The sequence below is a fragment of the Panthera tigris genome, chromosome D2 (genome assembly GCF_018350195.1).
Source record: "Panthera tigris isolate Pti1 chromosome D2, P.tigris_Pti1_mat1.1, whole genome shotgun sequence".
In the NCBI taxonomy this organism is placed as follows: domain Eukaryota; kingdom Metazoa; phylum Chordata; class Mammalia; order Carnivora; family Felidae; genus Panthera; species Panthera tigris.
Window position 1 is genome coordinate 17,192,628 of NC_056670.1, and position 62,164 is coordinate 17,254,791.

At 52.1% G+C, this 62,164-nt stretch overlaps 1 protein-coding gene across 1 annotated transcript; it reads left to right on the forward strand.

The window, feature by feature from the left end:
* Positions 1 to 3,244: 3,244 nt before the first annotated feature.
* Positions 3,245 to 33,925, forward strand: CD2H1orf198 (chromosome D2 C1orf198 homolog). The gene is made up of 4 exons (XM_042960629.1): positions 3,245 to 3,601; positions 17,423 to 17,473; positions 26,886 to 27,419; positions 31,056 to 33,925. Exons 1-4 carry the CDS (start codon positions 3,260 to 3,262, stop codon positions 31,110 to 31,112), a joined length of 984 nt encoding a protein of 327 aa, XP_042816563.1. The 5' UTR covers positions 3,245 to 3,259; the 3' UTR covers positions 31,113 to 33,925.
* The last annotated feature ends 28,239 nt before the right edge of the window (positions 33,926 to 62,164 follow it).

Sequence of the window (62,164 nt, forward strand, 5' to 3'; positions counted from 1 at the left end):
TGCTCTCTCTCTCAAAATAATGTAAACAAACATTAAAAAAGAAAACAAACAAACCAAAAACCCTCACAAATTACTTGCTTGGGACAACAAATCCATTCAACAGACATTTGTACTGACAGCCTATTCAGCTGTACAGGAGAGACTTTGGGACAGGCAACAGAAAGAAAGGAGCCCTGCCCCTATCTTCAAGAAAGAAGATCAGGGGCGCCTGGGTGGCTTGGTTGGTTAAGTGTCCGACTTCGGCTCAGGTCATGATCTCACGGTCCATGAGTTCGAGCCCCGCGTCGGGCTCTGTGCTGACAGCTCAGAGCCTGGAGCCTGTTTCAGATTCTGTGTCTCCCTCTCTCTCGGCTCCTCCCCTGTTCATGCTCTGTCTCTCTCTGTCTCAAAAATAAATAAACGTTAAAAAAAATTAAAAAAAAAAAATAGATGATCAAAGTCCTGAAATAGCCACACATAAACACCAAGAAACCTTCCATGTAGGTAAATATGACAAATATAGCTTTATAAATATATATATATATATATATATATATATTTATATTTATATACATATATAAATAATTTTCTCCTTCAGTTTCAGTTAAGTCTTCTATCACAGCGATTTAATTCCTATGAGTTTCTTATAATCTGGAAGTTTTCTTTAGTTATCCCTTATCACCCAGAGCATGGACTTCACATACTTTGGCTGATGGCCCCGATTTATCTCATATCATATTTCTATTATGATTTCTCTGGCAGTAAATTATATTTGATCTGAAATATACATAATTGGGTTGTGCTTTTTTGAAGGCAACATTTATTTTTGCAACTGCTTGGAAAACCACATGGGACCAAGCTTTAGTAGCACAGAAGCCTTCCTACGTGAATTTCAAAGCAAGTTCAAAGATGTTAGTTAAATTTCCAGAATACATCTTTAAGCATCACCCACACCCCATATGAAACAAAGATTACGGGGATAATGATGCTAACTATGAAACATTCATTCATTCATTTATTCATGATTCATTCAACAAATAGTCAGTGAGCACTTACTCTGAACCAGGCTTTCTTGTTCCTCGCAATAAACAAGAGAGATAAGGTTCAGTGGATTCAGGTTAGTGAACTGAGCATATACATAGCATTGACTTCAATAGAGAGAATAATAATACCAAACTCTTCTCAACCTGGTGGCTTCAGAGTCATTCACATACCCTGTAACCCAGACTATTATCTGGTGGCTTTTCCCACTGCTTCAATATATTATGCTGATAACATTGTTGATAGCAATTTTTTTTTTTTTTTTTTTTTTTTTTAGAGAGAGAGAGAGAGCACGCGCGCAGGGGAGGGGCAGAAAGAGAGGGAGACACAGAATCGGAAGCAGGCTCCAGGCTCTGAGCTGTCAGCACAGAGCCCAAAGCAGGGCTGGAACTCATGAACCGGCGAGATCATGCCCTGAGCTGAAGTCGGTTGCTCAACCTACTGAGCCACCCAGGCGCCCCATAGCAATAACTTTTCTCATAGATCTTGTCACACTGATGACATTCCAAAAATATCTTCTTAGGATTTCTGGGCCAGAATATGATAAGGCTACCTCACATTTAAAACAGAACTTTGCAAGTTATTTCCAGGACTGTGTTCAGAATTATCCAAGTACTACTTTAGAGGCAAAGACCGTAAGTAGCAGCTGAAATGCACATTTTTTGTTCGAAGAGTTCTAAATTCTCATCTGAGACCTGTTATTGTCTTGTACAAAACAGCAAGATGGTAAGGCGGATGAGGGCTCTGTATAATTGTAATTGTTGTGGTCTGGAACACACTTCAAAATGACAAACCTGGCCCCGCTATTGTTGCTTTTCTGCCTACGAAAACTTTCCGTGCCTCTTCAGTTTGCAAATAGCGAGCTGCTGAGAGTTCTTGTGATTTCTGAGATTCCAAAGTAAAGCCTGTCATTTATTTCATCCGTGGTTTGGGAGGAAGCAAAGACCACGCAGCCGCTCGGGGAAAACCTGTTCACGTGCAAGGGCAAGACCAAGTACAGGTGTGCTGGCCGCCGGCTCCTACACCTGTCCTGCAGTTCATTTAGGGAAAGGCACTGTGAACACTTCATTTCACGTCTCCGTCTCTTTAAGAGGAGCGGGAAGTAATTTTCTTCGACCGCCCGGACTCTAGTCCAGTCTCCGCAGGTCGTCCCCTTCGGCCTCCTAGCCGCCCGCCCGGCGCCCACCCCTTCTCTGTCGCTCGTGGCGCCCGGACCCTGCCCCCGTGTCTTGGCTGGACTCCAAGAAGGCGAGGAAGATGGCTCATCAAGGAAAGGGGCAGGACAGGGATCAGGCGGCCGGTGGCTCGGTCCTGAAATCGGGCTTTCTTGGCACACGGGAGGGAGAAAACTTTCCTTTGTCAAACAAGTGACCACGTGGCGCTATGGCGGTCACCACCAGCAACCCCGTCAGACCGCGGGCCGCGGACTTGGGGGCGCGCCCGCCATCTGCTGAGCGGCCCAAGGGGAGCCCTGAAAAGTGGGGGAGCGGCAGGAAAGCACGAGAGCAATAAAGGCCCGGTAGAGTGGCGTGGAGGGCGGGGTTCCGGGAGTGGGGGGCGCGGAGGGTGGGGTTCGCGAGAGGGGGCGGGTCCGGGAGGTGGCGGTGGGCAGGATCCCCGGGAGTGGGCGGGTTCGGAGGCGGGGTTCCCGTGGTGGGCCGGGCTCGGTGGGCGGGGTTCTCGGGGGTCGGGGTGGAGAGGGCGGGGTACCGCGGGGGGCTAGCGTGAGGTCGCGGGGCTCCCCCGGGCCGGGAGGGGGCGGAGCGCGGAGTACTCGGGGTTAGGGGTGCGCGGGGTTCCCAGAATTGGGCGGGCGCGGAGGGCGGAGTGCCCGAGGGCGGGGAGGTTGCGGAGGGCGGGGTTCCGGGGGGTGGGCGGGCTCGAGAGGCAGGGTCCTCGGGGGTGTCGGGAGAGCGGGGGTACACGGGGGTGCGAGGCGAGGGGTTTCAGGGACTGGGAGTTTGTCGGGAGGCGGGGTTCCCGGGGGTGGCCGGGCTCGGGGGGCAGGGTCCTGTCGGGTGTGCGGGAGGGCGGCGTCCCCGGGGGTGCGGGCGCGGAGGGCGATTCCCGGGGCCGCGGGGTTCCCGGGTCGGGCGGGCGCGGGGGCGGGGCTGGGGGCGGAAGGGCGCCGCGCTCGCGGGCGGGGAGGGGGCGGGGCTCGCGGGGCGGGGCTCCGGGCTGCGGGGGCGGCGCGGCGCGGGGAGGGGCGCGGGTGGGGGGAGCGGCGGGCAGGCCGGGCATGGCGTCGATGGCGGCGGCGATCGCGGCCTCGCGCTCGGCGGTCATGAGCGGGAACCGGCCTCTGGACGACCGGGAGCGGAAGCGCTTCACCTACTTCTCGTCGCTGAGCCCCATGGCCAGGAAGATCATGCAGGACAAGGAGAAGATCCGCGAGAAGTACGGGCCCGAGTGGGCGCGGCTGCCGCCCGCACAGCAGGACGAGATCATCGACCGGTGCCTGGTGGGGCCGGGCGCCCCGGCGCCCCGCGCCCCCGGGGACCCCGGGGACTCCGAGGAGCTGGCGCGCTTCCCCGGCCTGCGCGGGCCCACGGGCCAGAAGGTGGTGCGCTTCGGGGACGAGGTAGGTGCGGGCGGGGCCGGGGACCCTCTCCCCTCCCCTCGTGGCCCCTGCAGGTCGCGGGGGTCCGGGCTGGCAAGAAGGCGCGGAGATGGGAGTGGGCGCGAGGGGCGTCCCAGGGCCGGGGCCGCGGGGCTAGGGGCTCCCCAGGGGGAGTTTGAGAATCGCCGTGAGGAGGGGGTCTTAAAGACCCTCCATCTAGACTTGCTCTGCTGGGCCTCACCAGATCCAGAGACTTCTCCGAGCCATAGGCGGCTGCTCTTAAGCGAGGCGGACCAGAGTGGAAACAGCAAGGAATTTTCAGCCAGCCAAGCCTGAGTTCTGATCCACTTTGCTACTTGGCTGTATGGCCATGGGTGACTTAACCTCCTAGAGCCTCAGTCCCCACCCCCCTTCCTGGTGTAAACCGGAGATAATGATACCCACCCCGTGCCTGCCAGGGAAGGCACTCAGAAAGTTCTATGTATTAATGTTAATATTTGTGATGAGCTGTATGGGGCAGTTGAAATTGTCAAGCAAGATAAGGAGAAGGAAGAGGTGCCTTCCAGGGTTAGGAGGCAAAACCGAAGATGTTTCCCTAAAATGTTTTCCGGGTGAGCACGCTGTGCAGCTTTGGTTTGGGGTGAGCACAGAGCCCCGTTCTTCCATCAAGAAACTACGGGATGAGTTTAAATGGGCTCCAGCAAGCCTTTGCTACATATAAGGGCATGTCTGCATCTCTGATCTGGACACTGTGCCCACACTTCTAGAGGAGAGAAACACTGTAAACCATACAGGAAAAAACTCAGGGATGCCCCCTTCTAAGTCACGGAGGCCTGGGTGTTCAGTGCCGCTTGGAAACTTGGTCTTTTTCTTTTCTTCTTTTTCTCCTTCTTTGTTTGTTCCACTGAAGCCTCTTTGGTGCCATTAGAATTGGCACTGTGGCTGGCTGGCCTTTCACACTGAACTTTTACCATGAAGGGCGAAGTCAAAAGGAGCTAGAAGTATAAAAAGAAGTATACAAATGAAACCCGCATTTGTTAAGGCTGTGAGCCTCAAGGAGGGGTGCTGCGCTTGGCAACTTTTTCGGAGGGTGTCGTGGATTGGGGAAGGAAAGGACGGCGAGTTCTAAATCTGATTTTCAGACTTGGGTGTGCTGAGACATTTATTAGTACAAAATGTTTGCGGTCATAAACCCACTTACATGTGAGGGATGTGTGAAAGGCGCTGGCACCACTGCCTTCTTCTGACTGAATTCAAAGTAAAGTCTCCATTGCACTTGAAACTCTGAAGGCTTTGCCAGGAAAAACAAGGGTGTGGTAAACTGGAGGCATGAAAATATAGGTTCAAAATGTATTTGAGAGCTGAAACATTTTCCGTGTGAAAATCCGCATGTGTATGCAAATGTTTGCAAGTGTGTGTGCTCAGGTTCGAGCGATGAAAACACATGCATTCTCTCTTTGGAAAAGTCATGAGTAAGTACATATGAGAGGAAGTAAACTTGTAAGTATTTAACAGATGTTGAAGAGTGACTGTCATTTTTCCTTAGCTTGGTGTCCGGCTAAGAATACCCGCATGCCTGCTCATCATTAAAAGGCCCTTGCCATATAAGGGCTCAGTATCACTGATAAGGAAAGATGTGGCCAAGTTCATTTTGTGCTCCAGTTCCTTAACTGGGTACCAGACTGAGCTGTTTCTGAGTCTGTAAACCCAGTGTGATTTAAAAGCAATTGGAACTGTTCAGTGTGGGACCTGCACGCTTCTCCAGGAGCAAACCTGCCCTGCTTTTTACACTTGAACTCAGCTTTACAAAACGGGCTGGGAACGTGCCCTGACATGGCTCTGACCAACTTTAGCGCAGATGGGCAGAGAGACAGGAGACACCGAATTAGAGGAGGGGTACTTAGGAACATGGCCCGTGGGGTATTTTTGCCTGTGGTGGCTGTGTGGATTAATGGGACTAGGGGGTTTAAAATGCATTTCCCGAGACCTGGCAGGAGGTTGGCCCCAGACTAGTTGGTGGTCCAGGAGGAGAGCTGTTCATGGAGAGGGCTGGCTCCTAGACACAAGGGACGATGGATGGAGACGGGGTGGGGAGTGACCGTGGGTAGGCTGCCAGACAGAGTGGCCCAAATAGGTGACCCAGGTTTGTCCAGAAGGGCCCTAAACCAGAGTGAGTAGGGCACTCTGTCCCTTCCCACTTGATCTGTCTTCTGGTGTCCCAGGGGCCTCGGCAGCCAATCATGGAATGGGGGAGAATGCTCTCCAGGGCCCTCCAGCGTCCTACCCTCTCAACTCCCCCCCCCCCCCCCCCCCCGCACTCCCTGCCCCACATCTACAGACAGACCTCTGATGGCTGGGTGCTTTGGGTGAATCAGCTCTCTCTGGAGCTGCTGTCTGACCCTAGACGATGAGCAGGGACTATTTTTAGTACTTCAGTGAAAGATCACTGGCCTCCTGGCTTTTGAGGCCGTTTCCTAAGGCTGAAGTAGGAGGACTCTGGGCTTTGCAGTCAGTCTTGAGTTTTGGCTCCCCCAGCTTTTTGACCGGGGTGAAATCACAGACCTCTCTGAGCTTCAGCGTTCTCACCTTTGCGATGGGAGTGACATTAACAGGATGAGTAGAGAGCGAATGTCCACGAAGGGCCTGTGGGCTTACAAGACGGTGAGAATGCCATTGACCCTTGGCCAACATGGGTTTGAAGCGCGTGGGTCCATTTATATGCAGATTTTTTTCCTGATCAGCGCAGTCCTGTAAATGTGTCTTCTCTTCCTTAGGAATTTCTGCATAACGTTTTCTTTTCTCTTACTCTCTTGGAAGAATACGGTAAACACACATAACTCACGAAATACATGTTAATCGACTGCTGATGTGATCGGCAAGGCTTCTGGTCGATAGTAAGCTATTAGTTAAGTTTTTGGGGAGTTGGAAGATTACATGTGGATTTTTAACTGCACAGGTGTCCCTAACCCCGGTGCTGTTCAAGCGGCAACTGTATTAGCCAGTCTCTGTTTCCACTTACAAAAATCATTATTATGAAATAAACATATTCTTGCTGCTGCTAAGCCTGGGGTTGTCCAGTTGGGGTTGTCCAGTCAGAGTTGTCCATGTGAGAGGGAGCTCTGTCCTGGGGGGCTCTGGTGCTGTGCTTTGGGGCACGTATTTGAAGCTTTGGTTTGCTCTGTCCACAGCCTGGCCATGATGTGGCCTGTCTCCGGATCGGCGGTCACATCAGCCTCAGATTGTGCCACCCCACCCTTTCAGCTACCCTGAAAGACAAGGACATCACCTGTTTCTCTGAATACCCTGTCCCCCGTTGCCAGTAACATTTTTGTATCCCACATTTTAAGTCTTATGTGACCAGCGTCTAGTCATTAGAAACCTGATTGTGTGTGTGTGTGTGTGTGTGTGTGTGTGTGTGTGTAAATATAGATAGATAGATAGGTATTTATATACACACATTTTTTTTAATGTTCATTTATTTTTGAGAGAGCATTCAACAGAGCGTGAACAGGGGAGGGGCAGAGAGAGAGGGAGACACAGACTCCAAAGCAGGCTCCAGGCTCCGAGCTGTCAGCACAGAGCCTGACATGAGGCCAGAACTCCGGAACCGTGAGATCATGACCTCAGCCGAAGTCAGACGCTTAAGTGACTGAGCCACCCAGGCGCTCTGAAACCTGATTGCATAATGATGGCCATCGATTTTGGTGGCCACGAGTATGGTCAGGGCGGACTGCTCTGTGTAGGACTGTTCAGCACTGTGGCATCTGTGTTCATTTGTACCCTCACTGTCTGTACAGAGAGAAGACCAGGGCTCAGATCCCCACCCTTGCCAGGATGACCAGCCTGGCGCAGGAGGAGATTGGCTGCCTTTGTGCATTGGCCAGGAAGGGACCCGTCAGTTTTCAGTTTTTACTTCCTTGGGACTCAATTCGGCAAATGTTTCTCAGCCTATTATGTTAGAAACTAGAGGCCCTCTGGCTTTAGGACTGCTTAGGCTGCCCGTAATTTTCACCACCTCCTTTAAAAACTCCCCCCTCGGACATATGATCTTCATACAGTTTCCACATCAGGCCGCCAGCCCCTCCTGCCCCCCATCCTGTCCCCAAGCAGCTCCTGTCAGAGAATCTGGAGCTCCTGCTGGCGGCATACGTCTCTCCTAGCAAAAGAAACGGAGTGTCCCCAGACCTGGCTTCCATTCCGGCCGTGTCACCAGCAAGGCGACCCCTGCTCAGGGCATAGGTCTCCCTTCATGAAATGAGTGGCAGTCCTGCCTTGGAGCGACACAGATGCTGGGACATGCCCTTCTGGTCCCGTACGTGGTATGAACGTTAAGGCGTGTTTGCAAGCGGATGCCTTTCTCAGTCCGACTTCCCCTGCCATCCTTTAGCAGTAAAGTCTGGGGAATGGCTTACTCTGGGAGATGAGAGGTCTTCGTTTTAGAAGGTTTTCGAGATCACTCAGTCTGCTTCTGCTGCTTCCCATTATCAAGTAGGGGGGAGAAAAAACCCCCAAAAGCTGAATGTTTGCGACCACTCCCAAACCCCTTGCCACCCGTCTCGCAGGATCTGGGTCACGTTCTAGGCTCCACACAGGGACCCAGCAGGTAAGCCTGGAAATTTGGTGTGTTGACTTCTCCCAGACCCACTTGTGCCTCCCGCCTCGCGTAAAGTAGGTGAAGCTGGGTAGGAAGGGTGTTGCCGTGTGCCAGCCCCCCGCGACCCTGATCTGGATTTTGCACGTTGCAGAACACAGAGGTTTAGGGCCCTGGGGCCACACAGCGCCACCCCCTCTCGAACAGCTGAGCAAGACCAGCCGCTGTGGGAAGGAAGTGTCCCTCCTGGGCACCCGCCTCCGGCCCCCTCCCACAGGGATCTGGGGGCTGGCTGGCTGCCCTCTCGGCCCCCTCCACCTTCACCTCCTTTTCTGGGGCTGAGCCTTGGCCTCCCTGACTCCCTTGACACCCTCTGCACGGCCTGCACTTCTCGGGCCTCTGGGGGTCCATGCCTTGCCAACCCCCCCTCCCCCACCCCTCTCGCTCTTGCTCCCAGCCTTTCCCAGAAGTGATTGCGGGGGGCGGGGGGGGGGGCTCCGAGGCCAGGGGGTCAGCATGGAACATCCCGGTTCGGCAAACCTGGTGAAGCTGCTGTCTGTGCTCAGCGTCCTCGGGGCTTTTTCCTCCTCCTCAGGGTCCAGGCTGGCCAGCCTAGGTTTTTTCTTTTTTTGTTGTTAAGTTTATTTATTTTTCTTAGTAACCGCGATACCCAACTTAGGGCCCGAACTCAATGACCCTTAGATCAAGAGCCACACACTCTGCTGACGGAGCCAGCCAGGCACCCCTTGCTTGTGTTTTTAAAAAAATTAACTAATTAAATTGTTACAAAATACGTAAAATTGTGTACCTGTACGTTACTGTTAAGAAATCCAAACCATGCAGGAGCAGCATTGTGAAGCGGTTGGTAGTGTCCTTCTAGAACTTTCCTCAAGTACTAACACCTTCATCAGGTTTGAGGTTGGATACGTGATGGCCTGACAGCGGACCCGTAACGTGCGCGGACCCCTCTGACCCTTCCCCTCGAGCAGTTTGGTCTTTTCCTGTTTCAGCCTTTGGCAGAAAATAAAAAATAAGAAACTAAAAAAATAAGGGGGAAATCTGAGAGTTGCTTTCTCAGTATTTGGGATTTGTTCTTTAAGGAAGGTGGAATGTGTAATTACGATTCCCACCTTCTGTCTGGTAGAGCCATGCATTTTTTAGAAAAGATGACAGGGTCCACGTGGCTTTTCGCATCCTGGGACCTGGGTTTCTGTGCCCCGGCTCTGGGCAGGAGTTGAGAATGTGGCCCTGAGTTCACATCCGTTTCCTGGGCCGCGAGGGGGAGGCTGCTGGGCCTCCGCCGCACGCTTCCCCTTTGGGAAGGTTCTTTGCCGGGATTAGCACCTGGCCTGCTACCCCACGTAGGAGAGGAAGGGTACTGAGCAGGTGGGCCCTGGGAGCTAAGGGAGCCTGTGGTCCTCTCCCTGGCTCCTGTGGCAGGGTGTGCAGGGAAGGGGTGGGGCAGAGCTGGGAAGTATGTGGGCAGGTCTGGAGTCCTGTCTCATTGACAGGAGTCATTTTCACACTCTCAAGAGAGTCCCTTAATTCTGGAGAAGAAAATCCTTTTTTTTTTTTTTTTTTTTTTTAAATGATAAAGACCAGACCTGTCTTTTTTAAAAATGTTTTAATGTTTATTTATTTTTGAGAGTGAGTGAGAACAAGCTGGGGAGGGGCAGAGAGAGAGGGAGACACAGGATCTGAAGCAGGCTCTGTGCTGACAGCAGAGAACCTGACACTGGGCTTGAACTCAGGAACCATGAGATGATGACTTGAGCCGAAGTCGGATGCTTAACACACTGAGCCACCCAGGTGCCCCTAGACCTTTCTGTCTGTTGCCTTCAAACTCTCTTCCACCTCCCCCTGCTCGCATTACCTCCATGGCACCCAGCTTTCGTGTCTGACTTTGTATTCCCTGTGGAACCTGCCTGCTAGTTCAGTCCTAGCTGCCTTTCTGTTGTGGGGACTGCAGTTTTGTCCTTGCGTTTATGGAAACCCTCCTATCTCAGCAGAGTTAAATATATGACAAGTCAGAGGGAAAAGCATCGATTCCATAAATAGTTAAATAATGGTCCCTAAAAAGAAGGCGTTGGTTGAAAAAAAGGGCATATTTTAATCGTTCTTCTTCCTCACTCCCCTGTCTTTTTTTTTTTTAAAGTAAACTTTGTTTTCTAGAGCAGTTTTAGGTTGAGAGCAAAACTGAGCAGAAAGTAGAGATTTCTTGTATTCTCCCTGCCCCCACGTACACACAGCACCCGCACCCCCCCCCCCCCAACAGCCCCGCTCAGAGTGGTGCACCTGTTACCTTGGATGAACCCGCACTGATGCATCAGCATCCGCCAGAGTCAGTATTTTACATCGGGGCTGACTCTTGCGAGCGTTCAGTGGGTCAGGCCAAACGTATGACAACACGTAGCCATCATACGGCATAGTTTACCGCCCTAAACATCCTGTGCTCCGCCCGGTCATCCCTCCCATCCCCACGCCCCGCTCTCGGTACTGTCTCCATAGTTTGGCCTTTTCCAGAATGTCACGTAGTTGGAGCCGTAGAGTCTGTAGCATTTTCAGATTGGCTTCTATCATTGAGTAATACGCGTCGCAGGCCCTTTCACAGCTTGATAGCTCATTTCTTTGTAGCGCCGAATAACAACCCATTGTCTGGGGGAACCACGGTGTACTTATCATGCACCTGCTGAGGGACATCTCCGTTGCTTCCAAGTCTTGGAAATTACGAGTGAAGCTGCTGTAAACATCCGCGTGCCGGTTTCTGTGCGGATGTAGGTTTTCAACTTGTCTGGTTGCATACCACGGAGTGGGATTGTCTCACCCGCTTCTACCGTGCTGCTGCTGACACGGAACAGCTCCCCAGGGACAATGTGCTCCGTGCTGGATGTGCCGGGAAGCCCAGACCACGTGACATCACTAGAGGGCCGCGACAGTCAGCGACAGAGGGGAGTTTCTGTCCCCTTCTCCAGGCTCTGCCGGCTGAGCCTGATTTCTCCTACCTGTGGTATCTCACAGTTTAAATTTTTTACCTTTAAGCCAAGATGCCACCATCTGTCAACCAGAATCTCCTCTAATTTAGGGACTTCAGGAGCACAGTGACGACGTGTGGTTCCAGTGAGCACCTTGCCACGTTCCGGGATCCTGACACTGCTTTTGAATTACTCAAGGAGCACATCTATTTCTGGGATGCTCGGTGGTTGGGATTCTAACTCCCGTCGGCACTGAAATTGAGCCAATCGTGCACCGTGTTCCTACATTCTGAGGACGTTCTGACTCCAGCAAATGAGAGTGTTTCGTCCGTAACGGTTGCATACTTCTCGTAGGTATGCAACAGCGTCGTTAGAAATGCAGCCGCACTCGTTTCGTAGGTCATCTTTGAATGCATATGGAGGAATAAGGGAACGAATGTTTTCAAATGCGAATTGCATTATGCTGGAGCCTTGCAGCATATCAGGAGACTGTTCATTTGCCTCGGGTGATTATACTAATGCGCAGAGCCCTGATCTCGCCTTGCTCCAGAGTAGGATGGGAGAGAGCTGGCCCAGAAGCCCCGGGCTTCTCGTGAGAGCAGCTTGAACCCTGGGTGGGTTTGGGAGGAGGTCCTGTCTGGGGATGATGAGAGCCACCTGGCAGTAGTGACCGAGGGCACCGCTGCCCGTGGTGTGGACTGGGCAGACAGAGGCGGGCCCCTGCGCCCCGGAGGTCCGCAGGCACGGGCAGCCTGGGGTGGCCCTGTGGCCAAACGCTCACGATGTGCGGGGAGCCTGGCGTCTCATGGCGAGCGGAACCAGGTAAGCCGCCCCGCGGAACGGCGACATTAGAATTACCTAGGGAGTTGTTAGCGTTGTAAAACTGGGGCAGAAGGGACCTGCAGGTTCTGCCGGTTGTAACAGCACCCTAGGGGACGCCAATTTACAGTCAGGCCCGGGAACGGCTGGGGTACAGGCCCCCTCGAGAGCGTCTGGAGTCTGGTGTCTGTGATCGGGGCCTGCATGAACCCCAGGCACATGGGAAGGAGCCATTCCCATCGAATACCTGGGACAGGTGTGCCTGCCACAGAGAGGGTGCAGTTTGTTCGGGCCAAGGTGGCAGACAGGCCCCCAGCCTTCAGAGAGGCCCAGGGTGTAGCCTAGACCTCCCAAGTGCTGCAGGGTCTCGGAAACGGTTTTTCAGATGTTCCAGGAAAGGTGCAGCTTCCTGTCTGCTGGCCCCTAGTGGCCTGGCCTTGTGCGGTGGGAGATCAGAGGCCACCTCAGATAGCCCGTGCCTCCGGGTCGGCCTCCTTCTTAGGGTGGGCCTGTAGAGGACCTAAGGGACACCCAATGCAGACAGTGCTGTCCACAGGTGCCATCGGCCCCACACGCTTGAGACGCAACGATAAAATTCACTGGCCCTGAAAGCGGAAAGAAAGTTACAAAAGAATAAATGCTCAGTAGTGTCTAACCCGGTTCATTAAGAGGAAAGGTTGATATTTGTAAAATTTCACCATACTTGAAGTCAATTTTAAGTCCAGAGTTTCTCATTCCGGAATAATTTTAGAATAGTCATGACTTTCACAGAGAAATCATTCTCTGACCACGACTTTTAACCCGAAGACCATAGGTAGTAGCCAGAGGCACCACGGTAATTAATTAGGAAGTGATGAGTTTTGAGCATTCTTGACTTTTGTAGGGTTTTTTTTTTCAGGGGGGACTTTTTTTTTTTTGAAAAACAGATTTTATTTTTTAGAGATAGGTTCTTAGCAAAACGAGTGGAAAACCCCTCCCTCCACACGTGCACAGCCCCCCCCACTGTCAACATCGGCCGCCAGAGTGGAACGTTTTTTACAGTGGATGAGCCTGCTCGACACGTTGTCGTTGCCCAAAGCCTGTGGTTGACATTGGGGTTTATTCTTGATGGGGCACATTCTGTAGGTTTTGAGAACAGGATCCATCGCTACAGTATATGGTATGGAGTGTTTTCATTGCTCTTAAATCCTCTGCGCTCTGCCCTCTCTCGAACTCCAGCGACCACAGGTCTTTTTACTGTCTTTGTAATTTTGCCTTTTCCAGAACTCATACAGTTGGACTCATCTAGTACGTAGCCTTTTCAGATCTCTTTACTGTGGGAGAATATACATAACATAAAGTGGACCCTTCTAACCATTTTTAAGTATACGTTTAGTATATTCGCACTGCTGTGCAGCCATTAGCACTCTCCGTTTCTAGAACTTTACCATCGCCCGTCAGAAACTCCGAATCCAGGGCTGCTTGGGCGGCTCAGTCGGTTAAGAGTAACTCTTGATTTCCACTCAGGTCATGATCTCACAGTTCGTGGGATGGAGCCCTGCGTCAGGCTCTGCAGTGAAAGGGTGGTGCCTGCTTGGGATTCTCTCTCTCCCTCTCTCTGTCTCTCTCTCTCTCTCTCTCTCTCTCTGCCTCTCTCTCTGCCTCTCTTTCTCTCAAAATAAGTAAACATTAAAAAAAAAAAAAGAAACTTTGAATCCTTTAAACAATGATTTCCCATTCCAGCTGCCCCCCTGGTGAGCTCTATTCTCCTTCCTGTCTCCGTGAATTTGCCTCATCTGGGTACCTCAAATAGCTGGCATATGACATCTGCCCTTGGGTGACTGGCACGTTCATTTAGCAGAATGTCTTCAGGATTCATCCAGGTTGTAGCCTGATTCAGAATTTCCTTCCTTTTGAAAGCTGAGTAGTATTCTGCTACCGGATGTGTTTGTCCCATTTTGTGTGTTCATCTGTTGACGGACGTTTGCGTTGTTTTCACGTTCTGGCTCCCGCGCGCGTAACTCGGCCGTGCGTACCGGTGTTCGAGCATCTGTTCAGGTGGCTGCTTCGTGAGATCATGATCTGAGCCGAAGTCGGATGCTTAACCGACTGAGCCACCCAGGTGCCCCTAATTCTTTTAATAATAGCAATGGCTGGGGCGCCTGGGTGAGGTCATGATCTCGCGGCCCGTGAGTTCGAGCCCCGCGTCGGGCTCTGTGCTGACTGCTCAGAGCCTGGAGCCTGTTTCAGATTCTGTGTCTCCCTCTCTCTGCGCCTCCCCCGTTCATGCTCTGTCTCTCTCTGTCTCAAAAATAAATAAACGTTAAAAAAAAATTAAAAAAAAAAAATAATAACAATGGCTATGTTTAACACCAGGTTCAAAAATCCCTAAACGTCTCACAGTCCACTTCTGCGTGGGTTGGCGCGAGCCCACTCCGGCCCACGGCTGACTGCGGCCTCCGAAAGGGGGGCCCCACAGAGATCTTAAAACACTCCGGCCTCCATTCTTTTCCCAAACAGTAAAGTAAATGCCGGAGATTTTGTGCAAATATGCGTTCTGGTACTACGGGCAGAGAATAGACATTCTTTTTTATTTATTTATTTTTTTTAAAGTACTTTCTCCATTGGGAGGTGAACATTACATTGGGCGAATATTTTCCAGCAAGAGCGAACCAGGGCCTCTGGGATGTCAGAGGAAAGACTAGTTGGTGCCTGTGCATCCGGGAGTCCTTGGAGCCACGTGGCGAAGAGCAGAGCCTCCCACGTGTTAATTTCCAGGGGCTGTGTGTCCTGTGCTCTCGGTGGCTTCCCTTCTGCTTTTTGCCCTGCTCTTTTGGGATCTAGTGACTTGTAGGCTTCTTCCTGTGCCGTGGTGCAGAGAGGAAGTCGTTTCCAGAGAGATGCAGCGCTGTCTCTGGCACAGACCTCCCTCGTGGAGAGGAATTTGACTGTGAGGGTAACTCTGGGCCACGACCGAGCCCCCACTCCATGACATCCCGTGGTCTAAGCGGCAGGCGTGGTTTGGTGCTTTGAGCGTTTCAGGTTTTGGGCACCAGGAGGGCTGGCGGGGGCGCCTCGCAAGCAACCCCTACAGAAAGCACGTGTGGGCATCCACCAGTGCGTGCCTGGCCACGTTTTGGTTGCCTGCCGGTCATCGCAGGACTGGAAGAAAAGAGAACACTGTGTGTGCCCGCACCGCCACTCTGCAGTTCTGAGGCCCTTTTGCATCCAGCTGCCCGGGGAGCCTCTTTCCAGCGCTGGAGCGCACAGCCTCGGCTGACATCAGAACTTCCGCAACATTTGTGCTCGGCGTGTTTATTCTTGTAAGGCGTTTTAGTATTTTTATGAGCTCAGGATTGCAGAAATCTAAGGAATTTGCCCCTCGACTGAGTTTCTTGCTGGCCGCAAACAAAAGACTGTTGACCTGACACCAAGTTGGGGAGGGTTCACGGTGTGACCCCCCTCTCTGTCTTCGACCCCCTTGGAATTTCAGCTAACATGGGCTGCAGCCACTGTTGACTGCTGGCTCACCAGCCTCCCGGCTCAGTCCGTGCTCCTGTGAGTCTGCGCTCATTTTCCTTGCAAAGCCAAAAGCTGTGTTTTAATTTTGGCTGATCTCAGCCGTGTAGCTAATATTTAAGGCTAGGTCATAGCCCATGATAAGGGGAGTCCTGCTCCAGCATGCCCTTGGCCACTGGGTCTGCTCCCTTCTGTGCTCTGCCTGCCCAGTTAATCTCCGCACACCTCCTCTGTCCACTGGGGCGGCCCCCCCTGGGCTGTCCCACCTCGGGTTGGAAGGACCACGTTTGCCAGTGGATTTCCCTTTCCTTTGCCCCCACAGCTCCAAATCCAGAATAAATGATACGTAAGTGCCATGAGCCTCCTTCACTTTCCCCACATAGGAAAAAAATCCTTCTTGTTTTGTTATTCTAGGACGAGCTTAGAGCTTCCTGAGCTCATAGACTTTGGGAGACTTTCAGGTCATTTGGCTCGGCCGTGCCCTCCGCCAGCCACCCCCCTGCACACACAGGCTGGGCTGGACGCAGGAATCCCCTGCCGCTGAAGCTAGGCCTGCAGCCCCTATCTCTTGTCACAAAGGCCCGTTGGTTCACATTCCTCCTGGTGGCCCACTTCCGTTTTTGGAGGGACAAGAGTTTGTAAACTGAGTTTGTAAACCTGGGGTTTAGCTGGAGCTCCAAATGGCAGGGCAGTGGCCCACGTTCTAGCTCATTAGTAGTTTTTGCCCGGACAGCCAGGCTCATGGGGCCGATGCAAACCAGCCCAGAGGCTAAGGTGGGGACAGCGCTGCTACCAAAGTAGGGCATCAGCAGACCCAGAGGGGGACAGAGCCTGATGGCCTAACTCTGGGGGTGGGAGCACCTCTGGGGGGAGGACTTCTCTTAGCAGGGGTGCTTTAAGCAAGGGCCGTCCCAATTTTTTTTTTTTAATATTTATTTATTTTGGGGGAGAGCACAAGCGGGAGAGGGACAGACGGAGCGGGCTCTGTGCTGACAGGCTGACAGCGGCGAGCCCGCTATGGGGCTCGAACTCGCAAACTGTGAGACCGTGACCTGAGTTGAAGCCGGATGCTCAACCGACTGAGCCACCCAGGCGCCCCCAGGACCGTCCCAATTTAAAATACTTTAACCCATTTTCAGCGTGTCCCAACTTTCGGTTCCGAAAATATCCCCAGTGGAAGCAGGCACAGAGGACACGTTTGGTAGCACAGGAAGACGGCTGGGGGCTCGGAGGGGGTAGCCGGGAAAAGGCGATGTTCCCCTCCTTTGTTCAGGCCAGTGTGCAAAACATGTTGGATCCGAGGTCAGATTCTCAGTTCCGGTTCTGGAGGGGGCTTTCCATCGTGTGCTGCGGGGGAGTGTGGGGGTGACTTCAGAGCTCTCCTTACCAGTAGGCACCTGTACTAAATGGGGATGTTCATTGATGTTGCCAGTCGGCCCTCTCGAGATCTCTGCTGGGCACATGGGGGCGGGGGGGCACGGAGGCTCAGCTGCACTGGCTTTGGCTGGAGGGTTATTGCCTGACATTCTGTTCCCATGTTGATCGTTACAACAGCCCTGCAAGGGAAGCGTGATTCTCCGAAGGCTGCCTCATCTTCCCATAACGTCTAGTCCTCCTAGAGCTGAGGCTCAAGTCTGTAAAGCCCCTTCCCCTTTCTGCTCACATCCCAGTCATCGATTTCCTCCCCCTTTGCCCCCCCACCCCCAGGGCCTCCCTCCCATTCATTCACTGAGCCTCCTTTGGGTGGGGGAGGGGCGTGCCTGGCCACCTCCAAAAAAGTGAGGGTGAGGCCAGACTGAGAAGGTCAGCGCAGTCTATGCAGAGCATCCAAACATCAGGCTTGCTCCAAGCCAGGAGTTGGGACGAGTCCTAAGTCTTACTTACCCTGTGGCCTCGGGTGGATGTTTGCATGGGGTATGTTTGGGTTTGGGTTTCAGATTTATTCTCGCATTTTTATTTCAGGACATAACTTGGCAAGATGAGCACTCTGCCCCTTTCTCCTGGGAAACGAGGGTAAGTTGGATTAAATTTAGATTTGTTTGTCCTTTTGAAAAAGAATGGCATGGTTGTGTATTTTTCTTGTAGCTCTCGGTGGACTCAGAAGGCAGAGGCCCCACCATCCTGCTGCAGGTGATGCCCCCCTGCTGGTGGAAAAGGAGAGGAGGGAAGACCGTGGAGATGAGCTAGGAAACCTGTGGGGAGGCATCGTGAGGGAATTAAAGTGGTCGCCCCTTGACCAGGACCCCGGCCGTCCTGGGAAAGCAGAGTCAGCCCCATTCGGGGCTTTCTCTGCTCCTGGCTCTGCTGACCAATACTCAGCACCTTAGTGGGGGCGCTCCGTAAAGCAAAGCTTGGAGAGAAGCTTTAGAGGGGGGGCAGGCGTTATTAAAATGAACTCAGGGTAGGGGCAGGAGAGGGACAGTGGCAGAGATGAGACTGCAGATCTATCAAAATTGCCTGCAAGAGTCTGCCTGGAGGCGTGACAGTCCTGGGGGCGGCGGGTGGGGAGGAAAAAAGGACATACGCTCTTGGAAGCCTGTGAAGTTGATGAGGCAGTGGATACACATGGACAGGTGTTAGCAGTACAGTGCAGCTTGGGTCGCTAACCCCTAGTCCCTTGTTCACTTTGATGGTGATGATGATGCTAGATGATGATTATTGCTAGAGTTGATTCATGGTGTCAAGCTTAACTGGTTTTGTCTATTTCCCCCCATCCTGCCTCGCTGCTCCGGTAGAAGTGCGTTAGTAGGGGGCAGAGCAACCAAAAGGCAGGTGTCTGTAACCCAACTAAAACGAGCAAGAGTCTAGAACGTTTAGTGCTGCGTGTCGGAGGGTTCTCCCCATAATGGGGTGCCGAGGACGGCAGTGTGCCTGGAACGGGGCTCAGACTTGAGGTCAGATCAGGGCTCTGAAGTGCCTGTTGTTGCAGGGGCTTGTTGGCCGGGCCCACATTGCTCATCCCAGCGGAAATGGGCACGCAGGGGCCTGCAGAGAGGGTGGGTCAGAGCGGGGCAGGGCAGCGAGGGGGTCCACAAGACACCCGGGAGGCCCTCATGTGGGGGGACCTGTGTCTGAAAATGGAACATTTGACAGGGTTCCAGCGGACGAGGACAGGGGGCGCTGTTGCCTACAGGCAGAGCTGCTGAGTGGGCCCCGTGTGACCTGAGCCGTCCCCAGATGGGGAGGTGCACGATCCGGTCCTCACTTGAGAGCTGGGAGGCGGTTTTGGAAATACGTGTTGTCAGTGCAGGTGCACGCGTCCACCTGGCGGGCGCGGATGCCCGCTGCCTTTAGCGCACCTTTACGTGGGGTCCTGAACATCCTACGTCTGCACCCAGCATGTGCCCGTGTTTTATTCCCACTGCAGATGAGTAACCTAGGTCTGTGCAGAGGGCGGCACGAGCGAAACGGTGTGCCTGGAAGCTGGGGTCTCCCTAGGGATCTGGACCCCGGTCGAAGGACATCCAGGAGCAGCCTGGAAACACAGTGGCTCCTGAAACCAGCGAGGAATCCCCTGTCTAGTGACACTGTCAGGGAAGCTGTGGGTGGGTAGAGACTGCATCGTCACGTTGGCGTTCAGCCAGGAGCCGCAGTCTTCTTTTTGGGCTCCCCGGTGAATAACTGAGGAGCACTAACCCTGCCGGTGATATCTACCGGTAACAGACAAATAGACGCTCTGCAGGGTGGGACCAAGCAGCCTCGGACGCAGTAGCTCAGAAAGCAGGACAGACTTCCCCAGACCGGGTCCTACGTTTGAGGATATCACAGCGACGAAGGCACAGAGGTCAAAAGAGTGATGACGCCCTACGCTCTGCGTCCGTCTCATGCCCCATGAGAATATCAGCTCTATTAAGAATTTACCTTGTGAAATATTACTGAACCTGCTATTTTGGGGGCAGGACACGCCATCTGTTATTAACTTGCTGCAATGACAGTCTGGGACAAGGATGGGCGGTGGTTGGAGCAGGTGCCGAGATGGGGCTCAGCCACCGGGGCCAGTGTGGGGCATAGGTGAACGAGAACGAGGACAGCTAACTGTCCCACATAGATCACACCCTGTGCTGGTGCTGAGGGTCCACATCTGCCAGCCAGGTCCCCCAGGCACCTTGTCAGTCGAGAAGCCTCTGGAAGTTCATCGGTGTTGCCCCCTTTGCAGAGAACCAGCTTACGTAACCAACGGGAGGGCTCACTCGGGGTCTTCACCTTTTGGTTTGATCTCTTGAAGTTGGACTTACAGAGTTTAGCGTTAGAACCTTGTAGAGACAAAGCAGAGACCATTCCAGAGAGCAGAGAGGCTCGGCTCCACTCTGTTTGCACAAGTCAGCGTTGAGTTCTAGAAAGTGCCACCACTCACCTCCCTGGCCTGAACTTGGAGCACCCTGCCTCCTTGCTTTTCGGGCGTCATCGCACTCTCCCTGAGGACTGGTGAGAACCTCTTTGGAGAGCTGCGAACAGGAGGTGGTTTTAGGCGGCCCTGATCTCCAGGCGTGGGATTCGGGGCCCAGCAGTGGGTTCTCTTGCTCTCCAGTAGTTATCTGTTGATGCATAACAGACTACCCCACAGCTCCATGGCCCAAAGCAGACATTTATTTGCTTATGATTCTGGGGCTTAGCAGGCTGGGCAGGGCTCCCCCAGCCGTTCTTCTGTTGGCCTTGTTCACTCACCAACTCTTTCTCTGCTCTGACTTCTTAGCCTGGCAGTCATGTCATCCGAGGCCAGGGTCAGCCTGACCGAGGGTCTTGACTGTTGGCAGAACTGAGAATGCCAGGGGCTTGACCGATCGTTGTTAACTCTGTGTGGGCTCCTCCGTTTAGGCCAGCCCATGGGGGTGCCACCCACGGAGAGTGAGCTGGCCCTGTGCTTGGGGGCCAGGAGTCCCCTCCCCAGCGGAACGCAGCTGTGATCGGGAGTGCCCTTGAGGGCTGGGGGCCAAGTGCAGAATGGTCTGTGGAAGAGTACCCCCTTGTTCAAGTCCTGCTTTGTCTTCCAGCCCAGCCCTCCCTGCCTGGGGCGCGTCCTTCTGAGACTGAGCTGCCCTGGCGCCCCTGTTTCTCTGCCCTCTTCCAGCACGGAGGAGAGGCTCAGAGGGAGAACTGCCCGCCCCAGCTGGGGGTGAGCAGCCCGTTATCTTTCCCACCCATCTGTCAGCTTGTGGGCCCCCCTTGGTGGATTCCTTTCTCATGCTACTGATCTTTTGAGAGGAAGAAACTTAGCGCTTGGAATGCTCCAGAGAGGGGAGGCAGGGAGCAGAGAGGATTCTTGGCATTCCCCAGTGGGTCTGGGCTGGGGAATTTAGAGGAGATGTCTGCAGAGGCAGGTCAGGCCCTGGCGCTGGGTTGCTGGGCTCTAGGGACAACCCCCTTCAAAGCATGCGCCCCTCCCCCTGCCCCAGATGTCTGGCTTCTTTCTGTCCGTCTTGGTCCTCCTCCCAGCGTGCATTGCCTATTTGGGGATGGTAAGTTGGCTGGTGGGGATCGGTTCGTTGATTTCCTTCTGCATCAAAAGGTCTCTGAGGGCCAATATAAACCATTCCCAGAGTAGGGAGGCCTTCCCGCCCCTTCCTTGGGAAGAAGAGTAGGCGCTTAGGAGGCTTTGTGCTGAATTTTTGAAAGATCCGTGAATGATATCACACTTCCTGCATGCTGTGTGCTCTGGGTCCGGGATGTGCACTCACGTTGAATTCTTACGCCCCTGGGAGATCAGTGTCCCTGCTCTTGCTCTGGGTCAGGGTTTTGGGCAGGGGCTCGAAGAACGCTGTAACTGGCAGGCGGCTTGAATCCACGGAGAGAGATTGGAGCGCAAGTCCGTTTGGCTTGCGGGTGGCTCCTGCCCGTGGCGGGACAGAAGGGCATCCCGTCAGGGTGTTCAGTGCCTAGAGGAGTCCCTTGCTTCCAGCCTGTAGCTCTGCTTGCCTTCTCTCCTTACTGCCAGTGACAGTTTGGAGCCACCCTGTGCCCCCGTCCCAGCCTGACTCCTGTGCTGCTTGAGGTCCCCGGACCTTCTTTGCCGAGACCCCCATCTCTGCCCAGCAGTCACGGCTCCCTCCTCGTTGCCCCCCAGCACCCGTTCTGACCCTGGCTCACCTTCCTGAGAGTCAGAGCTGAGCCCTGTGGCACCCTGACCTTTCCTGGGTCTCTGTGTGTGGAGGGATGTGTCTTCCTTCAGCCCAGTGGCCCTAGCCCTGCACCTCTGGCCCCAGGGGTCTTTCCGGCTGGTATGTCCTGTGGCCCTCAGCCCCGTGCCCCAGACACCATGCTCTCCTGCACCAGGAGCCATGGCCTTTCCTGCCTCAGTGCCATTGCTCACCCCCCACCCCATCCATCTGTGAGGATCCAGTCTGTCCCTCCAGACCCGCCGCAAACCCGCGTTCTTCTGATTCCCACGGCTCCCATGCCCCCCATCTTTGCTGAGCACCTGCCGTGCCTTCTCTCGTGTAAGCCTCGCAACGGCCCCGTTTTACAGATAAGAAAATCAAGGCATAGAATGCGGGGTGTGGACTAGACATCCGAGCCCAGGACCGTATACATAAGCTGTGCCGTAGCAACCTGGCTGCCTCTTAGATGAAAATGTGGCATTACTATTGTTGTCCCCGTGAGATGATGAGCCCCTGGCGGGGGGGGGGAGGGCAGTGGAGGCTGTCATTGGCCCCTGAACCTTGGAAACTCGGCACCCGGGGCCCCGGTGCACCTCCCAGCTGTTGGGCCTCTGTTGGGTTTTTCCCCAGGCTCACTCTGCCCGACATACGGGCATGGGGGCTGGAGCAGGATTAATCCACGCGTCTGTAGGTCCCCTTGCTCCCTGGGAAAAGCATAGGAGTATGTAATTTAGCCCCTGGTCCTAGCCCAGTGCCTGGGGATTGGGGGGCGGGGAATCCACCAGGCCCTTCCCCCCCCCCCCCCCTCCGTGGGCCCGGAGGGTCTGACACCCCTCAGTGGCCAAGTCTTGCCGTGCCTTCCCTGTCAGGCTGTCACTTCTCCTGGTTTTGTGATTCTAAAAGTTTTTCGTACCTTCTCCTCCTCTTTCCTTCTTTGGAGGAGGAGGTGGGAGAATAAATGCTAGATGGCTTGTGGGCTTATTCAGATTTGCTCCAGTAAACTAGGATGTTTCCTGACAATGCTTCTGTAGCCTTTGTCTCAACAATTTCGATGGGTCGGACGCTGCCAAGCCCAACAGTTAGTTTTGGCTGCACGCACTCCCCCTTTACTGAAATATTACACATTCCTCTCCAGTGAGCGGGGCGTAAAAATAGATCCTGGGCTCGGTTGTGGTCTTTCTGTTTTTAGAACGGACGCGGCCAGCTGAGACCCAGTTCCCCACATGGGGTGACTGACGCCCAGTCCTGGCTTGGCCGGACGAGATCCTCCCGCGCCGTCCTCCCTCGGGCTTTAGCTAGTGCCCGGGACGTGGGGGTGGGGGGTGATGAGCTGTCACCGTTGCTGCGACGGGGGCCGGGGGGGGGTTTCCCCTTTACTCCCCCATCTCCCGTCTCAAAGATTGCGTGAGACTGCAGAGTCGGATTCCCCCACCCTGACTTCCCGTCTGTCCCCGGGTGGGCGAGCTGGAGTCATTGACCCGTTGGCTGCTCTTCCCAGGCCGCGTCCTTCTGCCGGGCCCCGGCTCGATGTCGCCCAGCGTTGGTGGACGCGGCCGACGCCGCCTCCCTTCCCAAGGGTGCTTTCTCCACCCCAAGAAAAACAGCCTTCTTCCCAGAAATAAGAAAGCGGCATCTGGAACTTCGTTATCCTTGTGCTTTCCACCTTCCGGTGGTCATCACGGGGTCCACAAGAGGCCCCCTTATTAGACCTGTCAGTTCCACGAGGCAGGGCCGTCCCCGTCCTGCTCACTGACCCATTCCAGTGTCAGAAGGGCACCCCTCACACCTGTCTCTCAGAACCTCTGCTATGGCATAGCCTTCAGAGGCCTGGTGGAAGGCAAGGGGGACAGTCCCCAGCAGTCTCCGGACTGCAGGCTCTGACGAAGTCCACGGGACAGGACGGTGGCTTGGCCACACTACTTGGGGGGGAGCTTTGCAGCCCAGACTCCATGACCTGACACTGGGCACCCAAAATGGGGGCTCCAGAGTAGCATTCACCCCGGCTGTGCTACGTGTCCCTGCTGTGGACAACAGGTACCATGAGCCAGGCCCCTGGTGACCAGAGGAAGGCGTGCAGGAAGGCGTGAGAGGAGCCAGAGCCCAGAGGGGACCCACTGGGACTATTGCCAACGCCCCGTGCAGGTGGCACTGTCCCTCGAGGAGTGCCGCTCGGTCTCCGATTGCCCAAGGCGCCATGGGCACAGCCTCCGTCATTCTGTCGTTGCGTTCGAGGATGTCACATCCAGCCAGTGCTGCTTGGGCGCCTTTCCAGCGATGGCCCGAAGCAGTCTGGGAACCACTGTGACTGCCTCCTCTCCACAGCATCCCTGGCTCGGTCCGTGGCTGCCTTCCACGTAGACAGTTGCTCAGCCTAGCCTTCCAGAGCCTTCTGAGCAGAGATCCCACTGGAGAAATTGCTGATCCTAAAAAAGCCCGAGGCTTGATGAAGTGTTCGCTTTTAAGTGCCTTCCTTACGTTGCAATTTCCAGATCAAAGTCAACTCCATTCTAAGCCTTGGTCTCCACTTCCGAGGTATCTTTAGCAACTTGCTTACTTAAAGAAACCCGTCCTCTCTATGCCCACAGTCTCCCTGTATTCTACTGTGGAATTTGGAAATATGCAGAGTACTGAGAATGGTTCATTCAAAAACAGCCCTTTAGAAAGTCAGATTAGATCATCAACATACTTACGGAAGGCCTGCTGTGTGCAAGGCTCTCCGGTGTCTATGTGGATGTCATCCCTGGTGGCCGCTGGTTTCTGTACCTGGCATGATGCCCAGCACGACCGGATCCAGGTTGGACAGTTCACTGAATTGCTCCCAATGTCCCGTTTGCTCATCTGTAGAATGAAAATTAAAACAAAAAACAAAACACCCAGCCCAAGGGGCTCCTGGGTGGTTCAGTCTGCTGCTTGATTTCAGCTCAAGTCACGATCTCACGGTTTCGGGAGTTCGAGCCCTGCGTCGGACTCAGTGCGCTTACCACGCGGAGCCTGCTTGGGATTCTCCCTCTCCCTCTCTGCCCCTTCCCCGCTCACACTCCCTCTGTCTCAAGATGAATAAACTTAAAAAAAACAAAAAACAAAAAACCAAACCCAGTCCAACAACAACGAAAAAGTGCCCAATGCATTAGACGCACTCGAGCACCCGCGACCGTCAGAGCTTTGACGTCTTTTCCTTGGTGTAACGGCGAGCTTCAGGGCACCTGTGCTCGTGATTGGAACGTAGTTTTTTCTCGTGGCTTTATCACATCTCATTTACAAGCCTTGAGTAGTGACCTGTGGCCACCAGAGCCCAGGCTTTTGGAGAAGTGTCAGACTGAGACCGCAGGCCAGTTTGTGAAACCAAGCGAAGGCATATGCCTTCAAGTAACGAAGAGCCGTGTTTTGTACATTAAGTTAGCACCGTTTTGAATTCCACTGTGTCCACGTGGAAACAGTAACTGAAAATATCCTCCGATACATCGCTGGGCTGGTGGCGTTAGAAATCAGGGCAGCCCTGGAAAACAAGCTGGCTGGTATGCGCCTAGAACCGCAAGAGAGGGAAGGTGTAAAGCTTTTGTGTCTTGACATTTCACTTCGGGAAGCCGATCTGAAGAAACGAAGTCCACACGGGCGGGCGCTGTAGGCACGAAGGTGGTTGTGGCAGCCTTAATGGTAAGAACACAGGTCAGAAGATGCAGGTTGTCCGCGAGTGAGAAAACGGCTAAGTAGACGGTGAGGCAGCTCCTCAGGGAAGTAGCTTGTACGCAGTACAAATAATGGTCACAAAGGCCACATAACCCCATGGGCCGCGCTCACGAGTAAGTGAAAACACAACACCCCGTATCACATGCGTAACAGAACCACCGCCTCATATGATACGTGTACGAAAATGGCTCCCCCAAAATGCAAAAGGTAGAAAGAAAATGCTTTTTTCCTGATTCCTCGACTCTGCGCATTATCAGTGCGGTTTCATTGCTTTTATTAAAAAAAAAAAGAAGAGGATCTGAGAGCAAAGTGGGGAGGAAGAGAGGAATGTTCAAGATTGTTCGAGATTGATTTTAGAGATGGTTGAGGCGGGAGACTGCTTGCTGTGCAGGCCCGGGAGGCCCCGTCCGTGTGCTCTGGCCTGGAGATGGGGCTTGGGATTCCTTCCGTCTAATGATTTGTTCTCCAGGACAGAGCAGCACTGGCGTTTTTAGAGGCCGCTGTGCTGAGCAGTCTCGGACCAAGGAAGGCATTTCTGGGACAGTCGGGCCGGGTGGGGGTGCTGCCCTGGCCTCGGGGACCTAGGCTCACAGGTGGGCGATGGCATCCGGCTTCCAGGACCAGGACGAGGTCAGAGCTGCAGAGCCCTGCTGAGCGGGGAGCGTCCCAGCAGAGGACCCCTCTGCATGACACACGGTCTTGCTTGGCTTGTGAGGCCACAACAAATACGGGGGCGGGGGGTGGGGGTCAAACAGCAGACGTTCATTTCGCACAGTCGTAGAGGCCCGGAGGTCAGGGTGACAGTGCGACGGGGTTCTGGTGAGAACCCGCTTTCCTAGCTTGCAGGACAGCCGCCTCCTCGTGTCCGTGAGCGGTGGGAGAGAGATCCTTGCCCTTGTGTCTGTGTTGATAAGGACACCGGTCTCATCGTGGGGGGCCCCACTCTCATGACCTCATCTCAGACTGATCACCTCTCAAAGGCCCCACCTCCTGTTACCGTCACTTTGGGAGTTAGGGCTTCCGTGGGAGAATTGGGGCACACAGGTGTGCATTCTGTAGCAGGCTTCGAGAAGCCAGAGCGGGCGAGGCCGGGTGGGTCGGGTCTCCGAGGCTGCACTCAGGCCCACCCTTGACCTTCGTGGTTTTGTCCAGGAAAGCAGGGTCTGGCTCGGTTGGTTTCTTTCACGCTTGTTCTCCCCCCTCCCCACCCCCCCCACCCCCCGCCGCCCTAGGTCAGGAGCGAAGGGCCTGGGCAGTGGGGGCCGGGTGTTGACCTTCACGGCCGTGCTGTGCCCGGCTGGGCCGTGCACCTTCTCAATCACCTTCCCAGGGAGGGCGGTCACCGCCAGACAGCTGCTCCTCTGGAAGGCACTGGAATCAGTCCCGACAAGACAAGGGGGTGCTCTGCTCCCCAGGCAGTGAGGCCTCAGTCATCAGTGAGTCAGAGCCTCTGCGCCGTTGGGGGCCTGGGTGGCCGCGCTCCCGTGCGGTGGGTTGGCCGATGGCCGTCCTGAGGGGCAGACGGTTTCGGCAGATGGACGACACCCAGTGTTGATGTTGCCGGGCGCACAGAGGTGTGAGCTGGTGCAGCCCTTGCACCGGATCGTAAGGCTGGCTCTCTCCTTTCTGTGTCCCCGCTGCAGAGTCAGATGGAGTTCAGCGTGTGCTCCTTGTCTATCCAAGAGCCGGGCAGCGGCCCGGGCGGCGAGCCGAGGCAGTCTAAAGCCTCCCAGGGCTCGCAGGCCCTCCGGCCCTCCCAGGGCGGCAAGTCCTCCAGCCTGGATGCCCTGGGTCCCGCCCGGAAGGAAGAGGAAGCTTCCTTCTGGAAGATCAACGCCGAGCGCTCCCGGGGAGAGGGGCCTGAGGCCGAGTTCCAGTCGCTGACCCCCAGCCAGATCAAGTCCATGGAGAAGGGTGAAAAGGTCTTGCCTGCCTGTTACCGGCAGGACCCCGCCCTGAAGGACAGGGAGGCCAAGGCCGAAAGGCCCGGCAACCTCCGCCAGGAGCAGCGCAGCCTCCCCTGCGTCAGCATCGAGCCCGAGAGACCCCAGCCCGTCCAGGCCCGCCCCAGCACCACCCCGTCCGAGCCCGAGGGGAAGCTTGCCTCTCCCGAGGCCAGGCGGGAGGACGTAGAGGACGTAGAAGACTCTCTGTTCTCGGAACCCGTGCCTACACAGGTGAGTGGCCGCCTCCTCCGGGGGGGACCCCGGGAGGCCTCCCACAAGACGGGTGGGCCACAGACGCCCCTCCCTGGGCATCTGGGGCATCTGGGCCACAGATGCTTGCTTCTTCCCCTCCCCCTTCCTCCCGCTGCCCACTCCTTGGGCGACTTTTGGGATCGGGAGAGCGGCGACCGACCAATCCACCAGGGGCGTGTTTTGTGGGTCCATCTCGGTGCCATGACTTGGTTGCCCGTTACTCGTGGTGTGCCGCAGATGCCAGCTGCCTTTCCCCACGTGTGTGAGGGCAGGTAGGGGAGGGACCGCAGGAGGGCGGTGAACACAGGAGCTCGCAGGGGGGAGGCGGTCAGTGTGGGAGGGGTTCGGACGCCCCCCTCCACCGAGGGGTCTATAAAGTTGGGCTGGGTGTTGGGGAGGAGGGGACCGGCGGATGCCCCAAAGGGGGCACGGAGGAAGCAGGCAGGACCCCTGAGCCTCCCCCAAGAGCGGCCACACTGCCGCAGGAAACTCTCGCTTCAAGGAGTGATTGGCGGCTACTCGTTTCCAAGCAGGGTAGGGTTATGTGTCCAGCGAGGAATCCTAAGGAAGGACTTCTTTTGGGGGGGAAGCAAAAGAAAGATCTGAGAGGGTCACCGGGTGAGGAGGAGGAGTATGTCGTGAAGGCGAATAAGGGTGTAGGAGAATAAGGGCGAGTGCCTTCTGAGTGTTTTCCCATTTCTTTGTGGAAGAAATCGACCATTGTCTTTACCAGTTGGTCTGAGACAGTGAAGAGAAAGCCCAGTGTTTGGTTAGGACTTTAAAGGGATCTAGTGTTGGAGGATTGCATCAAACAAACAAACAAAACAACCCCAAAAGTCATTATATTTCAAATTCCTGGGAAGCCTTGGTTTTGTTTTTTTTTTAATTTTTTTTAATGTTTTTTTTTTTTAATGTATTTTTGAGAGAGAGAAAGCACGGGAGGGACAGAGAGAGAGAGAGAGAGAGAGAGGGAGACACAGAATCCAAAGACAGGCTCCAGGCTCTGAGCTAGGTGTCAGCACAGAGCTGGACGCGGGGCTCGAACCCACGACCCGTGAGATCATGACCTGAGGCGAAGTCGGACGCTTTGCCGGCTGAGCCACCCAGGCGCCCCGGGAAGCCTTGGTTTTGAGACGTGGGTTTACGATGAACAAAGCCATAGTTTGGGTGCAGGCATGGCTGAGAACCATTTCTGGGGGGAAATCATGGATAGCTCACGTACGTGGGTGAGACCACAGACAAGGTCCTGTGTCCCGTCCATCTCAGAGATGGACGGCACACCCCGGGGAACATTAGTGCTTCTTGGCAGTCAGACACGTTGTGTGAGTCCCGAGGCAGGGAGGGCAGGAGGGATCAAAAGAGACCACCTGCTCCCACTCGAGGATGGCTAGAGGGAGGAAAAGAGTGGTCTTTAGGATTGGGTCTGGATTTTGGAGCCTGGGGAAGTTACTTATTGGCCAGGCAGATGGACACGCCTGGGGGCCACCCCACCACAAGCCCTTCTCTGTGTGTGCCTTGCTGGTTTTCTCCATGTTAGCAGACTCTTTGGCTGTCTTTTTTTTTTTTTTTTCCCCTTGTTAACTCATATGTAAAAGAATGTCTGTTGTGGTTAAATACATGTAACATACCATGTGCCATATTGAGTATTCTGTAGACCCAGGGGTCGTGACACGAGATGCGTTCGCGTTATTACGCAGCCATCGCTGCCATCCATCCACAGAACTCTTTCATCTGGGAAGATGAAACTCCACACCCATCGGCCGACTCCCTATTCCCTCCTCCCCCAGCCCCTGGCAGCCGCCATCCTACTTTATATTTTCGCGAATTTGACTACTCTTCGCGTCTCACGTAAGCGGAATCAGACAGCGTCCATCTCTTTGTGACCGGCCTGTTGCCCTCCGCGTCATGGCCTCGGGGTTCACCCACGTCGTGCCATGGGTCAGAATTGCCTTCCTTCTGAAGGCCGAATAATATTCCACCGTATGGATTTACCTGCATTGTTTGTCCATTCACTCTGCTGATGGACGCTTGGGTGGCTTCCGTTGCCTGGCCGTTTGTGAATAATGCTCCTTGTGAACGCGGCCGTACGAGTATCTGTCCCAAGTCCCTGCTTTCCATTCTTTGGGATATATCGCCAGAAGAGGAACTGGTAGATCGTATGGTAATTCTGTGCCTAACTTCCTGAGGAACCGCCATACTGTTTCCAGCAGTGGCTGTGCCATTTTGCTTCCCCACGACAGTGTGCAAGAAGGCCGCGTTTTCCGCATCCTCACCGCCACGTGTTCTCTCTCCTTCTTGGTCGTAGCCACCCTAATGGCTGGGATATGGTATCTGTGGGTCTCCTCGTGGTTTGGATTCGCAGGCCTCCAGTACTCGGCGATGTCGACTCTCTTTCCATGTGGCTTCTTGGCCATTTGTGTATCTCTTTTTTGGAGGCACGTCTCTTCCGATCCCTTGTCCAGTTCTAGCAGCTGTGTCTTGTCACGTTGAGCTGTGGTCGTCCTCTGGGTGTTTCCCGGAATGGGGTTCCGGGTGCCTCCGCTCCTCTCTCAGCAGGTGGCCTTGTGAGTTGTCCTCCCGAAGAAGGGGGGGGGGGCCCTGTGATAGGAGCTCCGCCTGCCTTCCGCCAGCCGCACCTCCGCTTTCTAGCTCGTTCTTTCAGAGTCCCCACCGTCTTGAGCCAGCGTTCTCGGCCCCTCCCTGCCCTGCCTCCTGTGGTACCCTGCCCCATCTCTTGGCTCCATTCTGTGTCTCTACCCTTCTCGCCCGCCTCCTCCTTCTGGCACACGTGCCAGGCTGGCCTCCGTGCCTCCGCAGTGATCTTTCTCTCATACCCGGCACCTGGCTCTTCCTCTGACGTGTAGAGTATGAGAGAGTCGTAATCGCAGAGACGTAGGAAAGTGGAGGGGGAGGGCAGAGTCAGAGACGGCACGTGAAATCCTCGGGAAGAACGGATTCCTGAGTGCAAAGCAGAGAGGGAAATGGCCAACCTCACCGAAGAAACCGGTAGGAAAGCAGAGAGAGGACGGCTTGCCTGAAGGCCCACTTTGCATCAGTGTCGGATGTGGCCAAACCGGCCCGAGACAGGCTTCCTGTGAATGTGCTTAGTCCTTTGCCTCGTTGTCTCCACATAGGCAGTTTGCCATTGGCCAGTTACGTGGAGGGTGGGGTGTCACGGTGTCCTGTCCTCACCCGGGAGGGCTGCAGCCCGCCGGCGGACCCCCGTGCTTGTGCTAGAAAGCAGTAGAAAGACTGTCTTTGTCATTTGTCCTCTTATTCCATGATGACTCAATTCCAACATGCCTGTCCCTGCACGGACAGAGGACATACATTTTTCTCCTCTTCTCTGTGGGTAGGTCTGTAAACTTGCTCTCAGACCTGCCTGGGGACGGAGGGGGGAGAAGTGTTGGATCCCGGAGCGAGTAGCTCACCCTGAAGTTTATTTCATTTTCTGGTGCCAAGCACCGAGGCAAATTGAGGTCAGGGAGCCTCCGAGATAAAAGCAAGGCATCTCATTTGGGTCAATTTAAATGAGATGCTGTTTTTAGATTATACATAACTAAAAAAAAAAAAAAAAATGTATCTTACTTTGCTGTGTTTCTGTCCCTTCCGCAGGTCACCTCAAGTAATGTCGTCTTGAAGACAGGATTTGATTTTCTGGACAACTGGTAAAATGTATCAGACAACCAAATAATAAGAATAAAACCAAGAACCCCTAAATGTTTTCCAAAGTGGTGTGGCGGAGGAGGATAAAAAAAAAAAGGGCAATATTTCCCTGTGTATTTTCCTGGTTTCTGTACGCTCTTTTCTTAATCATTTGGAAACTGGTAAATATCGCCTTGTCCGGATTTCCAGATTTTTCTCTTTTTTGGTAAGGCCAGATATATATGCTATTTTCAGTGATTTGATAAACAGAAGTTTTACATTTGGAATTTTTAAACGACCGTTAAGGCATTGAGTAGGTCTCGTGAATAAAGCCTCTGTTCCCAATTCCACCCGGTTTTCCCCCCTCCCCGGAGAAAGAGTTTTCTCATCGATGTCCCCAAAACCATAAAAGCGATTTCCATCTTTCTCCTTTAGCCTCTCCCCTTTTGAAATGAGCGGCGTGCGCTTTGCTGGGTGGCTGTCGGTGATGCCCTCGGCTGTGGTGGCCTCAGTGTGCCGGGCTGGCCGTGACCTCGGGAAGATTCCTCCCCACCCAGCATTCCCGGATGCCCAGGGCTTCCTGACGCCACGCCCCTTGCATCGTGTGCCACGCTCTACCCTCATGTCATTTCCAGGAACCCCACTGTTGGCACATAGCAGAGATGGTCTTTAAGCCACCCTGATACGTACTCAAGCTGTTCATCGTCGTTTAAGAAGAGTTGCATGTTTAAAAGTTTTGTATTAACTTGTCATTATTTTGTATGTAGAGTTAGAGGTTGTGAGGCTCCATTTCTTCTTGGGCGTGGACTGGTTTCCGTTTGGAGGTTCTTTGCTCCTCCTGTGGCCCCGGTGGGTGTTCCCGGGTCCGGGGCATCTGCAGGAATGAAGGGCAGGTGGCAGGTGTTGGAGGACAGAGCCCTTCTGATCGGTTGCGGTAGAACCTTCCAGCAGGAGGCTGGCAGGGGCAGTGGACGTCCTTCATCCCAAGGACTGCTTAGACTCTGCTGATGGATCTCTCTGCCATCCCCGACCACCAGCAGAAGGAGTCGTCTCTGCAGCGCCCCCTGGAGACCCTTGCGGTCCTGTCCACGGTGTCTCTTGGAGCCAGACTGCTGCCCGCTGCGGTTCAGATGGAGGTGGCCCCCAGGCTGCCTGGGCAAGGTGGCCCATGCCCCAGGCGTGGGTGGGGCAGGGCGAGGAGGAGAGTGGCCCTTACCCTGGGAAGCCTGCGCCCTGCCCGTTGGCCCCGAGCTGCGCCCCCTGCTGGACGTGCCCGAGCGTGATCTACACGTTGCCTCTCACTGTGTTCTCCTCACCTGAAGCCTTAACCCCTGTGAGTCCTGCGAGTGGGCGCCCGGTTTCAGTACCAAGGTGTGTCTTTTTCAAAATACGTTTCTGTCTCATACGACATCCTTAAGTGGTTTCCACGGCGTCCAGGGTAAAGCACGTGGCGCCTTACTTTCCCCAGGAATATTCCTGCCAAAGCTGCGGCCTGGCCAACTTTTGGCTGGGTTTCTGCCAATCGCATTATGTCCCTGAACCTCATTTGGCCCCTTGGGGTTGTGGATGTGACCTTCCTACGTTGGTGACTGGCTGCGTTATGGCAAATACAGATTTCTTCTTGTACCATTTGAGGCTAGTTGAAACGTCCAAGGGCAAAAAAAAAGGCTCAGAACGTGACGGGGACGGAAAAGGGAACTTAGAAATCCCAGCCGGGGTGCCAGCCCCTCGAGTCAGCCACTGAGCCTCAGAGCCGGGCTTCCCACCTGCCTCCACTTCCAGCCTGGAGGGCAGTGCACTGTTTTAGAGCCTGCGCTTGAAAACAGGGTTCCTTAAAAGACAGAGAGAGAGAGAGAGAGAGAGAGAGATGTCCAGGTGTGAGTTTATATTCGTTGACGCTGATGTGGCCAGGGAGGAACTGCACCTGGGGACAGTTAGCCCACAGTGATGTGTCTGTCCTCTTGCGAGACAATTCTGAGGCCTTTCCGACTTTCTCCTAAAGCCCGGTTATTCCTTTCACGTCCCCCCGCCCCGCCCCCCACCCCAGGGGGCTGCGGGGACGCAGGGGGTTGTTGAAAGTCTCTGCGTCACCCGGTGCCGCCCAGGGCCCGCTACCCCGAGTGTTTAGTTATCTCTTACGACAGGGCTTAATGTTTCATGATGGGGCAGCCTCCTGAGATGAAATGTAAAGTCACAACTTAGGAAATCCTCAAGCCGTGTGGCTTTGCTCCGCTTCTGAGAAGGAGACGTGAAGGGGCCCGGAGGACACAGGCTGGCGAATCCCCATCCCGCCTGACCTGCGGATCCTGGTCGTAACCCTGGGCGGTCTTTGTAAAGATGGTCAGTAAGGAAAAATTCAGCTCTTAGGTTGGCCACCTCCTCCCCACCCCCTGTGTCAGGATGAAGTTCCTAGAACCAGACGTTTATATTTATTATTTTAAAAAGACACACTTTTCAGCTGAAGCCGGTATTTGGTTTTGGGGTGTCCCCCGCCCCCCCTTCTGCGCACCTGGGATTTAGCTCAAGGATTTAGCATCTTGCTTCGGGTGACTTTGGGTGTTTCATAAACTCTCCCCCAGGAAGTCAGAAACCAGTTTCCGTTCTTCCACTTGGGGGGAGGGGGAGGGTCCCCACCCCGCTCTCTGGGTTTGGGAGTGCTGTCCACTTGGGAACAGCTGGGGTCTGTCGCCCAGCCCTCACCGTGCGCCGGACCCCACGTGGATGTCAGAGCCCCCCTCCCTTTCTTCGCGCCTCCCTTTCTTTGATACACGTTTTCCAAAAAATGAAAGAATTCTTACGACTTGTAACTTGGTTGTATTTTATATTAATAGCCTTTAATAAAGCCATTTAAAATATGTGAGGTGTGTCTGTTTGGGGGCTCTACTCGAGTCAGGAAGCCCCTCCGGATGACTGCTGTTGCACACAGAGAAGAGAGGGTTGGTGCTAGTTAAGCAAGCGTGGGCTTCGAGAAGCCCACCGGGCACGGGCCTGACGCGGCGCCCCCTGCAGGGTGGTGGGAGGCGGTGGCCGAGGTGCACAGGCCCGTAGCTGAAGGGTAGACCGGACCCCAGAGGGAGGGCTCCTGTACAGCCCCCAGGTGACCAGGAAGCCAAGGCAGGGGTTCCCAGAGATGAGCTTATCGCATCCAATGACTGACTGAAGAGCAGATGGTATCTCCCAGAAAGCTTTTACCTTGAATCTGGTTGAAATGGATTTTCCTTGGAAAAAATAACAAGATTAAGCATGGCCGATGAGTCCTATTGCATCCGTTAAAGTGCAGGTGGTAAGTTACCAACTACAGATGGAAGGGAATTAAAAAAAAAGATTCTTTTTAATGTTTTTATTTATTTTTAAGGCAGAGAGAGACAGAGCATGAGCGGGGATGGGGCAGAGACAGAGGGAGACCCAGAATCCGAAGCAGGCTCCAGGCTCCGAGCCATCAGCACAGAGCCAGGCGCGGGGCTCGAACCCACGAACCGTGAGATCGTGACCCGAGCCGAAGTCGGACGCTCAACCGACTGAGCCCCCCGGGCGCCCCGGAAGGGAATTTTTAGATGTCAATTTTCCAGATCAAAAAAAACTTTTAAAACTAATACCTCTCAGGAAAATGGTGATCCAGGCCGACAGACTTCTGCCTTACGATCCTGCACCGTGGGCCCAAGATTCCAGCAAGTGACTATACTTGCTGACTTGCTGATTATGGTGAAGGTTCTGAGACCCGCAAGTATTTGGATTATCGTGTGGACGCATTGTGAGAGGAGGCAGAATAACTCCCGGGCTCGTAGGTTTGACAGCTTACGATAGTTCAGTATGTGATACTAATATCCCTATATTACATACACGTATGTATAAAGTTTCTCTGCCGGAAGGAGCCATCAACGTAGAGGCAGAATATACCTGGATGCGTTGTGGAGGCAGGAAGAAGATGTTGAATCTGGGGGGACAAGGATATCCTTTGTTGGGGTGGGGGTATTCATGGTGCTTTTCCAGCATTTTCTCCAGTCTGAGCCTGTGCTCATATGCAATTTCCTGATGAACTTATCAGCCTTGCAGGTGCCTCGATACCAAGAGGGAAACACCTTGGGGGGTGTTTCCTCAGTGATTCTGAATCCAAAGTCAGGCAGCGAACGAGTGAGCAGCCCTGGATAGAAGATCAACTTCTGCGTCTAGAGTGGCAATACCAACTAGAAACTTAAGGAGAAACATACCAACTCCTGATGGCCGTCAAACACATAAAGTATCCAGGAATCAACTTCAACAGGTATACAAAAACTTCTTTCAAACGGTGAAAAGGAGACAGAAGACGTAGAAAAAAGATCTGAACGATCCCGGCTGGGCTAATGTTGTGATATCAAAACGTTCATTCCCTCCGAATCATTTTGTAAGAGTTAGCGCAACGTGAACCAAAATCATGGTTGGATATTTTGAGAAATTGGACAAATTGGCACAAAGTCGTGGATGGAGAAATGATAGCTCACTGAGGTATAAGAGGGGGGGACTTGCTGTGTCACTTAGGAACACGTTAGAAGGCCATCGAAATGTTGTTTGTGGGTATTGGTTTGAGGATAGATGATCAAATCAGTGAAATAGGGTAGGGAGCTCGGGACAAAGCCGTGTGTATATGAGACCTCCGTTGAGGGTCAAAGTGGCACGACAGACTGGCAGGAGGGAGGCTCACCCCAGGGAGAGATGTGAGCACAGATTCTTACCCAACGCTGTATGGAAGATGGGCTCCTACTTCGGATTCTGCGTCTCCGTCTCTCTCTCTCTTTGCCCCTCCCCTGCTGGTGCTCGCTTTCTCTCAAAAAGAAAGAAACATTGGGGCGCCTGGGTGGCTCCGTCGGTTGGGCTTCTGGCTTCGGCTCAGGTCATGATCTCATGGTCCGTGAGTTCGAGCCCCGCGTCGGGCTCTGTGCTGACAGCTCGGAGCCTGGAACCTGCTTCGGATACTGTGTCTCCCTCTCTCCCTCCCCCTCCCCTGCTCATGTTCTGTCTCTGTCTCTCTAAAAAATAAATAAACATTAAAAAAAAAAACCTTTAAAATAAATAAACATTAAGAAAAAAATTAAAAAAAGAAGAAGAAGAAGAAGAAGATGGGCTCCATTTGGATTCAAGACCAAAGGATGAAAGATAAAGGTGTAAAGCTAAGAGAGGGAAGTGCCTTGTGACCCAGAGCAAGGAAGACTTTTTTTTTTTTTAATGTTTTTATTTATTTTTGAGACAGAGACAGAGCATGAGCAGGGGAGGGGCAGAGAGAGAGGGAGACACAGAATCCAAAGCCGGCTCCAGGCTCTGAGCAGTCAGCACAGAGCCCGACGCGGGGCTCGAACTCCCGGACCGCGAGATCGTGACCCGAGCTGAAGTCGGACACTCAACCGACTGAGCCACCCAGGCACCTCAGGGAAGACTTCTTGCATAAAAGTTTACTAACCGTAAAGCAACGTATTGAGGAAACTCCTACCTGAAAGTGTAGGATTTCTCTCAGCAAAGCACACCACGGAGAGTTAAATGGATTGGTTGCCTGTGGGAGGATGGGAGGTGGGAAGTAGGGCAGCAGAAAGAAATACAGCAGATCGGGGCACCTGGGTGGCTCAGTTGGCTGAGCGGCTGACTTCGGCACAGGTCATGATCTCACGAGTTTGCGGGTTTAAGCCCCACGCCGGCCTCTGTGCTGACAGCTCGGAGCCTGGAATCTGCCTCAGATTCTGTGTCTCCCTCTCTCTCTGCCCCTCCCCAGCTCATACTCTGTCGCTCGCTCTCAGAAAATAAATAAATATTTAAAAAAAAAAAAAGAGAAAGACAGACAGCAGATCTGGAGTGCACCAGTGGCGATCGCATGCCATAAGTGCCTGCTTGCATGAAATTTGATATCTCTCATAATCGAGGTCTGTTCTGATCTCTCACTTCAGACAAGAGACTCATTTGTTCAGCTGGTGGGTTAGGTCAGAGGTGGCCCGTGGCCAGCATTGGTTAGCTCTTTTGTGGCTCGTCTCTGGTTGCATTTGGTGCAACTGAAGTTGCACATCAGCCAACACCTATAAAGCCTACTGGATTAATCCAGGTACTTCTGTAACACCAGCCGGGGGCCACTGAGCAGATTGGGAGGAGAGGGAGGGCAGGAGTTAGTGGTACCTGACGCCCTGGTCCTTGGGGGACAGAAGTCACACGGGCTGTGTGACATTGGGAGGACACTGCAGAGAAGATGATTCCGTCACTTGGCTGCCTTTACCACAGCCATCTGAAGTTTATGCCCACCAAGAACTCGTTAGGCAATAAAACCATAGACAGTAATATGTGTGAGGGTCTCTAAAAATTATTTAAAAATTTTCTAACTATGTTACAGAACGTGTGGAAAACACAGTCTACTGCTTTAACACAGAACGAACTTTTTTTTTTTTTTTTGCCAGTCTCGTATGGTGAAAAATGTCCGGGTCCAAGTAAGCATGTGGGAATGGTCCTGGCTGGAAATGAGATCCAAATGCAAGTCTGGCAACCACATGGGCCCTGGCAGTTCTCTCTGTGCCGCTTCCCTCCCTCCACCCCCTCATCGTGTCTCCCTCCGCCGATTCGGGCCAACACCTAGCCCCAGGGTTACAATAATCCGTCGTTTGCTTCACAGTTCTTACCGTGTTGCAGCCCGGTGTTGGGCACTGTGCATTCAGTAACACAGTTGCTACCCTCATGGGGCTTACATTCTCCTGGAGGAGGCCGACTGAGCATACGACCCCACAATTTTATGGTTGAAAACCACTGAGAAGTAAACGAGATTTCTGCTTCTACCCATGATAAAGTAATCCACATGAGACTTAACCCCCTTGTTATAAACAACTAGAACACTGGAGACAATAGGTGACAACTATGTGTGGACTGGACAGCAGGCATTGCAGGACTGTGATCCCAAAAGAAGGAAAGCAAGGGGAGTAAGCCTTGGGATTGTCCTGGCTTTCTACCTTGAGGCGTTTTCTAGACCACGTTGCAGAAGTCTCACCCAGCTGAGGAGAAAGAGTTGGGGGGGGCGGGGCGGGGGGGAACAGATGGCTGGAATTTGCAGGAGAGAACTGTGCAGAGAAGAAGCTCCAGAAACATGCCTTAGGATTCCCCTTGAGTATGTTGGAGACAGTTTCTGGACTGCAGCCCCGCAAGGGGGGATCCGGACAGAGACTGGCTATCTTGCTGAAATGAAGAGAATGAGACTGGGGAGGCCAAGAGGGCTAGAATTGAAAAGGCAGAGTTCCGGAGAGTAAGATCTCCAGAGGTCTGCACAGGGGCTCCCTTAAGTCTCTGGCGAAAGCCAGGGGGCACCTGGGCGGCTCAGTTGGTAAAGTGTCTGACTCTCGGTTATTGGCTCAGGCCATGATCTCGTGGTTTGTGAGATTGAACCCCGTGTCGGGCTCCACAGTGATAGTGTGGAGCCTGCTTGGGATTCTCTCTCTCTCTCTCTCTCTCTCTCTCTCTCTCTCTCCCTGTCTCTCCGGCCCTTCCCTGCTCATGCATGTGCTCACGCTCTCACTCACTCTCTCAAATAAACTTAAGAAAACAAAACAAAAAGGCCTCTTTGGCCAACCTGTGCATGTGTGGAGTGAAAGGTAGGCAAGAATGGCCTCCCCCAGTTCACCTGAGGCCAGGAATCAGTCAGGTTCCCTCCAGGTAGAGTATAGGCCAAGTTGAGTCTGTGGGGCCCTCACCAGAGATCCTAGAAGAAGCTTGCACTAGAGACAGGGCTAAATTAGCCTTAGAATAAAGGATGCTCCAAATCTTCCCTGAAGGAGTTCTAAAACAAGACGTGAAAGGATCAAACCAATTCACAAATAACTTAGCTGTCACCAGAATATGTCCAACTAGAACTCTATAGGAATACTACCAAATCTAGCAGTAAACCCAAAATTCACACTGTTCAGCCAGCAATCAAAAATTACTAGACATACAAATAGGCAGGGAAATAGGACTCCCACACAGAACAACCAGTCAATAGACCAACCCAGAAACGGCAGATGATGGAAGCAGCAGACAGGATTTCCAAGCCACTATTAATAAATATGATCCTTATCCTCGAGGACGTAATGTAAAATATAAAGAAGAGAGGAACAGAACTGAGATGAAACTCCCTGAAATGAAAATTTCACTGGAGTAGAATAAAATTGGATGATACACTGCAGAAATAAATGAACGGGGAGACAGCAGTAGATTCTATCCAAAATGAAGCAAAACGATAGGGGGGAAAATGAACTGCAGAGTCATGTGGGAAGATACTAAGTGATCCAGTTATAAGTAATCAAAATCCCAGAAGGAGACGAGAGGGATGGAAAAAATATTTGAAGAAATAATGGCCAAAATTTCCCAAATTGATAAAAACTATAAACCCACAGATTCAAGAAGTTCATTAAGCCCCGGGTAGGACACACACACACACACACACACACACACACACACCATGCCCCAAATAACTGAAAATCAGTAAGAAAGAGAACATTTGTAAAACAAAAAAACAAAAACAAAACAAACAAACAAACAAAAAAAACCCCAAAAAACAGCCAGAAGAAAAAAAAAAGTCTTCTCCCAAGCTTCAGTAAATGGAACAACATCTTTAAAGTGCTGAAAAGAAAAATAGAGTTATTGACCTAGAATTTAACAACCGGCAAAAAAAAAGTCCTTTAAAATTGAAGGCAAAGTACTTTATACACACACACACACACACACACACACACACACACACACACTGAGAAAATCTATCACCAGCTGGCCTGCATTACAAGAAATATTAAAGTTATTTGGACGAAAGGAAAATGATACTTAGAAGTTCGAACCTGCACAAAGAAAGGAAGAGTACAGAAAAAAGTAAATAGGCGGGTAAAAGCCTTTTTTTTTTTTCAGATTTAAAAACTTTTAGGAAGATGGTTGTTTGAGGCAGAAATAATAACAATGGATTGTGACATTTATAACATGTAGAAGTAAAATGTGTGGCAATAATTGAAGAGATGAGAGGGAAAAATAGAAATATACTGCTGTAAAGAGCTTACATTATACATAAAGTGATGTCATATTATTTAAAGTAAGACGGAGAAGTTAAACGTGCACAGTGTAAACCACGTAGGAACTGCTAACAGGTCATGATCTCACGGTGCCTGAGTTCAAGCCCGGCACTGAGCTCCTGCTTGGGATTCTCTCTCTCCCTCTCTGCTCCTCCCCTGCTCATGCTCTCTCTCTCTCTCTCTCTCGCTCTCTCTCTCGCTCTCTCTCAAAATAAATAAAACTTAATTTTTTTTTAAAAGCAAAATTTTTAGACTGGATAAAAAAGCAAGTCCCAACTAGATGGTGTCTACAAGAAATGCACGCTAATACAAAGACACAGATAAACGAGAAGTGAAAGGACAGAAAAGAATCTCCCAGGTAGCTGCTAATCACCAGAAAGCGGAAGTGGATATATTTTTGTCAGACAAATTAGACTTAGTACCATGAATATCGTCAGGGGGTAAAAAGTACATTTCATCATTACGGGGGGCTCTGTTAATAAAGAGCACATAGCATTCTTTAACTGTATGCAGCCAACAACAGAGTGTCAGAATACAGGAAACAAAATGAAAAAAGCAAAAAGAGAAATAGACAAATTAACACGTAGAGTTTGAGGTTACAACGCTTTCAGCAATTGATAGAATCAGGAGATGGAAGATCAGTGAGGATATAAGAGAATATCATGAATCAATTTGACATAATTGACATTTGTAGAACACTCTTCCCAGCAACCACAGAATACAATTTTTTTTCAAGGGGAGGTGAAAAATTCACCAAGATACAATATGTGCTGGGTCATATAAGTCTCAATAAAATTAGGATTGAACTCATCCAGAGTATGGTCTCTGATTGAAACGCATTAAATCAGAGAATCAGAGCTGGAAGATGTCTGGAAAACCCTCACATATTTAGATATTAAATATTATATTTTAAAATAATTCATGGGCCAAAGAAGAAATCACAAGGAAAAATTAGAAAACAGGATGAACTGAAAATACGGCATATCAAAATCAGTGATACACAGCTAAAGTAGTGCTTAGAGGGAAAATTATAGCTTAAATGCTTACATTAGAAAAGAAGAAAGATCTAAAAAGTTAATTCTCTAGGCTTTTACCGTAAGAAACTAGAAGAACAACTTAAGCAAAGGAGGGAAATAATAAAGAGCAGAAATCAATTAAACAGAAAATGGTCCAGCAACAGTGAAATAGTTGATATTTCAAAATCTAGGTCTTTGACAACAATTAGTAAAATTGATAAAATGCTGGATAGGCTAATTTAAAAAGAGAGACACCTCATTTACACACACATGCATTGAAGCACAAACTAGTAATATCAGGAATGAAAAAGGGACACCACTATAGATCCTTTGAATATTAAAAGGACAATGAAAGATTATTGTAAACAATCTAATGCCAAATCATATAAGTTAAATGGAAGGGACTGCTTCACTGAAAGACACAACCTACTAAAAGTGACTCAAGGGGCACCTGGATGGCTACGTCAGTTAAGCGTCTGACTTCAGCTCAGGTCATGATCTCGCGGTTCATGAGTTTGACCCCCCCATCGGGCTCTGTGCTGACAGCTCAGGGCCTGGAGCCTGCTTCAGATTCTGCAGGAAAAGTATTTGACAAAAGTCAACACCCAATCATGAGAAAAGTTCTCAGCAGACGAGAAATAAAAAGGAACGTTCTCAACCTGATAAAGGGCACCTATGGAAATCATACAGCTAACATATTTGAGAAAGGCTGAATGATTTTCCCCTAAGATTAGGAATAAGCAAGGATATCTACTCTCACCACTTCCATTCAACATTTTGTTGGCAGTCCTAGCCAGCTCCGTAGGACGAGATATAAATAAATGGCATGAAATTGAAAAAAGTAAAGTTCTATTTGTTTGCTGTTGACATGACCATACGCATAGGATATACATGTGGATGCCTAAGGAATCCACAGAAAATCTACCAGAAAAAATGTGAAAATTTAGAAATATCACAGCAAAGAAGGTAAATGTACAAAAGCCAATTGTATTTCTATATACTAGCAATAAATTGGAAAATAAAATTTTAAATGTCATTTACAAGATCATCAAAAACCACAGAATTATAAATATGTGCAAGGTATATATACTAAAAACTACAAAACATTGCTGAAATTTAAAAATACCTAACTAAATAATTAAATATACTATGTTAATTCTTCGGAAAATTCAGTATTGTTAAGATATTAGTTCTTTCCAAATTGATCTATATCTACAGATTCAATGTCATCCAAATGAAATCCTAGCAGGTTTTTTTCTTGTTGTTGTCATTGTTTTTGTGTAGAAATTGACAAGCCAATTCTATTTGTTTTTCAACTTTTTTTTTTTTTTAATTTATTTTTGGGACAGAGAGAGACAGAGCATGAACGGGGGAGGGGCAGAGAGAGAGGGAGACACAGAATCGGAAGCAGGCTCCAGGCTCCGAGCCATCAGCCCAGAACCTGACGCGGGGCTCGAACTCACGGACCGCGAGATCGTGACCTGGTTGAAGTCGGACGCTTAACCGACTGCGCCACCCAGGCGCCCCAAGCCAATTCTATTTGTATATGGACATTCAAATGACCTAGAATAGCCAAAACAATTTTGAGAAGAACAAAGTTAGAGGACTTAGTCTGATTTCAAGACTTAACTGTAAATCTACAGCATCAAGATAGTGTGGAATTAGCATAAGGATAATTAAGCAATGAGAAGTCCAAAAATAGCCTCAGGCATATATACTTGAATTTTGGGGGCAAATATGCAAAATAATTTAATGCAGAAAGGACAGACTTTTCAACAAGTGCTACAAGAATATCCATTTGGGAAAAAACAAAAAACAAAAACAACAACTGTCTTGACCCTTACCTCACACCATATATAAACATTAACTTCAAATGGAATATAAATGGAAACAGAAAAACAAAAACTATGTCTGGAAGAAAACATAGAAGGAAGTGGTAGTTGTACATACTGGAAGGATGCTGGGAGAACCCACCACCATGATGTAGGGAGACTGAACAAATTGGCCCTGGGGAGGGTCAGGAACTAGGCAGTTCAGTGGGCCTCTGCCATGAGGACTCTGGGATCTTCTTTCTAGGATGTGGGAGAAAGTACACAGCACCACCTGTGAAGGAGCCTGCCCCCACTCCTCCCCAAATTTAAATCTAAATCTAACCAAGCCTCTAGAGCTAACCTCCATCAATAGGAAAAGCCAGAGGGGAGAGAGACAAGATTCATGGCACCACAGAAAAGCACACGGACAAGACCAGAATATGGGGCATTCTAGGGCTGTCAGCTTTGGTCCTCTGAAAAGCAGGCTCCAAGATAAGATGAGCCCTATAAGAGATGTATGGGAGAAATGTCTGTGAGGGAAAATGGGAAGGGGCTGGCCTGGGAGAACCACTGGGTGACAGTGCAGTTCTAACCTGTGCAAAGACAGACGCAAAGGAGGTTGGGTCAGAAAAATCTCATGGTATGCAGTGTATGCATGGTCTTTCCCCAGGGTGTCGGCAAAAGTTGGTTTGACTCCAGCCGCCTTCCAACCAATTAGTAAATTCTGGGGAGAGAGACAAAAGAGAGAAGAAAGCTTTTGATCCACGTGGCCAAGGGATATAGCAGTGTGCCCAGATTCATAACCCACTCCCCACCCATGGTGGATGGTCCACTCTGGTCTGTGCTTCTTAATTTGTGTCAACTGTCACCAGGAGATGTCAGGACGTATCACTCCAGCAGATCTCCAGAGAAGAGTGGGGTAGGGCTGGAGTTGGGTTGGAGGGATACCATTTACGGAGTATTAACGGGCACTTTGCAATTTAACACTTGAATATTTTTTTCCCATCACCTCAGGTAAGTAGGTTCACTCACCTTGAGCTACAGTGCCGGATATAGATGTTTATCTTACTTAGGTCATAGGAGGTAATTTTCTTTACTTCCACTTGTCATGCTTCCCTAGAACTTCATGGGGTTTGCCCTTAGGCAGATCCTGATCCCAGAAATATCCCTAAAAGCCTGAAAGGGAACATGAAAAAAGGAAACTTGAAGCTGATCTTAGCACATGATAATGGCAGCTGAATTTTTCCCAACTCCTGGAAGGCTGGTCCCAGCTGAGTGGACCAGGTGAATGGAGAGAAAGCTCTTGGTAGTTCAAGCTGGGAGCGTCAAGCAGGGGCTGGGCCCCAACAACCCAACCGACCTGATTTGCATCCACTTGAAGGCATGGTGAGGGACGAGGTGGCCTATCAGGACCCTTCCTCCTTATATTTCAGTTAAATTGAATGTGAATAGGCTGGTTTATTGAGCCAGACACTCTGGTGGAGCTTTTTTGCATAGCCAGTTTGATGAAAGACCTTTTGATTTTGAAGGAGCTATTCGAACACAGCTGCATGAAAATGTCTGTATTACTATGAAAATCGCCATTCATTGTTGATAAGTGTGCCTTCCAGGGACCTTACCCCATCTCTCACTCCCAGTGATCACCCCTAAGGTGGGCATCTGCAGTGGGGTGAGGCCCATGAATTGGTTGAGGATATGTGTTGGTTTTCTATTGATGCTATATAAAAAAAAAAAAAATCACCACAAACTTGGTGCTTTAAATTTATTATCTTACACTCTTGTAGGTCAAAAGTGGAATACACATCTCATGAGCTAAAATCAAGGCGTCATCAGGGCTTCATTCCATTCTGGAGGCTCTGTGGGAGAATCCATCCTTCCCTTTTCCAGTTTCTAAAGTCTCCCGCCTTCCTTGGCTCATGACCCCCTTCCTGCATCTTCAAAGCCAGTAGTGTATTTCAATCCCTTTGACTCTTCTCTTCTGCTTCCTTCTTCCACTTCTAAGAACCTTCTTGATGACATGAGGCCCACTTGGAAAATTCAGGAAACGTCTTCCTGTCTCAAGGTCAGCTGATCAGCAGCCTTAATTCTGTCTGCAAGCTTCATTCCCTTTTGCTATGAAACAGTCACAGATTCCAGGGACTGGGATGAATATGTTGGGGGTAGCGTTAGTCTGCCAACCACAGGACATGGTTTTAATTACCTGGTAAGATCGCCAGAATGTTCCTGAGGAAGGGACATTTAAACCAGGTGAGTAGTTGGAAAATGGTCGCAGTCAGTAGTTTAGGCAAGAAGTAATGATAACATGTGGCCCAGATGGGCAGTGGTGGAGATGGAGAAAAACGGATTTAAGGGACATTTGGGGGGCAACTTGACAGAATGAGTCACTACTCCAGAGCGATGGGACCTATTATCATCCTCCACAAACACAGATGAGACCCTCAGTTTTGATTGGGAGGAGATAATGTCTAGATTCAAGCTGACCCGATCCCCCAGAGTCAAGGCCAGACAGAAAATAGAGCCATTTCATCAGCAGTAGGCTCTTAGCCAAGCCTGCTTGTCACTGTCAGGTTTCATCCTGCATATTATTTACCTGGGAAACAAAAGCACTTGATCGATCGTTTGCAAAGGTGGCTTCCAGCAATTCCTTGCATCCCTGATCACAATATCAGTCCCTCCCAGCAAGGGACGGAGTCCATTTCCCCTCCCTTGGGATCCGGGCTGACCCCCAGACTCGCTGTGGCTAAAGGAATATGGTGGAAATTATGTCGTGTGACTTCTGAGCCTCAGCCTCCAGAAAGCGGGCTGCCAACGCTCTTGCTCTCTTGAAGTGTTTCCACCCCTGTACAGAGAGTGGACTTCTGGTGGATGGGTGGCTTTGCAAGAGAGCCAACTCAGTCAGTAGACCAAGCCAACTGCCTTACGAGTGAGCAAGGACATCGGGACCAGCCGGTCTCCTGCTGGCTAACTGTCTTGGCTCAGGCTGTTCTAACGCATTACGGTTGGCCGGGTGGCATGAACCATGAACTTTTATTGCTTGAAGTCCCAGAGACTGGAGAGTCATGATCCGGGTCCCAGCATGGTGAAGGCCATCTTCTCACCGTGTCCTCCCGTGGAGGAGAGCGGGCTGGGTTTCTTCCTCTTCTTATGAGGACACTAATCCATCACGGGGGCTCATCTTTCATGACCCAGTTCCTGCCAAAGGCCCTGCCTGCCAACGCCACCCTATTGGGAGTTAGGGCCTCAACATATGAACTTGGTTGGGGAGGACATAGACATGCTGTTCGTAACACCAACCGAGGAACTGAGAGGAACCGATCCAGCTGACCCCTGCCCAAACACCAACCCACGGAGTCACGAGCAAGTAAATGCCTGCTGCTGTAAGCTGCTGAACGTCAGTGTGGCTTGACGGACAGCCAGATAACTCATCTGCTTTTCCCACGACTCCACCTCACCCAAAGCCGACAAGGAGGTTATGTTTTGAAAAGGGCGGAATACATACACACATACGTAGCAAAAAGCTGAAGCTACCTTGTCTAACCAGATAAATGCCTTGTGCAACAGAAGCGCTCAGTGATTATTTGCACTGTGGTTCATTTAGTGATGATACACGGATAGATGCACAGCCCGTCCCACCCTTGGAGGGTCGTGGCCATGTACAAGGCACTTGCCTTCGTCTCTGTCCATTACTGAGATGACAGACGGCGCCCACCTGGGCTGTAGGCAGAGAAGGAGCCTGGGATGATGAGGAAGGCCCCTGACAGAGTTGCTGGGGGCTGGTGACTCTGTGCTAAGGGGGTTAGACGACCAGCGGGTGCACACTCCCCTAGGGCCGGAACCTTGGCGGAACACAGAGACGCCTTGACGTGCTATCCCTGCTCCTGGGAAGTCAGCTAGACTGAGCTGCCGGTGGAAAGGAGTTTGCTGTTACCCTCTGTGTGGCTGTAAGTCACTGTCAGCTACTAACCTGCACCTGTCAACGCTTGAGATCTAGAGAAAAGTCACAGAACAGAGAACAGGGGTGGAGGGTGGCGGGGAGGCTCCACAGAAGAAACAGGATTTCACTTTCTATGCTACTTTAAAAAGATGTTTATGTATTTATTTTGAGAGAGAGAGAGAGTGCGAGCAGGGCAGGGGCAGAGAGAGCGAGGGAGGGAGAATCCCAAGCAGGCGCCAAGCTCAGCACAGAGCCCGATGAGGGACTTGATCTCATGAACCATGAGATCGTGACCCGAGCTGATATCGAGTCAGACGTTTAACCAACTGAGCTGCCCAGGCGCCCCTCTGTGCTACTTTTGAGTTCCTCTTGGTGGAACTGCCTCGGGAAGCAAGTTGGCATGTTCCCCGTGACTATAGAGTGGTGTGTGTGGCTCATCATTTGTGGCTGAGACGGCAAGAGCTCTCTGATACTCCGGAATTACTCTAATAAGAGCTATCATTTATTAAACATCTAACAAGTGCAACTGACATTTTATTATGTGTCATTTAATCCTTATATACTTTAATACTTTAATACTACCTGTGAGGTTGGTGTTTTTATTAATCCCATTGTACAGATCATGAAACTGAGGTTCAGATTGGTTAAGGAACTTCTTCTCTCTCTCTCTCTTTTTTTATTTTTGTTTTTTTAAAATTTTTTTTAACGTTTCTTTATTTTTGAGACAGAGAGAGACAGAGCATGAACGGGGGAGGGTCAGAGAGAGAGGGAGACACAGAATCTGAAACAGTCTCCAGGCTCTGAGCTGTCAGCACAGAGCCCGACGCGGGGCTCGAACTCACGGACCGCGAGATCGTGACCTGAGCCGAAGTCGGACGCTTAACCGACTGAGCCACCCAGGCGCCCCTCTCTCTCTTTTTTTAATGTTTTGTTATTTATTTTTGGGAGAGAGAGAGACAGAGCGTGGCCATGGGAAGGGCAGAGAGAGAGGGAGACACAGAATCTGAAGCAGGCTCCAGTCTCCGAGCTGTTAGCACAGAGCCTGACGCGGGGCTCGAACTCGCAGACGGCAAGATCATGACCTGAGCCGAAGCCAGATGCTTAACTGACTGAGCTACCCAGGCACCCCTTGGTTAAGGGACTTCTTAACCACAGCTTAGTAAGTGACCAAACGGGGATTCAAGCCCCCGTCCATCTGACTTCCATCACTTGCGTGACCATTCAGCAAAGGCCATACTGCCCTTTGAACTCAACGATGTAACCCTTTCCTAAAACAGAAATCAGTTGACTCCGAAACGTCTTTGTGCTTCTTCTTTTATAAACATCAAATTCACCGAGCTGCGATTCATAAAACGTGCACGTCCTTTCTCCTCGCAGAGCACAAAAGCTACAAAGAACTCATTTTCCTGAGCATCGCACTGGTCCTTCTTTTCTCCTGCTTATTTATTACAAAGTGAAAAATTAACCTGGTCACTTTCACACCCAACTTGCTTGTCGAGTGTTGATCTTTTTGTTTTTCCCCTTAAATAAATGCCGTCGTTCCCTGGTCCTCCACGGGGTCCTCGGTGGCTTCTGCTGAGTGCCCACAATGGAGGCGCACTGTGGCCGTGCCTGTCACGGGGAGAGGGGACCGGTATCCACAGAACACCTCTGGGAGGAGAAAACACCACCTCCTCTCAGGGCCGAGTGGCTCAGCTCAGGAGGACGGTCACCAGAATGTGCCACCAAATCAACAGCGGGAGTGGCTGGCCCGGACCTGCTCTCGTCCTAGCTTCCAGAACTTTATCCAATCATCTCCCCTCTGTGAGCTTTGTTACCCTTCTCTGCAAATTAGTGTGAGCATGTTACCACATTTTTGAACTTTCTGGCACAGAATAGTCACCCAGTCAGTGTTAGATGAAGCCACACTCCCTGATATCATGGTTTCAGGCCCGGAGGTGCGTTTAAATATGCCCCTCGCCAAATATATCTACCCATGAGACATTTAAAAATAACATTTAAAAAAACTTTTTTAATGTTTATTTTTGAGAGAGACAGAGACAGAATGCGAGTGGGTTAGGGGCAGAGAGAGAGGGAGACACGGAATCCGAAGCTGGCTCCAGGCTCTGAGCCGTCAGCCCAGAGCCCGACGCAGGGCTCGAACTCACGAGCTGCGAGATCATGACCTGAGCCCAAGTCGGACGCTCAACCGACTGAGCCCACCCAGGCGCCCCCAAAATAACATTTTTAAATTGGATAGTGCTTTAGATGTTACAGAGCACATGTATTTATTTCAAAGCCCGGATTACGCAGCCTAGGACGCATGTTAGAAACTTGTGTATCTTCAGACTTCAGAAATCTGAATATCCTGACAGGTGCCGGGGCCTGGCCCACATTTAGACTCCTTCTAACCGTGATTGCTGGGGCTCACGTGGTGGTCTGGCGGAAGCCCAGGGGCCCCTGAGGCAGACAGGTGGATGTGTGCATGATCTGGAAAAAGTAACTTTTCCTCCCTGCACCTCTGCTTCCTTCTGTGCAAAATGAGTCCAAATCATTGCGTAGTGAGGCTTTGTGGTTGTTGTTTTTAACGTTTATTTATTTTCGAGAGACTGCAAGCGGGAGAGGGACAGAGAGAGAGCGAGAGAGAGAGGGACAGAAGATCCGAAGCGGGCTCTTTGCTGACAGCAGTGAGCCCAATGTGGGGCTCGAACTCAAGAACCGTGACATCGTGACCTGAGCCGAAGTTGGATGCTCAACCGACTGAGCCATTCAGGCACCCGGTGTGTTAGCGAAGCTTTGTAAGCACAGGTTTGCAAACCCAGGGCCTTGGTGGGCGTCAGCACTCCCCACCTGGCTCTTGAGGTACCACTGAGTCATGGCCACGTCTGGGGTGGGGTGGGGGGCTGGCCTCCACCAGTGGTTTGCAATCTGTGATTTTTAAATTCTTACAATTCCAAGGGGTGCCTCAGGGGACACCTTGAAGAGGCTGGCTGGTCAGTCTGACCTCTGCAACTAGGGAGCCCTGATTTGATCTCTTTGCTACATTAGAGCTTTGCGTCCAGATCTTTGTTATGGAAAAAGGTTCCGGTGGAAAAAAAAAATCAAGGTTGGAAACTACTGGGCAGTGTAAGCGCTCAGGTTGCTTTGGCTTCTCACATTCTCCAAGTCCTCTGAGCTGGCCTTGTGTAAGTGCACGGCTCTGCCCCAGATTATGTGGCCTTACAGAAGGGACAGAGCCGAGCTGTCCCTTAGATTAGCCACTGGCCATAGGTGGCTTCTCAGAACTCGACAGGGGCCAGTGTTACTTGAGATGTGCCAGGAGGACAGGGTACGTACTGGATTGGGAAGGCTTCGTACAAAAAAAGAGAAGGTAAAATATTTCATTGATAATCTAGTTATATCGGTGACATGTTGACATAATATTTTGGGTATACAAGGTTCACCAAATACAACCTTGAAATCACTTCCATCCACTTCTTTTTATGTTTTTTTTTTTTAAAGTTTATTTATTTATTCTGAGAGAGCGAGAGAGAGTGCAAGCAGGGAAGGGGCAGAGAGAGAGGGAGAGACAGAATCCCAAGGAGGTTCCACTCTGTCAGCGCGGAGCCTGATACGGGGCTTGAACTCATGAACCTGTGAGATTATGACCTGAGCTGACATGGTAAGTCAGACGCTTAACCAACTGAGCCCACTCCGGCACCCCCTCTTTGTACGTTTTTAAATGTAGTGACCGGAAAATTACAAACTTCCCAAAGAAGATACACAGGCCAAGAGGCGCATGAAAAGGTGCTTAACGTCACTCTCAGGGAAGTGCGAGTTAAAACCACGGTGGGATATCCCCTTGCACCTGTTAGGATGGCTCTTACCAGACAGACAAGAAATAAGAAAGGGTCAGCGAGGATCTGGAGAGAAAAAGAACCCTCGTGCTCTGTTGGTGGGAATGTCAATTTGGTGCAGCCACGGTGGAAAACAGTACGGGGTCCTTCGAAAAATTAAGAAAAGAACTCCCATATGATCCAGTAACTGCATTGCTCGGTATTTATCCAAAGAAAACAAAATCACTGTCTCCAAAAGGTATCTGCACCCTCTTGGTAGGAGTATTTACAATAACCAAGACGCCGAAACAACCTAAGTGTCCGTTCACAGCTGAATGGATAAAGAAAGCCTGGCGCACGTCTACAATGGAGTATCATTTGGCCATACAAAACAAGGAAATCCTACCGTTTGGGACACCATGGTTGAAACAGGAAGGAGTTATGCTAAGTAAGGTAAGTCAGATATTTGAAAGACAAATATCGATCGTATGGATCATATAATCATTTTAGATACATGGAATCTCAAAAATACGGAACTCACAGGGGCGCCTGGGTGGCTCAGTCAGTCGAGCATCTCAGCTCAGGTCGTGATCTCACGGTTGTGAGTTCAAGCCCTGCCTTGGGCTCCATGCTGGGGGTGGGGCCTACTTAAAAAAACAAGAAATAAAAATTTAAAAATTAAAAACACCGAATGCACAGATATAGAGAGCAGATTGGTAATTGCTAGAGGTGGGGAGGGCGGTGGTTTGCGAAACGGACGCAGATTTTTAAAAACTTGCGTCTGTGGCTCGCATTGTATTTCTGTTGGGCAGCATAGTATAGAGCTTCCTCCCCTTCCGGAGTGCCTTCGCGTACCTTCTTCCGTCTGACTTGTACAATAGTTCTGTGCTGAGGTTGATGAGTCCTGGATGTCCAGGAGTCACGTGGACAGAAAGCTGAGATTTCATCCTGCTTCCGATCCCGGTGACTTGGACCACGTCTGTGTCCTTCTCTGTAAAATGGGGGTTGCTGTAGCCACACATGGGTTCTTGGGAAGCTCAGACCAGACAAGGTACAGGACCCTCCAGTGCAGAAGGGGTGTCACAAGGATGAGAAGGCCCGGCCCAGAGAAGTGAAATGGTGTTCCCGTGCTGGGCATGAGACCTGTCCCTACTGGGCCAGCGTCCCTTCCTCTCCTCAGCGGGGAGTCCACCATGAATGTCAAGGTTGTACATCGGCTCCCTCCCAACCTGATGCTCCAGTGACTTGTCAGATTAATTTGAGAGAAGAGGGCCCCTACAAAGGGCAGATTTGCCCTTTGGCCCATCCCAACCTTTTGGGATTTCGAGTCAGGAAAATAAACAAAACTGACCTCAAAGAATTGTGCCAATTGGCCCTGGGTTAAGCAGCTTCTCGATGAAACAGCTTTGCTTGCAAATAAGCAAAGGGTTTTGAATCTTTACCAGGCCAACTTTCTTTCTTTTTAATGTTTATTTATTTATTTTGAGAGAAGGAAGAGAGTGTGAGTAGGGAAGGGCAGAGAGAGAGAGAGAGAGAGAGAGAGAGAGAGAGAGAATCCTAAGCAAGCTACGTGCTGTCAGCACAGAGCCCAACATGGGACTCAATCTCGGGAACTGCGAGATCATGACCTGAGCCCAGATCAAGAGTCAGACGCTTAACCGACTGAGCCACCCAGGCATGTGCGAGGCAGAGGCCGAACAGCTGGCCAAGGGCAGCCTGTGACAGAGGTGGCAAGAGGTGGCTCCTGCACGGAGAAGTGGCCACGACATTTGCGCTCCATGAAGGAGTTGTCTCTGAAACACTGGTGGGTTGGACACACCCTCTGTCTGGGAGAAGAGTCAGCGGCCCTTCTGGGTGAGATGGCCTCGGGGCGTGGTGCCTTACTCAGCCTTCCCCCATGTCCCATGGGAGTGCCAATGTCAGGGCCCGGAGCGTCCATTCCAGACGGCCCTTGGTGGAGGCGTCTGATGGTGTTGATGGATGGCTTGCTCCAGAGTAAGCAATCCAGGGAGCAGCCACATCCTCTAACCCGCAGCTTCAAACACACCCCTGAGTGCTCAGGGTTGGGTGGGGAAGGGGCACACGGACCGAGACTCCTTCCCAGCTGCGTGACCTGGTGGGTTACGTGACCTCTTTAATACAACGGTTGCTAGATCGACCTCACGGGGTCGCTGAGAGGAAGGACGAGAAAGCTATTAACATAATGCCTGGCAGGTAGTAAGCACTCGGCACCCAGCAGCCCTGATTTCACGGCCCAGGGAAGCAGTGGGAGGGGAAGGGGCGCAAGGGGGTGGCTGTCCTCTTGGTGCCTAAAAGAGATTTCTACACAGCTAGCCGTATCCCTGTCCCTCTCCTGGCCACCGTGTCCAAGGCAACGCCCGTCCCTGAGGGATCCTCTTGAGAGAGGGCATGATGTCCTTGCGTGACTCAGCTCTGTCTGCAGGCTGCCCCCAGTGGGCACTTTCCTCTGCCTTCTGCACACCACCTTGCTGGCCAGGCTCCCCGAGGCAGGACCGGCTTCCCTGCTGTGCCATTTTCCCGACTCCCGAGGGCTGACTCTACAGAGGGGGTATCAGATGCCAGTCTCGGGCCATGCTGGAGCCCCCCGCAGCACGCCGGCTCCCACCCTCCAGCCCCCGCCCCCCCCCCCCCCCCGTCTGCTCAGCTCTTCCTCGAGACGTATTCCATGCCTGGCAGGTGCCAGAGCTGGGGGCGGGGGCCCAGCGTCGATCCCGGGGGACCGGGCCTTGGCTCTCCTCCCTCCAGCTTGGGGTCTGCTTTGGTGGTACACTGAGGCACACGGTGCAGCCACCTGGGCGGCAAGCAGAAAGGTGATTTCTCGTGGACCTGCTTCCCAAACCAGCCGGTGCCCACGCAGCGCCATTTAGGAGATGGCGCTAATCCACGAGAGACCTGCTTTCTAGAACCAGACCACTCGCCCACAGCCCCTCACGCCTTCGCTCATTTTCCCTGTCGGGGGCGCAATTATGAATTGCTCCCGTGACCTACGGCAACGAATCTGGGTTCCTAAGTGCCTCCTTATTAGGACGCGTCACTTAATTTTTCTGCTCTCCAGGTCCCTCACGTGTCATGTGGGTAAAATAACAGGTGTGTGAGGACGGGGTGAAAACATAAAGCCAGCGGCAGCCACTTAACCCGCATTATCGCCAGCAGCGAGCTCGTGGTGAGAGCAGCCTGAGATCGAACCCCCTGCGCCTCTCTCCCCCTGCAGTTTTGTGACATCCGTATTCTCTAGCTTGGCTCACTGCTCACAGTTTTCGCTGTCTCAGGATTGATCTTACGTAGCAGATGCAAACCCAAGCCGCAGATGGGTGTTGAACACGCTGCCGGTGCTAGGTGTCTGAAGTGTCCCTCGTTTTCCTCGCCGCCTGCCGTTCTCGGCTGAGCCACCTGCCATCTTCCCCGAAACACAGTTCTGATAAGTGACTCATTCTCGCATTGTCGGGACTCAACGTTAGTAAAGCCTCGGCATGGAGAGGAGTCTCCGCGCCTCCGTGGTCTCGATAATCGTGTCGTACGCAAAGCCAGTTCCCCTTCCCGTTACTAGTTGAAAGCATCCTGTACCGGCGTGTCCCCTAGACGGCTCCCTGGGGGCAGGGACGCCGTCAGGCTTGCAGAATCTGAGGCCTCCAGGGCTGTGTCGGCATGTAGCATCTGTCGTGTCAGCCTCTCTGCTGGCAGGCTTCTCCAGCTCTCCGCTTCCTCCTCCTGCTCACCCATCGGTCCCCACAAGGGTGGCAGGCGGGCTGGCGCCGTCTCCGAGGCAGGACAGAAAGAACGAGCAGAGGGGTGCAGTTTGCCCTTCCGTTACCTGGAGTGCGCAAAGGGGCTTCCCTGGAGGCCAAGTGTGCGCTCAGAAACGAACTCAGCTTGAGCGGGACGTTGGTGCCAGAAAGTGAGTCACTGCTCCTAAGCAGACCTTCGGATACGTTGGAGAGATCATCCGTGGACGGGAAGAGCGATTGACGTAGGTGATGTACCATTTCCCGGTGGCTTCCTTGGGACCCTTACGGCCCCGGGCGAGATGAAGCCTCACCTGTGAGAGGCCGCTGTTCCCGGACGAGCCTGCTGACGTCTGAGCCCCAAGTGACCCCAGCTGCCTACCTAGGGGCTTGGGCCCTCCCTCAAACCATTCGTGCAAGCCGTAAAGGTGGGAGGGGTGGCAGGGTCCGACAGGAGTTCTCGAGGCAGGTGTGGATGAAGCCAAGGTTAGTACAGAGCCGGAGAAGTTTCCGGTCCTCCAAAAAAGGACCACTGGGCCTCAGAAGGCCCTGAAATCCATCAGGCCGATGGACTGGACGCAGCGGGAAAAGAAAAGAAGGCTCTGGGCTGGATCCTGAGTCCTGCTCTGCAAATAGCTGTGCCTCAACCGCTATCTCCAACTCCAGGAAAACAGACGACAGGGGTTTAACCTGCCGTCCATAGTGAGGCTCCGGGGAAACTGAGAGCTCGAGAATGATGCGCATATTTTTGTGGGCCCATAATGTTCTTTTCAGGTTCTCAGAGGGCTCCCTGACCCCGAAATAGAAGAACCACTCTACAGTGTGATCCCCAGGTTTCTTTCCATCACATACATTCTAGATTCCTGACTTACAGGCTCTCAATGCTGTCTACGGGTTTCTAATCGATAGAGGTATTGTCTGAGTCTGGCCCCTGTCAAGTAGGGCTCTCAAGGTCCCCCGGGGGGGTGGTACTCTGGGGGGGGGTTGGGGGGTGACTCTTGAGGGGACCCAGGTGATAGACGTGAGTCCGAGGGGAAACCGAATGGGAGGGTCTGTTGGATCGCACTTGGATTTCTTCCTTGTGTTGTGGAAGAAAATGCACTGTCCAGAGTGCTGTGCTCTTCCTGAGTAGTTGGACACGGATGCTCCTGTTAGAGCCATTTCCTTTTGTTCCTTGGCCACAGGCAACGGGCGTCTCCTTGGGCGGCAGCTGGCCCCAGGTCCCCTCTCCCTCATCCCGTCTTCAGGGTGCGATCCGGTGTGGAGAAGAAAATGGTGCCCGTGATAGCTCACTGTCCCCCTAAGCCACCCGAGCGTCTGGATGCACAGATAGGGTTTTGTCAGTTTTCTCCACAAAACCGTCTTTTTCCCTGCTGTCCTCAGGACAGGGCGGAGGTCCATAAGCAGAGATAGCCCGGGGCCTGGGAGACTCAGCCTCACAAACTGGATGAAACGAACAACCAGTCTCTGGTGGCCTCTCTTGTCTCGCGCCTCCCACCCGTCACGGCCAAGACCCTGGCCAGGCTTCAGCTCCGGGCCGGCCGGCCGCCGGTGAAAGCAAACAAAGAGAAATATTTGAACCTCCAGAGGCAAATGATCCCACCTATGGGTTCCCCAGTCTTCTGGGGAGAAAAGCCCCCCCCCCTTGCTGTTTCTGGAAATCCAGGCCAAACCAGCCCACAGTCCCCATGACTGCCAGCCCAGCCGTCCCTTGGACCCTGGAGCTGCTGCTTCAGGATTCACGCTCTTGCAGGCTCGTTTTTTGTACGTTTTGTTTTTCCTCGGACAAGTCTTAGCCCCCCATTGAAAACAGGCCTGCCAGTTCGAATATCCTTCTGGCAGGAGACGTCGAGAGTTTTATTTTTCCACCCAAAGGCCTCACGGTTAATACCCTGCCAGACGCCGGGCGGCCTCACCAGCCGGCCGGAACCTAGCTGTCCCCGAGGACAGAGGCCATATTTTCCCTGGACAAGATGAGCAAGAAAGCCTTTTCCAGCATACCTCAAGCTCCTGAGTCCTGTGCCATAAACTACCGCCGCGTCATTGACACTGGCCTTTCCACCAGCCAGGCCCGGGCCTGGGGCAGGGCGGGAGCCAGGCATCAGAGGAGAAGTAGGACGGATTCTTCCTCGCCACATGGATGTCATCAAATCTTGGGTGGATTTTCTCGTCTCCCACATGGTGAAAGATCTCGTAAAGAAAGATCTTGAAGATCAAAGATCAAAGAAAGATCTTGAAGGGACAAATCCCTAGGGTCCTGACGCCTGGGGTCACCTGACCCCGGGGAGTCATCATCCCTGACTTTTGCCTTGGAGTTTGCCAGGACGCTCTCTCCTGTGACCTGGGCAGAGCTGACGGCGGGCAGGGCCGCATCCCCGCCCCCTGGTACAGGTGCCGCCTCTGGTCGCATCCTCCTTATAAGGGGCCTCTTCCCCCGTCACCCACACCCGCTCAGCTCCGCGTGGAACCTTCTCATTTGCCTGCTCTTCATTTGCCAGGTCCTCAGCCCTCTGCTGGATTTCCTGGCTTCTTCCGCCCCTCCCCCAGAGATGTACTCCCCATCCCACCCCCACTTTCAATTCCTAGGCCGTGGGGTCTCCTGCTAAAGCCCCGGGCCCCAAACCTCCCCCCATGGCCCCCTTGCTCTGGCCTCTGGGCTGCTGCACAGAGCTGCACGGGCCCCTTGACCCTCTCCTTTATTCTCCTCTGAGGGAAGCCTCGCCTCCCTTCCCGTGACGGCCGGGTCGCCTCAGAGTCCCTCCCTCCGTCCCCTGTCCACCCCTCTGCAGCTCTCTCCCTCCGTAGGCCTTTCCTCTGGCATTTCTAGAAAGGGAGGCCGCTGCCTGGCCTCAGCTCTCCTCTCCTCCCCTCGCCCTCGCTGCCACTTACGATGTGATGCGGGCCGGCCGTCTAACTCCTTCGTGACCTGCCTTCCTCACCTGTGAGGGGTGATGCTAGTGCCCGCTCTAAGTTGTTCCTGTGAGGACAGAGTAGCAGGGAGCGGGGAAGGGCCCGGCCCGGAGTCATCGCCGTGAGAGAAAAGGAGTGAGCGCTGCTTTATTCCGGAACCTTCGGAGACGACACTGTTCAAAGCTTGTCCTCCGCGTAGTCTCTTGGTTCATCCCTCCCACCCAGGAGGACTGGCTTCTCCGCATCCCCACAGGACCAAATCCAAGCTTCTTGAGAGTGGCTTCAGGCCCCTCACAGGCAGGCCGCTTGCCTGCGTCAGGCCCGAGCTCTGCCCTCACCGATGGCCGCCCCACTGTCCACTCCATGTGCTTTTGTCTCCCTATGATCTTGCTTGTGTAACTCTGCATCCTTCCCCCCCTACTTTTTTTTGGGTCAGTCCTGCCCCCCCAGGATAAACCAAAACAAGGCTCCTTTTTTTTCTCTTCAAATAGTGTATCAGTTATCAACGGTCACAAAACACGGCACGAAAACACAATTCGGTAACTTAGAACAACAAGCATTTTTTTAGTGCGCAGATCTGTAGGGGTTAGGGTTTTGGGGGTCCCAGCAGGCATGTCTGCAGTCAGGTGGCATTAGGACATCAGGGTGACCTGGCCACGCATCTCTCCTCTACCCCCAGGCTAGCCCAGAAGGTTCTTTCGGTGGGGCAAACAAGCCCACATGTGTGAGCCCTCTCAGTCCTCCAGTTGGGTCCCATTGGCCGACACAGAGCAAGTTGCGTGACTGGTCCTATTGCCAAAGGGGAGGCGTTCCTAGTGACGGGGTCAGGAGGGTGCAGTGTGGGGCCAAGGCAAGCAACCCTCCCCAGACAGCACGTTTCGAAATGTGGCTGGGAGGGCATCGGTCTGTCTGTGTTATTGCGGTCCATCGAGGCTTCTGCCTCGCCCACTGGCCCTCAGGCTCCAGCTCCCGTGGGGGCAGGAATGGCGTTTTATTCACATCTTGTCTCCACCCCTTAGCACAGGGCCGGCCCCCTGAGGTCCTCACCTGTGGTTGACTGAATGCAATTTGTTCTCCCATCTCAATCTCGGTCTCAAAGAGCTCGTTATGCTCTGCTTTTAAACAGATGTCCTCTCTCATCTTGAGTCAAGTGGCTTCCCTCGCCACTCTGAGTCCCCCGCTGATGTGGTGTCACGTCCTCATCATCAAGTCGCTCGACTGTGCGGTCTGGAACCACCCTTCCTCCACACCCCCTTGCCCACCCGTAACTGGACTTTTGAAAGCCACTGGGGCACCTTTTACCACAAACTGCTCATCCGCATCTCGAAGCCTCTCTTCCTTGTTAGCAACATGTGGTCGTCTCCTCTTCAAAAGGTTCTCCTTCTGGCAGCATAAGACTGTGGACAGAGCTTGGCCTCTGGCCTCAGAGAGACCCATCTTGAATCCTGACTTATCACCTTCCGGTTGTGTGACTCTTGACCGGGAACGGTGCACCCTCGTTTCCTCTGAGCCTTAATGGCTGGCTCACTCCTACTGCTCGCCCGAGACCTTCAGCCAGACTCCTTTGCTGAAGACCCACAGGTTTTCTGCACTTCTAGAAGACGGACCCCAAAAGAGGGAAGGGTTGAGTTGAGGGGTTGCATTTTTGTCTGGAAGCAGCGGTGGGAAAAGCAGACATTAGATTCGAACAGACCAGGATTCAGTTCAGATCCCTCTCTCCTCCACACGACAAAACCCTGGGCCACAGGATAGTTCTCATTTTTCTTTGCCGGTCTCCTTCTCACTCTCTCTTTCTCTACCCTTCAAAGTTTCTCCTTCCTTCCGTGTCTTAACGTTAAGCTCCTTTAAGGTCCTAGCCTCTCAGATGTCCTCTTTTTATGCTCATTTTCTTGTGAGAGCTTGACTTGTCAATGGCTTATCTAAATTGGTATCTTCCAGATTTGAATGACCAACTCTTAGTGGGAATTTTCCCACTAAGGATCCACTCCCTCATTCCCACTTCCTGTCAGGCTGGTTTCATATTGGTACACCATAATTACCTCAAATCCCAAATGGAAACAGGCTCCCTGGCCCGATTTACCCATCTTGGTTAGCTATGCCATTTCCCTGCCCTTTCCATGTTCACTCGTCCGCCATCTTGCTTTCCTCCTCCCTGTGATGACTGCTCCCATTTTCTCTCTTCCGTCGGGCTTGGACCGGCAAGCCACATCTACTCTGGAAGGTTGTGGAAACGCTAATAAGTAATCTTTTATGGGTACATTTTCCTCCCGCTTCCAAAGACAACATTACGGTATCTGGATTTATAGGGTGAGGGAATGAGGTACCGACTGGGTTTTGTCTGGGCTATCTGGTCAGCGAGACTGCGGGCAGTGCCCAGAGAGTTAAGGTGTAAAGGGCACAGAGAGAGACACCGAGAAACAGAATTGCCCAGGCTTGTCTTTTCTCCTCCTTGAGAATGACAAGCAGCACCAACCCCACACCCGCCGTGAATGAACACAAGAAGCCTTGGCCTCTGGCCTTTTGACATCCTCACATTTGTGAAGGAGGGTGGGATTTTTTCCACTCCTGGCCGAGCTCTTTCCAAGAAAGTGATCTCATTTATCTTGGTGAAAGGCTTATTTTTAAAGTGCACATTTCATTTTCCATTATTTAATAGGCACATAATGTCCTTCAGCTTCCTTCTAAGTGCTTTCGTACACGGGGATTATGTGCATTGTTCCATTTCATATATGCGCCTCAGTGAATCTCCAGATATTTCTTTCAGTGCCTTGGTGATAAAAATACGTTGGGCGATGTGTGCCTGTGGTTTGGTTTGTTTGAGGAAAAGTTTTAGTCTGGAAAATACATGCTGTGGACTTAGGAGCCGCGGCTGCGGGGGAGGGCTGGGCAGCAGATGATCGGGTGCCCCCCACTCCAGGCGGGGCTTGATGTGGGTGGGAGGGGCGGGGGCAGGACATGATGTCCGTGGAAAGTTATTTGTGGCACTTGGCAAAGACAATAAGGCAGATTTTCTGCAGGCCCAGTGTGATAGGAGCTTGAAGTTGGGGAGAACCTTGGGGCTCAACTCTGAATACAACAGAGAAAAGCGGGAACTTACAGCAGGGAGCAGGGTGGGGAGGTCAGTGCATGGAGAACTAAGAGGTCCCATCAGGATAAGGAGGGATCTGACTAACCTGACCTAATAGGGTTCTTCTGAGTGCTGGAAATCAAGAGTTGGACGCTTGGGGCGCGTGGGTGGCTCAGTTAAGAATCTGACTTTGGCTCAGGTCGTGATCTTGCAGTTTGTGGGTTTGAGCCCCGCATCGGGCTCTGTGCCGACCGCTCGGAGCCTGGAGCCTGCTTCCGAGTCTGTCTCCCTCTCTCTGCTCCTCCCATGCTCATGCTGTCTCTCTCTGTCTCTCAATAATATATAAACGTTTAAAAAAATTAGAAAAAAAGAGTCAGATGCTTAACCGACTGAGGCAAGTGAGTTTTTATAAAGAGGAGAAAAAATTATTAATTAATCAAGTTCCCTTGACTCCGTTTCTTGGAAATTGGCCCTAAATCTTCCCAAGAAAGCTATTTTTTCAAAATCCACCCTCCCTTCCCCCCACCCAAGTGTTCTTCGGAATCGCCCGATTGAAGTGTTCTTTTTATAGTCTGAGTGTTTTAATAAACTTTATTTTTCGAGCAATTTTATGTTTACAGAAACACTGAGCAGAAAGTACAGAGAGTTCCCATATATCTCTTCCACCCCTGACTTTCCTTATTATTAACATCTTGCATTGTTGTGGTACATTTGTTACGACTGATGAAGCGGAGTTGATACATTATTATTAACTAATGTCCATAGTTTACATTAGGGTTCGCTTTTGGTGTTATTCAATTCTGTGAATACTTTTTTTTTCTCGTAATATTTTTGTTTGTTTTTGAGAGAGAGAGAGAGAGAGGGAGGGAGAGAGACAGAGCACGAACACGGAAGGGGCAGAGAGATAGAGACAGAGACACAGAATCCGAAGCGGGCTCCAGGCCCTGAGCTGTCAGTGCAGAGCCCGACATGGGGCTTGAACCCACAGCGTGAGATCATGACCTGAGCCCAAGTCGGACCCCCCAACTGACTGAGCCACCCAGGCGCCCCAGTCCTGTAGGTACCTTCTGCTGTTTGTGGAAAGACGACAAGAATCCATTCAGAGGAGACTCTTCGGGCCTAGAAAAAGATGCCTGAGGCCTGAGGTGGTGGACTGTTCACCTGAATAGGTGTGGTGTAGGAAATTCTCTCTGGAAGACTCTCATCCTTGGGATGAACAACCCCGTGCACATAGCCACCCGTGATGGGGAATTACAAGTCGATGTTTGTGTTTCTCCCCAAAGACCCCTTTGGTCATGTTCTCTCCAGAGGGCCCCCCTTCACGACCCAAGGTGCATCTTTACTCGGAGTTGGAAAGGTCCTTGGGGAGCCACCTTGCTCCGCAACCGTCACCAAGCCCGGGCCCTGGGCCGCTGGGAAAGGAGGGGAGGTTTTGGCGCTCCTCACGGGGCAGCGTGCTGGCTCAGAGGACTTCTGTGCTCTCTCCCCCCGCGGAGGCAGTCTGCTCTGCCTGCACGCCCTGGCTCTCTGTTCCCTGGAAGACTGGGTAATAGGATCACTCGGGGACCGGCATCCCCAGGCCGGCGTCCGCACGGTCACTGCATTCAGAGGTTGGGCACCGGCTCTGCATTTGCAGCCCGACCCGCGTGCAGGGCACGTTTGTTGCAAGGCGCTTATCTCTCAGGGGCACACTCGCCGATGCTGAGGCTGGCTCTTTGCAAAACCCATTTCTGCTTTGCCAGCTGCTCCCAGTTGGGCCGTGCCAGTAGGGGGTC

Excerpts from the sequence above, each read along its gene's own strand:
- CD2H1orf198 (XM_042960629.1), top strand. The coding sequence starts at position 3,260 with ATGGCGTCGATGGCGGCGGCGATCGCGGCCTCGCGCTCGGCGGTCATG. Across the intron at positions 3,602-17,422 it reads TGGTGCGCTTCGGGGACGAG|GACATAACTTGGCAAGATGA; the intron begins GTAGGTGCGGGC and ends TTTTTATTTCAG. Across the intron at positions 27,420-31,055 it reads CGGAACCCGTGCCTACACAG|GTCACCTCAAGTAATGTCGT; the intron begins GTGAGTGGCCGC and ends TCCCTTCCGCAG.